At 45.0% G+C, this 72,089-nt stretch overlaps 1 protein-coding gene across 1 annotated transcript; it reads left to right on the forward strand.

Moving 5' to 3' along the window:
• The first annotated feature begins 5,379 nt into the window (after positions 1–5,379).
• DEPDC1B (DEP domain containing 1B) lies at positions 5,380–38,024 on the forward strand. Its single transcript, XM_083153285.1, has 11 exons — positions 5,380–5,568; positions 15,455–15,720; positions 18,158–18,293; positions 24,155–24,282; positions 26,928–27,058; positions 28,813–28,860; positions 31,315–31,455; positions 33,275–33,441; positions 35,093–35,269; positions 35,392–35,568; positions 37,668–38,024. The coding sequence occupies exons 1-11, from the start codon at positions 5,482–5,484 to the stop codon at positions 37,827–37,829; spliced, it is 1,620 nt and encodes a 539-aa protein (XP_083009411.1). The 5' UTR covers positions 5,380–5,481; the 3' UTR covers positions 37,830–38,024.
• Positions 38,025–72,089: the final 34,065 nt, after the last annotated feature.

The raw sequence follows: 72,089 nt of genomic DNA on the forward strand, positions 1-72,089 counted from the left end.
TCTGGAAACCCCCTTCTGAAAATCCTGCGTTTGCCCCTGCCCACACAACCTCCAGTAGAATTTATATCTAATTGTATCCCATCAGGATTGTATTGTAAGCTGACAGGACTGCCATGTAATGGAATTCTATCCTTATGTAGCCCTCCTATTATCCCTATAGATTGTAAACTTGCGAGCAGAGCCCACCTACCTCTATGTCGTTGTTACTACCCAGTTTGTTTTATCACTGTTGTCTCTAACTGTAAAGCGCAATGGAATATGCTGCGCTATATAAGAAACTGAAAATAAATAATAAATTAATAATAATGCTTCAGTGAGGTCTGAAGGTAAAATCCGCCACTGTAGTGAAGCCAGATGTAGTCTGCGAGACTGCACTGGCCTCACTGTGAATGGCAGTGACTTCCTATAGGCAGTCCCATTGGGAGGTATTCCCTGCCGGGTGGCAGCCCATAAAATCTGGTGCCTGTCATCTGTATTATACAGGTGCCGGGACCGTGATATGCTTTCTATAGGCTGTTGCCGAAGCAGCCAGTACAAGCTGGTCCCATGTGCAGTATTCTTATTCTTATCCTTTATTTATATAGCGCCACAAGGGTTCTGCAGCGCCCAGTTACAGAGTACATATAGTCAAACAGGAAAAACAGTGATTTACAGTTGAGAACAATACAGGACGAATACAGGGAAAATGATTATAGGAACATCAGCCGATTACTGCAACATAAGTATCCAGGTGGTAGCAGAAAGCATGCTTTGGTGCAGTCGAAGACTACGAAGTAAGAAAGGATAAGCACATGAGGTAAGAGGTCATGTGCAGTACAGAGGTTTGTACTGCACATCTACCAGTCTTTGCGCCTGTCATCATAGTACTGGTGCCGGGAACGCTGAGACTGTAGTAGGGACCAGGAGGAGCAGCGGTGGCAGCGGCAGGAGGGCCTGCATTGCGGCCAACAGCAGCCCCCTCCTGCCAGAAGATACGAGCCGCCACTACAAATAAGTTTCATTAAGGGGGGAATAAATCACTGTGAATGTCATCGGGCCTCACCACAACATGCAGTGAATATATTTACTAAAGTCTGTTTTGAGGTTACCCTCCAAATTCGGGCGCTGAATGCGAATTTTCAGTTACTAAAAAATATATGACAATAGAATTTGGATTTTTCAGCAGCAGAAATGGTGGTGTGACTGTGTGATCACACCTAATTAGAAGGAAATCCTACAATATGTAGGACTCTGACTACAGAAACAAATGGACTCTATCCAATTAACTGGGCTAATTATTAAATAAGTGCATATAATACCCCTTTCACACCGCACTTGTTAAACGGTATATTGCCGTTTTTTTCCCATTTCAAAACATTTAAGGCTGCAGTGGGAAAGTGCCAGAGTTCATTTACCAGTTAAGATAACCGGTATTTCAAAACGTTTAAAAAGCAGAGTCCTACACGTTTCAGAGCCATTTTTTTTATGCAGTGAGAATGGCTCTGAAACGGTATTTAGTAAAAACAACAGATTACAGACCTGTGATAGGCTGTCCCCTGCATTCTGCCTTGAAACGTGTTCAGGGGATTAAACGGGCTGACTGATGTGAATGGAACTTAAACGGTATTTAAAACGGTAATCTACTGCAATGTGAAGGCTCAGACCCATTTTAAATACCGTTTAAAAATACAGTTTTTTAAAACGTTTTGGCAGTGTGAAAGCGGTATAAGCCTGAACTGATGCTCAACACTGTTTTCTCAAAATTATTTCTTAATAAAGTGTAAATAAATATATCACAATACAGTAAACATAATTTTTTTTGGTACTTATGTAGTAACTGGGCTGCCGATTTTGAAATCGGGTCCATCGCATCGCATCGCACCCGACCAAATCGCATGCGATGCGATGCGATGCGATGCGATGGACCCGATTTTTCCATAGGATTCAATGTTAAAATGGACTGAGTCCATTTCAACATGGAATTCAATGGGAAAAGGGGTCCTTTTCATACCCCTACTATCCAAGTGGGCATGGAGTTTGATATAAACCTGTGGCGAGCGTAGCGAGCCACCGAGCCCGAAGCGTGGCGAGCGTAGCGAGCCCCGCGAGGGGACACAGAATACCGTCCCCTCGCGGGGCTCGCTTCGCTCGCCACGCTTCGGGCTCGGTGGCTCGCTACGCTCGCCACAGGTTTATATCCAACTCCATGCCCACTTGGATAGTAGGGGTATGAAAAGGACCCCTTTTTCCCATTGAATTCCATGTTAAAATGGACTCAGTCCATTTTAACATTGAATCCTATGGAAAAATCGGGTCATCGCATCGCATCGCATCGTATCGCATCGCATCGATGCGATGCGATATCGCATCGCATCGCATCTGATTGTATGCCTTAACTTAAGGCATACAATCAAAAAATCGGCAGCCCAGATACTACATAAGTACCTTTTTTTTTATATTAGATAGATAGCCTTGCGCTCAACCTCTTATATGCAACAATGCTGTGTATGGCGGCAGTGGCGTAAGTTCGTCCCAGGCACCCGGAGGCAAGCTGAATGTTGGTGTGCCCCCCCCCACACACACACAGCGTGAAGAATAGAATTGACCCCGAAAAGGGAGGGCAAGTGAAAGAGGGTGTAGGTGGATAAGGAGTGAGGGAGGGTGTCAGGGGAGGTGGTGAGAGAGGACAGGCAAGGGGGGGGGGGGAGGTGGTGGTGGTGAGAGAGGACAGGCAAGGGGGGGGGGGGGTGAGAGAGGACAGGCAAATGTGGGGAAGAGTGCAGTGAAGAGAAGGAAACTAGGGGTGCACTGGCATCACATTTGTTTCCTTCTCTCCCAAGTACAAGCGGCGATGTGGACTGGAAGCTCTTGTTCTCACCTGCAGTGAGTAGGGAATCTCCTGTGGGTCCTGTGCCCCAGCTACAGCCTACAGCAGTGGCAAGGTAGCTAGGCTGCTGTGTCCCCGGGATTCTGGTGTCCGAGTACCTGCTGCAGCTGCAGGGGGAAGGGGGGGGGGGGGGGGCAGCTTCGGGAGGCTCCTGCGGGTGGACTGCTGGGAACTGCGCATGCTGCCGTCGCCACTGCTGCCTGTCAATCAGCAGTGGCCAGCAGCAGCACTCAGAAGAGCAGGTAGAGCGCCTCGCCTGTCTAGGGCCTCCCCTACTTTGCGATCCGCCAGTTCCAGCGAGCAGCCATGGGCAAACTCCGACGCCAGAAACGAATCCCCAGCACTTTGCATACCTTACCTCGCTCTCCACTCCCTTGCATAATAAGAGAGCAGAGAACGGGGCACTGTATGCCCTGCATTGTGCTGGGGATTTGCTTCCGGCATTGGGGTTTGCCGATGCTCCTGCTCGCCTCACATAAAGCAGGAACCAGCGGATTGCCGCTGACCTGCTGGTGTAGCTGCACTTGCATGCTGAAAGATGGGGGGCACATACCTGGGTGCCCCCCTGAAACCACCACTGGCACTGGTAGCCTAGCCAGGCACAGTGCAGCCAGGCTACTGTATGCACTCGCGCGGTACTGAAGTCGTCACCTTTCAGCACACAGTGCTGGAGCCGCCGGGCATCTATGCAGTAGCAGAGAGAAAGATAAGAGGAGAAGCGGGGCGAGCTGCTAACGTAACATCCAGCGCAGCAGACGTGCGGCTAGCTACTACAGGGGTGAGCTTGCCGGGTTGGGGCACTCTAAGTTCATTCCATAAGCCACCCATCAGTCAGGAGGCAATGGAGTCAGTGCCCCGTTCTGGCCTGGAGCCCGGCGGCAAATGACTCCATTGCCTCCTGGAGTTCCGCCACTGTATGGTGGGTATGAATGAGAGAGAGTGACACGTATTGTTCCTTTCAAGGATTTATTGTGCTGTACAACTTAATTAATAAAATATGATTATAAACTGCAATATGAGTCCGTCTAGCGCACCAAGTGCTGCACGGTGGTATTATTGCACCGTAGTGGGCAAGGGCTGTAATAATGCAGAAATATAAGTGGGGGGTAGTACGGTGCTTGGTGCGCTAGACGGACTTATATTGCAGTTTATAATCATATTTTATTAATTAAGTTGTACAGCACAATAAATCCTTGAAAGGAACAATACGTGTCACTCTCTCTCATTCATACCCACCATACACAGCATTGTTGCATATAAGAGGTTGAGCGCAAGGCTATCTATCTAATATAAATACCGTTTAGGAGCCTGGACCACTCCAGCCGGGCAGCCCCCTCGCCACAAGAGGTATTTAGCGCGAGCACTCCCCCCCGTTGTTACTATAAAAAAAATTTAAATAGTGAAAAAATTGAAACAAAGAATAAAAATAGAAAATATATATATATTGCTTGTGTATGTTATAATAAGGTGGCCATCTATCATTCACAATTGCATGTAGTTGATCAATTAATTAATTTATTACGCGTATACATTTATTGCAGGCCAAGTATAGGCATATAATCATGCAAAATATAAATATGCACAATTATTAAAATTCTGCATAAAATGGACCCCAAAGTAATGTCCTCCACTTTGTATATATATGGAAGAATGTCCCAATTAGTGAGCCAGATCAATTATAGTCCATTTACAATAATCTGTAGATAGAAACCTCCACTGTTATGCGCACTACTCACAGATTCCAATGGTAATACCTGATCAATGGCAGTATTGATGCGGGGATGCAGGAGTTCACTGCCCTCTGTTCTAATACCCAATGCTGTATTGGGTGAAGATGAGGTGCCAGGGAACACGACCAACCTGAATCCAGCAGTTATAGTCAGTCCGGTCTGCCGCGTCTCTCACACTTGTGCACAGTTAATTGGATAGAGTCTATATATTTACTAAAGTGTGAGCTTTTAGAAGTGAGAGATAGCAGCCAATTAGAGTCTACTTCTTTTTTATCTAGCAATTTAGATAGAATCTTATTGGTTACTATAGGCAACATCTCACTTCTAAAAGCTCACTCTGTAAATATACCTCTTATATGGGATGTGAGGCAGAACTTGTGATGCCTATGGATTTTCCAGGCCAAAATAGCAACAAAGTATACAGTATATTTGTCTGGTTGCTATATATATTGATGTGAGTGTGCAACATTTTATTTTCAGGACACTTCTGTTGTGTTATGCTGTAAGGCCCACACAATTGTAGTTGCTCCCTCATCCCCATGTACTACACAGTAAAATCAGCAGCAGTAAATAATGCCGCCTGCATACAGTAGAGCTGTGTTACTATTAAGTATTAACTAAGCAGCATTGCACAACGCAGCAGCAGCAGCAGCAGCAGCAGGAAAGGGGGCACTAGGGCAGGAAATTCCTGCACACGGCACTGGCTGACTACAGCTCGGCGGCCAGGCCCACCCAGTGTGCCACCTCCCTCCCCAGAGACGTCACGTGGTGTCTTCTCTCACCAATGGGCGGTCGGCATCTAGCACAGGTACGAGATTCAAACTGTCCCCGTCTCCTGGAAACGCAGAAACGCCGGAGCGGCGTCCGGAGCCGGGCTGGGGCAGCATGGAGCATCGCATCCCGGGGCCGGGCCAGGGCGCAGGCATGGAGCACCGCATCTTAGGGCCGGGTCCGTACCGAGCGACCAAGCTGGTGAGAAGGGCTGGGGGAGCCAGTGCGGACATACTCAGTACCTAACTTTGTAAACATAGATGCGCATCTTTACCGAGTCACATAACACGGGCACTGCACCGGGTGCTGCTTATGTACACAGGGCATTGGTATAATAAGGATTAATAACCATGCCACTGGGTAGGAAACTTAGAAGCAGATCTTTATGAAAGACATTATTAGTTTCTGTAAACTACAGGGTCGCACACAGCTGTGATAGCACTACAAATCCCAGCATGACAGGCTTAGACTTGTAGTTCCACATCACATTGTAAGCATTGAGCATTTTGTCCATTTTCTCACTTAAATACTTATTATTTATTTATTACCAGTTTCTTATATAGCACACACATATTCTGCAGCGCTTTACATAGAATATTTGAACATTCACATCAGTCCCTGCCCCAGTGGAGCTTACAATCTATATTCCCTACCACATGTACATGCGCACACACAGACATTCTAGGGTTAATTTTTGTTGGGAGCCAATTAGCCTTCCCCAGTATATTTTTGGATTGTGGGAGGAAACTGGAGTACCCAGAATCTATCTATTACCTTCTAGGAGGTGCTAACTTTGTAGAATCTGGTAAGTCTCTGGGCAGCATCCCATCTTCACTAGAAATCCCATCTTTGTACCCCCATTGTCATCTCCAGAAAGACATGTGTGAGCTGTATTAATGTTCCTGCATAGCTGTATAAATGCTGTGAGTTGTGTGTACTGAATTGCAGGAACCTACACAAAAAAAATTGTGCTGTGGTAGACTATGATTTTTGTGTGTGATCTCTCATATTGGCGCCTGTCAGCGTCACATGATCTGCTGTATGACGACCCGCCATTATTCCACGTGAACTGGTCCTGTATCTTAGGATGTTATTAAAACCGCACCCTAAGCACTAGGAGTCCCTGAATGATGTTGTCACATCCTCTTTGTGGCAGTCATTGTGGTAATGCTGACAGGCTCAGACGTGTCTTAAAGTAATATCATCATTGAGAAAAGGATTTAAAGCTCTGCGGAATTATAATTCCATTATGTGGCTAGTTATAGGGCTGCGTCTGTTATGTTGCTTCTTGGGTATTCTAGTCATCTTTCTGCAACAGAAGCATTCTTTTAGATTCATTGTGTATTTTGTTCCTGAATAAGCTACTTCTTGCTTACAGACCCCCCAAAAATATGTGTGTTACTACTTCCTTTTTTTTCTTTATTTATGCAACTGTAACAGAACTCCACTATCTTCTTTCAGAAGTGGCACCGAGTGCAGTTCTTCAGCTCCAAGCGCTGCTTCTACCCCGATGACAGTGAGGAGCTTTACCTCACAAATGCCATGTCGTTCCCGGACAGACCTGTGTCCAAATTCTGAGTGCGGCCCGGCATTTGCGATGTGAAAGGGATGTAAAGTTTTCAGAGTCCCCCATAGACCCCACTTCTGCTACGACTGACATGCAGCACACAATAGGGTGACTGAATTGTAGAAAACTATACATTAAAATGTATGTAAGGCCAATGCTGCACTTACCCCTTAGCTGCTTATCACTGACCCTTTCTTAATAACGGTTGTGTCTGTTGGCCCCTTGTACCACTCAGATGTCCGTCTGTTTTTAGCTAGTTTGTTCTATCCCTGTTTACAATTGTAAAGTGCAACAGAATTTTCTGAGCTATATAAGAAACTGTAAATAAAATAAATATCCATCCCCTGTAATACAGCCTTTAGTGTGTGATAGCTGGTTGGAGGGGGTTTATGGCCCAAAACACATATCAGATAGATAGATAGATAGATAGATAGATAGATAGGTCGGTTCTACCTTATAAGTGTATTCCAAAAACTGAACTATTCCAAATATCAAAATATTACGAATACCGTTATTTTTTTTTAGAATATTTCGGGTTTTTTCCCCCAGTCCCTTTTTTCATACTTACCTCATCCCCCAATGTCCACGGTGGCCTCTGGGATCACTGGCGCACTTGCGCAATGCACCCCTGGGACCGGAGATGCCGCTGAAAAGGATCCCGGAGGCCACTGTGGACTTCGGGGAACCACCAGGGGACCGTGTATGTATGAAAAAAATAAAATTCCAAAATCCCTTATCCAAAATGCTCGTGGTCCCGAGCATTTCGTATATATTCATTCAAGCAATACATCCAAACTAGTGTAAAAATGGTGTGTGGGCCCAACCTAAGTTTTGTGCCCCCCCAGCGCATCCTCATGATTGGACAGTCCAAGCTTTCAGATATCGGTTGTCTCCGCTGCTTTTTATCAAGAAACACTTTATAATCTAATGTTTACTCCGAGTGTCTTAAACACACAGCCAGTATAAACCAAACTGACCACCGCCTCTGACCTTTAGTAATGTGATAGTCTGTGAGTATACACCATCCTTCCTGGGCGTTGTCACTGGATACTCACTGACACCAGTGAGTCTGCTATCACATGTATCACTCAAGGCATTGATGTTTTTGCACAAAAATACGATTGTATTTATCCAGTCTTCAAATATGAAAGGAAATATGATTTTTATTTTTTTATTAACTCCATAACAACCGGGATGTAGTGTCTGCTCATGGGGAATAGGTAATGTTTGCATATTATGATTTAGAATTTGTACCAGCAGGCACAGATCTGCCACATGAATTACCATGAATCCAATGTTATGTATATGAAAAGAACAAAAGTGTAACTAACTGCTATGGCGTGTTGTGTCTTGTTTGTTTCTGATGTCTGGCACAGCGAGCGATGGCACTATAGATTTAAATTGATGTTTCTAAGCTGGCGCCCCTTTAGTCGTGCCCGTTCTGTTACTGTGCAGGGAAGAGGGTGGGTGCAGCACGTGTGGGGGGTGCACCTTGCTGTCTTTGTAAACCTCAAATAAGTATATGAGGACCACCAGAAATGTAAATTAATAAGAATTGTATAGAACAAATGACTAAAACATAATCAATTTTTTTTTTTTTAATGAAGTTAGAAAATGACATTGAATTTGGATGTGTACATACGGGTATGGATCATTGTGTAGACAGCATTACGGTTGACATGCATTAAGGTCGACATGACTGTAGGTTGACACAAGCATTAGGTCGACATGGGGTTTTCACATTTATTTCTTTTTTTTTTTTGTCCCGAATTTCATCACAGTCGACGTAGACACGGAAGCGTAGCACCACATCCCCTGCTTCGGGCGCGGTTCCTCACTGCGCTCAGCACACTATTTTATTCTCCCACCATGCCCTAGTGGATGGTAGGGCATGAAATACTGCCTGTCGGCAGATGTCGGCTCCAAAAAAAATAAAATAAAAAAACCCACGTCGACCTAGTGGTGTCGACCCAATACTTGTCGACCTAATGACCGGATCCCATACATACATGTATGTCATTAATATGCTGCCCAATAAATTGTTGTTCGTGGCTAACATGTAAAATGCTGTGATCTCAGGCACCTTGGATTTGATTAGTAACATGTCAGTGTATGGAATGTAACACACGGGCTGTCTCGGGGGTTCTTTATGTGCTGTTATACTGTAAATGTGAGATCAGTATAGCCACTAGTAGGTGTGCTGCCTTTCTGAAATCTATATACTCTATTACCACCCTCTATATATTAAATCGCTTGCAATCACTTGCAAGGGACTGGCACTCTAGCCCGAATACCATATATTATCTTTTCCGGTGCCTTCAGCTAACTGGAAGCGGCACTCCCAGGACTTGAATGAAGAAATACACTTGAACTAGTGTGAAATCTACGGTTCGTTTTCTTGAACTAAACCGTCATCAAATCGCTTACATATATTTTAATCAACAACTGCTAAGAAATACCTGTATTTTTGTTATTTGTAGTTGCCTTGGAACATTGCATCTGTTAGTTGGGCAATTTGGGGCACAAAGTTGGCTTAAAAATGCTAGGAAAGATCTGTAACTTTTTTTTTTTATTGTTCTTGAGTCTCTTTTTGTGCTTGGCTCCAGCAATTTTGGGGCAACAAAATGCTGGTAATTAACTTGTTTGAGTGATTTGCTTCTAATGGATGGTGGGTTCCATTGATGTAACTGATTTATAGTTTACATTACCATAAAACAAACTGTTAATATAAAGCTGGCCATACACTAAAAAAATGTATTTTCCAATCTGGCTGGTTGGAACAATATATGGTAATATATGAATGACATTTTTTTTCACTTTTTCAGCATTTCAAATCAAATCGTCAACTCATTTGCTCTCTGATTTTTTTTTTTTTTTTCAAACCAATCAGATTGGACAATAAATCATTAGTTGTATGGCCAGCTTTAGTTCTGTATTCACCAGGCAATCATGATCACCGAGTCTACTTTGGCAGACGTCCCAGATGTTTTCTGTTGGAACTGGATATCTTATTGACCCACTAATATTTGCTTTCTGCATCAGTGCTGCTTTTCCACTCTGACATGATAATCTAACAAAGTTCCTAAACATTTGTGTGTACAAAGATACAGGACTGGTATTGTAAGTGAATACGCTTTAAGTTACAGATTAGACATTACATGCTAGTGTCCCTTTATCCAGCATTTTACCTGCAGGGGAAGGAAGTATGTAAAATGAATATAAGGCTATTTGCATGGTGGCTCCTGAACAGAACTGCCCCCTGGCACATGCGCAGTGTACTCGTATGGGAAATCTAGCACTGCAAAGTCCCTATATACAATATATGGTGATAACCTGCTCTTGTTTCTGGTGGGGCTGTAGCTGTAGCTGCAGGGGTCACTTTCACAGGCTGCTAGTTCATGACGTAACAAAAGGTACCATAGAGGAGTTAGTGCAGAGTGCTGCAGAAACCAGCTCCTGGAGAGACTTTAGCATTCATGGCTCAACCTCATTTCACGGTGAGAGATTTCAGGTCTCCTTCTCTCAAGGGGAAAATGTGAACCTGTGAACACTATAAAAAACAGCGGGAAATTAATCATTATTTATTCTGTTGTTTTTTGGGTTTCATTAAAAGGGGTTATGTTGAACGAACTAATTTTTTTTTTTTTAAATAAATCTAGCCCATTAATAGAGATTATTTATTGACTTCACTATTTTCATTAAAAATAAGGTTCATTTAAAATGTGTTGAAGTCCAGGAGTTCTGGACCTCCACCTCCCAGCATGTGTTTAAGCTGTGGCAAGGCCTACCCCATCTTTAGAACTGAGCTTTCTTAGACCTTTGGGCAAAGCATGCAGTATTAGTTTTCTAGGTTATTTTTTTGTCATCTGGTCGGTATATCTGTCTAGAATAGTGAAAGGAACTATCTATCTATCTATCTATCTATCTATCTATCTATCTATCTATCTATCTATCTATCTATCTATACAGGCCACTGCACCCCAACCTGGGAATTGTGGGTGATTTCCTGTATATATGCTACACCGTTATCATTCCTCTATGGAATGGATCATGAAGTCCTTTATTTTTTATTTTTTATAAACCATGTTCTTTACTGGGTACTGGCGATGCGATTAGATTTTTTAATTGTACAAGCACCCTGATGGGTGCTTTCAATATTAAATGCACCCCCATTGGCAACGGCACCCCCACTATCAACGCCAACCCGAAGCGTGGCGATCGGCGGCGGTACGCATCCTCCGACCTTTTCATACCCCCACTATCTACGTCGGCGTGGAGTTGATTTTAAATAGTGTGGCGAGCGCACACAGATTACTTTACATGTATTCCGCACCCCCTCGCGGGGCTTGCCACGCTTCGGTCTCGTATTCTGCGTCGCCTCGCGGGGCTCGCCAAACTTCGGGCTCGCTGCACTCGCACACTATATAAAATCAACTCCATGCCAACGTGGATAGTGGGGGTATGAAAAGGTCAGAGGACACGAACCACCTCCCCACGCAGGCTCGGCACACTTCGGGTTGGCAATGATAGTGGGGGTGGCGTTGACAATGGGCGTGCATTTAACATTGTAGGCACCCATCAGGGTGCTTGTACAATTAAAAATCGCATTGCATGCCTTTTGCTGGCATGCAATGCTATGCGATATTTCAATGTACAAGCACTCCTGTTAATTTAACATGAATATCGCATCGCACGCCACTAAGTATGGTATGCGATGGGCGCCGTGCTAGGAAACAAGTACCCTTTACTGTAAAGCTGGCCATACACTAGTGCAATTTGTCCGCTTTTAACCTGAGTCCAACAGATCGGGCCAAGAAATTGAGTGACAAGTGGCCAAATCGCATGTGTTTGACATCCGATCCAATGTGATGTCCTGTGCGCATCGAGGTTGGAGATCGGACATGCTGCATATCTGACTATAGACTCGGACAGCCTCTTGGCAGCAGAGAATAGGAACGCTTATGATATATTGTATGCCAAAGGACTGCATACGATACATCGTATATATGATACTACTGCTCGGGAACCTCCAAGGCGGGTCAAGGGGCATTGCATACAAGACCAGTTTGAACCTGCCAGCTGCATGGTTAGTGCAAATTTCATGAAATTCTGAGACTGTTGGGTTGAAAAGTTACTTTTTTTGTGATGAGTTGGCGTAGAATGACCCTATAGTAGGTTTTTGCATTTAGAAACCACAGAAATCAACAATGGGACACTATTCTGCAGGGGTGAAAACTGCAGAGGGTCAGGTAAATATCTTGGGGGCGGGGGGGGGGGAATAGGATGAGCGACTCAAAGTGAGAGATTTGGTAAGAAATCTCCAGGTTTTTTAAAAAGCGGCAATCATTTACACTTCAAAACCAGTTTGATTTTGCAGTGTAAATGATTGCCACTTTAAAAAAAACTGGAGATTTCTTACCAAATCTCTCACTGTCTGAATCTCTCATCCTATTACATTTCAGATTATTCTGATTCACTCGGAAAGGCACAATCACTCTCTAATGGACAAAACCATGTGCACTGCAGGTGGGGCTGATGTAACATGTCCATTAGAGAGAGTGATTGTGCCTTTCCGAGTGAATCAGAATAACCCCCCCTTATGTCCAGTTATTTGTCCACATGCTATTTTCAAAGGGAAAGAAAAAAGTACTCTCCTTTGTTTGGGGGCACGCTTGTCAGGAAAAATAAATTTTGGTTATGATTGTAAGTTATAAAACGTAACTTTTAATTGGTGATTCTAAAAAAGGCTATAATATGAACAAAAAAGACACAGACAAACTACACATAACATAAATAGTGTTAAGGAACCACTTATCGGACTCAATAGAGTCCCTCCAGCGATTTATCGCTGGTATCAAGTATGTATATTGCCGCACTAATGGGCAAGTATTAGATATGTCCACAAATGTGGGTCACTTCAGTACAAAGGGTTACAGTGAAGTGAAAACACTGGTAGCGAAATGGTTAAAAAATATTAACATGTTACATCCAATAAGTTGTATGGTGTGTTTCCAGTTCACAAATGTATAAACCATGCAGAATCAGCATATAGTTTGGTGAAAAATTGGACAGAGGACACAAACTGACTATACAAAAATTAAATAAGTGGTCAGAGCCACTAGTTGTACTTCAGTTGAGTCTCTCCAGTCATTTGTCTCTGGTATCTCAAATGTATATAGCCACAGGTGTGGGTTTTGCATAGGACACTGGTAGCAAGAATAGGATGGATATGTAGTCATAGGTAACATCCAATAAATTTGTGTAGCTTATGTCCAGTTCACAAATGTGATGCCTACAATAGATTGTATGGTGTGTGTCCAAGTGACAGATGTATGGTGATATACTGAAACAGTATTAATTTGTGTGACAAATTGGACACAGGACACAAATAGGCTACAAAAATTATCTCTCAGTAGTCAAAAAAAACCCCCTAATCTGGGCATCAATTGAATCCCAACCGTGAGTGGTCTATGAAATTACAAAAATATGTGACCACAGGTTTGTGAGTCAAATTGATATATGTGTATGCCCATAAATCAGGGGGAATTATTCCAGGTCGTCTCTGGCACAGCGTACACTGATTCCCATCAATGCTTTTAGCAATGGGATTTTGGTAGCTTCTGATACCTCAGACGCACCTCCTTTTTCTCCCCCTTCCTCCCATTTCTCCTGCACCCTTTCTACTCGTGAATTATCGGATCAGTGCAAGAGGTTTTGGCAGGACCCTTCTCTGACTATCAGTTAACAGGGCACCATATACCCTTTTAAAGTGATTACTGATATTCTACTCTATACTTTAAACACAGCCAGTGGTGAGTACCGCTCACTTCCCACCAATGTATTATCAATGGGAAGCAGCAGCCTACTAACCCACTAGGCAGAAGTCGTCTCCTGTGTTGCACCATACTGTATATGACCTTTTCTCTAGCACTCTCATCTCCACCCAGAAAATTCGGCTAGACCCTGCACTGTCGGTGACAACAGGGCACCTTATTACTGGGGAAGAGACAGCAGATGCTATTTCTATATAGTTCCCAACTCTACTCCCCATTGATGGTCTGACAACACAATCCGCTCACTGTGTCAACACAGGACTAGGACTAGTCGTTTGACACAGCAGTAGTAATTGTGTGCATTCCTGTGGAGTCCCTATTTTGATACTACTCTTAATCCAATTAAAACTTCAGTATCACTTCTTGTAGGTGGCTATCACTGCATTACCCTTTTGTTTGCCTATATTTGGAGCTCTGCATCTATCACATTTAAATTTACGCCGATTGAGCGCATTATTATTTATGTATCGGTGAAGTCGACACACACTATACAATTTTTTGGATACAATTCACAAATCATCCTATCTTTGTAATCTGTGTCTTAATACTGTTTCAGTATATCACCATACATCTGTGACTTGGACACACACCATACAATCTATTGTAGGCATCACATATTTGTGAACTGGACATAAGCTACACAAATTTATTGGATGTTACCTATGACTACATATCCATCCTATTCTTGCTACCAGTGTCCTATGCAAAACCCACACCTGTGGCTATATACATTTGAGATACCAGAGACAAATGACTGGAGAGACTCAACTGAAGTACAACTAGTGGCTCTGACCACTTATTTAATTTTTGTATAGTCTGTTTGTGTCCTCTGTCCAATTTTTCACCAAACTATATGCTGATTCTGCATGGTTTATACATTTGTGAACTGGAAACACACCATACAACTTATTGGATGTAACATGTTAATATTTTTTAACCATTTCGCTACCAGTGTTTTCACTTCACTGTAACCCTTTGTACTGAAGTGACCCACATTTGTGGACATATCTAATACTTGCCCATTAGTGCGGCAATATACATACTTGATACCAGCGATAAATCGCTGGAGGGACTCTATTGAGTCCGATAAGTGGTTCCTTAACACTATTTATGTTATGTGTAGTTTGTCTGTGTCTTTTTTGTTCATATTATAGCCTTTTTTAGAATCACCAATTAAAAGTTACGTTTTATAACTTACAATCATAACCAAAATTTATTTTTCCTGACAAGCGTGCCCCCAAACAAAGGAGAGTACTTTTTTCTTTCCCTTTAAAAATTGTACACTTTCTACTCTCAGGGGTGCACCTCCACAAGAGTGATACATTCGAAAATATATCAATATATACATCTTTTGTTTATTGTGGATTCTAAAACTTACATATCATAAAAAGTTTACCATCGATAGGTGCATCTTGTGCAGAGGTTCTTCCCATACCCCCCAACCCCATCTTGAACACATGCTATTTTCACCTACAGCACCATTATCTGGAGACTGTTGGGAAACCAAACGTGATGATTTGAGTAGGTAGTGGCCATATAGGAACAGGATTTGGGCACAATGAAAATAACTTGTTATGGCAGTCATAGGGTTAAACCATGGATAAGTAATTGTCATGTCATTTAGCCTATATGTGGAGTGTTGTACATAGACAGGGAGTAACTGTTTTGTTATTCAATTGTATTTTAGTGGAATGAGACTATTGAACTGTTCCGCGCTGGAATGCCCCAGAAGCGGCATCGTGTGCACTTTAAGACCTACGACCGGTGTTTCACTGCGTCCGATGCGGCCGATTGGTTGCATGAGCTGCTCCAATGTAACCAGAACTTTGGGCCAGAAGTAACTCGCAGTCAGACAATCCAGCTCTTAAAGAAGTTTCAGAAGAACCATGTCATCGAGGACGTAAAAGGAAGATGGGGGAGAGAAGACTTTGAAGATAATAACAGTCTTTACAGGTGTGTGTTTACTGATTTACATCCATTACAAAGCCTCTCACCCTGTTTTTATTTGTTTCCTGGATGTAAGAGATTACATCCTCTGACCTATCATTTGCATACAATGCTCCTGTTTCTAAGGAGAGAAAACCAGAAAATAAAAGCAAGGAAACCATAAAGGTTGTTTTTTTTTGTTTTGTTTTTTTTTAACATACTTTTTGAATATGAATACGTTCAAGTTTGTGACAGCACTTTTGCTATTATGCTGTATTGTAAGAATTGTAACTTTGGGTATTAGCCTAAAAAGTGGGTTGCCATACACTGTGCTGGATACTAGCTGGCCTTACTATAAGGACAATTGCTTGGTTACCATGAACCACAAGGGTAACTAATTTGGTCAGCCAGCCCTTTAAACTGATGTGATCTGGGACGGTCTTGTTCTTTACTGGTATAAATTGTGCATGAGTTATAGAACCTTTCATACAAATATGGTTTTTGGTGACATGGTTTTTATTTATTATTTATTTTTTTGCAGATTTCGTTGCACTTTACAATAGTAGACAGTGATAAAACAAACTGGGTAACAGACAGACTTGGAGGTTAGAGGGCCCTGCTGCAAGCTTACAATCTATAGGGACATAGGAGGGAAACAGGCACCAGTAATCGCATAGCTTGTAGGTCCAGAAGGGAAGCTATATAATACATAAGTGCCTCAGAGGGTTATGCGTGTGGAACTTAAATATGATAGGCTTGCCTGAAGAGGTGAGTTTTCAGGGAACACTTGAAAGTTTGGAGACTAGTGGAGAGTGTTATTGTTCGTGGAAGGGCATTCCATAGGGTGGTAAACACCTTGATAAAGCTGTGAGTTAGCACAGCGAATCACGTTGGTGATCCTGGACCCCACAGTGGAGAGAAAAACTAATCCTAACTGAGAAATCGTTGACTACCTGCTTATTCTTCTGATCCTGTCCTGCAAACATCTATTGAGGCTTTGGACCATTCGGAATCCTGGACATTGGATTGTTATCCTTAAAAAAGGTACCCCGGGCTGGCTAAAAGGATTCAGTATTGAATCCCGGCGGTCGGGATCCCGGCGTTCAGAATCCCGACGCCGGAATCCCGACAGCCGAAATGCCGACAAGGGGGGGACGTGGATCGCCCCCCCTTGCGGGCTCGCTGCGCTCGCCACGCAGCGGGCCCGGTGCCTCGCTACGCTCGGCACACTAATTTATTCTCCCTCCAGGGGTGTCGTGGACACCCCAGGAGGGAGAATGTGTCGGCATTTCGGCGGTCGGCATTTCGGCGGTCAGGATTCCGGCGTCGGGATCCCGACCGCCGGGATTTTAACTGCATCCCGGCTAAAACACCTCTATTGCCAACGGGCCAACATCTAGGCATCCATTAGGAGATCCACAAATTTGCCAAAAAGTGGACTTCCTCTGAACATTCCTTGGACACAAGCTTTGATCAGTGCAGGTCAAATCAATCTACCAGTGGTGACTATCATAACACCATCTCTCCCAATAGGTCCATTTTATGTTATATACATTTCTCATGTGTTTACATATGTAATTTTAATATGTCATAAAATTTTATTTAAAGTGATGCATATACTTTATTAGTTTCTTTGAGCGCTGCTTTCTTTGTTGTTTTTTGTTTCCACTTGTTTGGGGAACTGACCATCCCCCTAAGCGGCTGTTCTTTAAGGCCACAACACATATATAGGCGCTCTAAAGATTAACCTCTGGTTAATCAGTACATATCACTAAATATGGTATTTTAAAGTTTACAGGTTTTTTTTTTTTTTTTATGGGATTTCCAGTACAGGTGACATTGACATTAGGTTTTGGATTATTAGAAAAGTGCATAACCAGTTTGTGTGATTATTATTATTTACAGTTTCTTATATAGCGCATACAAATTACGCAGCGCTTTATAGAGAATATTTGAACATTCACATCAGTCCCTGCCCCAGTGGAGCTTACAATCTATATTCCCTACCACATGTGCACGCGCACACAGACATTGTAGGGTTAATTTGTTGTTGCCCCAAGTGTGATATCACTTATTCAATGTTTTATAAAATGCACACGCTCAACAATCACCTCAAACTGGCGTTGTCGCTTTTTATTTACTTTTATGTTCTTCTGTATTAAAATGTCACTTATGTTCCAATATCTTGTACTAATAACTGCAACGTAGTGTCTATACTGTTATAGTCCATTGGTGTGTTGGTCTGTTTGTTAGGAAAACTCTCCCCTCACTCGGACATCCAACCCTTTTACAATACCCGAGGACAACCCTAATTTATAGGTTCCACCAAAAGTTATGGTGTAGTGGAGGAGGATGGCTGAACATTTTAGGACTATAAGCTGATCCTCACTGTGGTACTGCAGTTTGTAATATGTGTATGATTCCATTGTATTTTTTTTTTTTTTTTTTTTTTTTTTTAATACAGATTTCCACCAACATCACCCCTTAAACCATACCCAAGAAGACCTCCGCAAAAGGTGGATCCTCTTCCATTCCCTCGTTGGACTGAGGAAAACTCTATGACCTCCCACTCTTATGTTCCAGTGAAACCCGTCGTAATGGTGAGTGTGGTTTGCCTTTTCATATTTTCTCTTAACTAAGCAGCAAATGTGCATTATCCATACATACAACATCAATGCCTTGTGTTTTCTCTCTAACCACACCAATGCAGGGCCTGACTCAGGTTCACTCGTTAAGCAGCGGTCGCTCTCTGCTGAGTGAGCCAGTTAACGCCGCCCGGCCGAAATTACATTTCTCCATGCAGCCATGCCAAATGCCAGGACAGCATGTTATCTGTGTAGCTCTCCCAGATTGCTTGCTTTGATTCTTTGCAGTTATTCCATCCTGGATCACGGCTGTCGATTCCCTCCTGAGAGCCGTGATCCAGGCCCATTCACGTTTTTGCCCGACAGTAAATCGGCAGGCGGGATTCAATGTCCCGGCTGCTGATTGGTGAAAAGGGGGTGTGTCCGCGTAAACAGCAGTGGATTGTCGATCTGTGGCCGGGATCGCGACAATGCACGGCTGTGTTCAGCAACACGGGCCCGACAGCTTCTGAAGTCGACCTCGTTCTGCCGTGATCCCCCTTCAATGCTGTCGGTGAAGACCGCATTGAATAGGTACCCGCCGCTACATATTTAGTGATGTTCCACCATAAACACCGTCGTTTTAGTTGTAATGGTGCTTACACACAGAACGATTTGAGGGCATTTGCTAAGCGCTCTGACTTAATTTGACTAGATCGCTTAAAATATCCCCCTACATAGCTCTGTGTGTGGGGCCATAGTTATAGTGATGCCCGGCCCACGTGTCGTTACGCCCGGCAAATAATATCCAGCATGCTGGATCAGTGGCGTAAGTTCATACGAGTCACCCGGAGGCGGTATAGATAGTGGAACCCCCCGTATGCTGCCGATAGTGGGAGAGAGATCCGATGCTGTGTACAAGGACGCAGATCAGATCACTTTTGCAGTCGGAGGTGTCTGCTTGTAAAAGGCACCTCCTGCTGCATTACCATATAGAACTATCACTGCTGCTACCAAGAAGCCTCACCGATAAACACTTCAATCACATATTCTCAATATAGCTACATATATAGGGTTAGTGGCAAGTGGTGCATATCTTTACAGTAGCTATTTTATTAGTAACCTACAACTTATCCCAAGCAGCTAATGACAGAAAACATCATTTGTAGCAGAAATTACATTGGAATGTTTTCAGCAAATAGAGATTGTCAAACTGATGGCTGTCTGCAATACTTTCTCTATAGCACAAACAGCTACAAATACGCTCACTCTGACCTCCACTCGAACGGCTGGGTCAGTTCCCCCATCAATCTCCCGTCTTCCAGCAGCTACAGTGTCAGTGCGGAATGGACAGCAGGAGGGATCCGCTGCTGCTTCTGATGCTGTGGTCTCCTCTCCTGCCTGCCCTGCACTCGTAGCCTGGAGATCACCGCTTGCTGCCTCTGATGCTGTGGTCTCCTCTCCTGCCTGCCCTGCACTCGCAGCCTGGAGATCACCGCTTGCTGCCTCTGATGCTGTGGTCTCCTCTCCTGCCTGCCCTGCACTCGTAGCCTGGAGATCACCGCTTGCTGCCTCTGATGCTGTGGTCTCCTCTCCTGCCTGCCCTGCATTCGTGGGCGGGAGATCGCTGCTTACTGCCTCTGCTGTGCAGCTATGCTGCCTGCGGTGCGTAGGACTCGCAGTCTGCCATTCACACATGGCTGAGGATTCCGGCGGATTAAGTGGGCAGCGGGACACATACTGGCTTGACGGGAGATGCAGAATGCGGGAGCATTGTCAAGTATGGGTCAGCGGCCGGGGTTTCTTCCTGCGGCTGGGTAGTCTTGCTTGTGCCAGCAGCTGCTCTCTGTGCCCCTCCGTGATGGCTAACGCCCGGCGGCAAATGTCTCCATTGCCTCCGGGAGTTACGCCACTGTGCTGGAATAATTAAGTTTTGATTGCTGGTCAGGGCAAGTATTCTCACCAGAGACAGATCGCTCAGCAAAATCTCCCCATGGGCCAGATGCACGGAGGTTCAAAAGTGATAAAATGGAGTTTGATAAACAACCAACCAATCAGCTCCTGCCTGACATTTTTCAGACAGTCTGTGACATGAGTGGTATGAGCTGATTGGCTGGCTGTTTATCACTCTCCACTGTATCACTTTTGAAGCTTAGTGCATCTAGTCCCATGTATAGGCCTCATAAGTTTCCAGTTTTTAGTACATATGTATAGTACACGACATACACCACATAGTAATATATCATACTAATATCTCTATCACTGTTAACAACACCATCATCTCCCCCGTTCCCCAACTCTGCTGCCTGGGTGTCACTCTTGACTCCTCCCTCTCCTTTGCACCCCACATCCAAGCCCTGGCCCATTCTTGCCGGTTCCAGTTACGCAACATTGCTCGCATCAGGCCCTTTCTCTCACAGAGTGCAACTAAGCTGATCATCCACTCATTGGTCATCTCACGGCTCGACTACTGCAATGTTCTCCTCACCGGCCTCGCTCATTCCCAACTGGCTCCTCTCCAATCTGTCCTTAATGCTGCAGCCAGGCTTATCTTCCTCTCCCGCCGCTCTAATTCTGCAACTCCCCTTCAACAAAATCTGCACTGGCTTCCATTCCCCTACAGAATCCTCTTCAAACACCTCACACTCACATACAGGGCCATCTCTAATTCCATTGCTCCATATATCTCTAACCTCATCTCAATTCATACACCCTCCCGCCCTCTACGGTCGGCTGACGACTGTCGTCTCTCCTCCACCCTGATCACTGCTTCCCATGCTAGAGTACAGGACTTTGCCCGTGCTGCACCCCTTCAGTGGAACGCACTCCCTCGCTCCATTAGACTCTCCCCGACCTTCCAAAGCTTCAAACGTGCACTGAAAACTCACCTATTCATCAAAGCATACCCTTCCACTGCATAAACCAGCTGGTTCTCCGACCCCTTGCCTGTTTACATCCTGCTATCTAACCACCACCCACTCGCGTGCACCTCTTGTAATCTGTCTGTCTCCCCTTCCTGCGTGCACCTCTTGTAATCTGTCTGTCTCCCCTTCCTACTAGATTGTAAGCTCCTCCGAGCAGGGCCCTCTTCCCTCCTGTTGTCAAAGCCCTCTTCTCTTCACATTTCACTCACAGCTCTTCTATACTCCAACACTCAGTGACCATCTTCGTCTGCATACTCATCTCCATCATTGGCATCTAGCCTCTAGTTGTATGTTGATTGAGTCCTCACTACTTATATCCAAGCTGTAATGTGTATTGAACTGTGGCGCTCTTTATTTGTACTGTATTTTTGTTATTTATTTAATGTTATGCCAAGCTTTGTCTCCCTGTATTGTTCCTTTGTACGGCGCTGCGAAACACTTGTGGCGCCTTATAAATAAAATTATAATAATAGTAACTTCCACAACAAATCCATATTTATATACCGGCTGTATTAAACACACTACATATGAAGTTAGTAATGAGCCTCTCACTTAGGATGTGCATCTTGATGTAATATCAATGTCCTGTAAAATGAAATTACACTTCCGGACAATCTAATAAAATGTGCAAGATTTCAGCAATCTGACTTCCTGCATCTGCTGTATAATATGCCCTCTGCAGAGACAACCATTTGCCATATTACTCTGGCCTTGAATCTAGCACAACCCTTTTTTGTGTGTCGCATTTCAAGTGTGATCTAAGTTGACACCTGCTGCACTTCCATGTTCATGGCTCCTGCGACATTATGTTAATCAATTCCCAGGAGAAATAAGGGGGGAAATGTTAATCGGACTTGTTTCCTCTCATCCTGTGTATCCAGCTCTTCACTTGTCAAGCACAACAGAGACTGCTGCGCGCTGACATGACTTGTGTGCTTCACATGCTCATCAGCTGTTTCTGCAGATTTACTGACTGAATGCTGATGGGCTAATGATTTATGCAGCAATGATAAAATTCCTGGAAATCCACATTTAGAAGTCAGGGATGTTGGTGCAACGCAAAACACAACTTCTCCGATTTAAAGGAAGAGGATAAATTATACTATCATAGGAAAGCAAAATAATCCGGGCTGATGCTGGGTGCACACTAGCCGATTCCTGCAGCTGCGTATGCGCATGACCAGTACCAAACCATCCCTCCCATGTGCCAACACGCAGGGTTGCGTATGGATTAGAATCAGGGGTACTTGTGTAGTTTCACGGCACCACCGCGCGCACAGTGAAACTTTGAAACTTGTCAGTCTGCCAGATTACTGTGCGCGTGCCGCTCTAGCTGTTCTCAGCGCAGCGTGTGGCTGCTTTCCTTATGTAAGCTACGTTATCAGCATAGCGCTGGGCAGCAGCAGTGCACCCAGCGCTGACAGGTCACTGTGGTACTTGTAGTTCCACAGTGAAATAGGCAGTCCTGCGCACCGCTGACAACCCGGCAATTTAGACGCTAAAGCGTCTAAATCCAGACTCCTGCGCACCGCTGACAACCCGCCAATTTAGACGCTAAAGTGTCTAAATCCAGACTCGCTGAACTGGACACCCCGGCAATTTAGACGTCTAGATTTAGACGTCTAAATCCAGACTCCCTGCAAACCGCTGAGATGGGGGCATCTAAATTTAGACGGTAAAGCGTCTAAATTTAGTAGGGTCTAGGGGTACACTATTAAACCTGTTCACAATGACACTAGTCAACGTAACAGCTGTCGACCTTGTTAATTCCACTATCTACGCCAACCCGAAGCGTGGAGAGCGCAGCGAGCCCGCGAGGGGCGGCGGTACGCGTCCTACGACCTTTTCATACCCCCACTATCCACGTCGGCGTGGAGTTGATTTTATAAAGTGTGGTGAGCCCGAAGCGTGGCGAGCGGACGCGGATACCTTTACAGGTATCCGCGTCCCCTCGCAGGCTTCACAGGTATCCGCATCCCCTCGCCACGCTTCGAGCTCGGTGGCCCGCTGCGCTTGCCACACTTTATAAAATCAACTCCACGCCGACGTGGATAGTAGGGGTATGAAAAGGTCGTAGGACGCGTACCGCCACCCCTCGCGGGCTCGCTGCGCTCGCCACGCTTCGGGTTGGTGTGAATAGTGGAATTAACAAGGTCGACAGCTGTTACGTCGACTAGTGTCATTGTGAACCGGTTTAATAGTGTACCCCTAGACCCTACTAAATTTAGACGCTTTACCGTCTAAATTTAGATGCCCCCATCTTAGCGGTTTGCAGGGAGTCTGGATTTAGACGTCTAAATCTAGACTTCTAAATAGCCGGGTTGTCAGCGGTGCGCAGGACTGCCTATTTTACTGTGGAACTACAATTACCACAGTGCACCCAGCGCTATGCTGATAACGTAGATTACATAAGGAAAGCAGCCAGGCGCTGCGCTGAGAACAGCTAGAGCGGCACGCGCACAGTAAACACAGAGTCTGGCAGACTGCCAAGTTTCAAAGTTTCACTGCGCGCGGTGGCGCCGTGAAACTACACAAGTACCGAATCAGGCCCTTTGGGGGTTATTCTGGTTCACTCGCAAAGGCACAATCACTCTAATGGAGAAAATCATATGCACTGCAGGTGGGGCTGATGTAACATGTGCAGAGAGAGTTAGATTTGGGTGGGGGGTGTACTTCAAACTGATATCTATATTGCAGTGTAAAAATAAAGCAGCCAGTATTTACCCTGCACGGAAACCAAATAACTCACCCAAATCTAACTCTCTGTGCACATGTTACATCAGCCCCACCAGATTCTGAAAATTTTATAATGTGTTTCAATTTAACACTGTGGTGATTGACTTTGGTGGCTATTTGCCACTATTGTCACCTGAATAAATGTAATGTTTGAGGGCTGTTTTCCCAGTTACAATTCATTGAAGAGTTTTGATACCTATATGGCAATACAATTTGTTTGTTTATTTCTATTCTTAGAACTCAGAAATGTGGTACAAACGTCACAGCATTGCCATAGGTGAGGTGCCGCTCTGTCGCTTGGTGTATCGCAGAGAGCTAACCACGGCTAATATGGAAGATATGTGGAAAAATAGGACCTTGGCATAGTAAGTGAGCTGTGATATAGCGTTTTGCGAATATATGGTCTAATTCACACTTGATCGTTCATGGGAGAATTTAGCTGCCGTCCAGACAGAGAAAACGTCTCTTGTTAAATTTTGACAGAATTGCTAATAGTTATCAATTCGCAAATCCATAAGCAATTCTCGAACCATCAAACAGAAATTGTCATCTGTGCAATTGTAAGTACAGTAGGTCTGAGTCTTACACCTCAGGGTGAAAGTGGTCATCGCTAATGTCTCGGACCCTCCTCAAAAACGCCTGGACACACCAGTGGTTTTTCCAACCACTCACAGAAAACGTCAAGTTATCAGCCCCAAACAGCATCCTGACAGTCAAACTGCGGCCACATTACAATCCACAAACCTTGTCATCCGCTATTTCACCTCATGCATGCGCTATGTATTTGATCGGTATGTGCATTTGCTCGATTTCCAAATTCTCACACTAGCAATCAAGTCTGAATTAGGCCCATAGATCTATGTTTCATTTGTAAAGGATTTTTATTATAGAAGTACAACCATTTTAATTGCGGGCAGGTATCTTGTCATTTTTGCGAATCAGGTGGGCTGAATGATTTTTTTTTTCCAAGTGTGCTGGGTTGATTACCTTTAATAGTGTAATGTGCACATACGCCATATTGGTTCCTACAGGGAGGTTTCATTTCCTAGCTAAGATGGCCACTAAACCTAGTATGCACATGCCCAGCGCATGCTAGGTTCAGTGGCCATCTTTGTTGTGTAAATAGATGTTTACATGACTGTTCTTACTTTTTTGCAATAGAAATCTATGTTGTCTCTTCTGAAAGCCAGCTTTGATATCCCTAAATAAATGATTGCATTGTCTACATGTCCAATTAAGTGGATGCCGCAAGACCTGAAAAAATGTGCTGGTAAAATCACAGCTTGGTCACACCCTGTTGTTCTCAATATGCATAATGACTGGTCGTATTCAATGCTACAAAATGAATAGGACACTAGTCAATCTTTAAATCGGCAGAAAAAACTTTTGTTGTGGTTGATTATTTAACACGCGTCAGGAACAGTAAAATCAAATCCCTATTATATTCTGATGCAATCATTGCTATGTTATGATGGACTGCTTCAAAATGTAAATGCCTGCAGAAAGTAATGCAGTATTGCCCATTGTCTGGCTGTATAACTTGCATGAAGGTGGGTGTGAAAATGGCAGTTCCATGAGCTATGAAAACCATAACAGAAGTACCAAATATACTTGAGTATAAGTCGACCCGAAGATAAGCCGAGGCACCTAATTTTACCACAAATAGCTGGGAAAATGTGTTGACTCTAGTATAAGCCTACGGTGGGAAATGCACAGGGTCTAGGGGCACACTGAGACACACTGTACAGGGTCTAGGGGCACACTGACTGACTCACACACACACACACACACACTGTACAGGGTCTAGGGGCACACTGACTGACACACACACACACACACACACACACACACACACTGTACAGGGTATAGGGGCACACTGACATAAACATACTTATTGTAAAGGCACATTGACCAGACCAGAGGCCTGACACCCCTCTCCTCCCTCTGAACAGGAACCGTACCTGCTGCTCTGCCCTGTGGTGCTCCTGGACGAGCGCGGTGTCTCTGGCAGGCAGGGGTTAAAGTCTCCGGTGCACAGGGTGGGAGCGCTGCGTCTCTGGTGGGCAGTGTCTCCAGCGCCTAGGGGGAGAGAAGCCGTAGCTTCATGGGCGGATGGGGATGGAGGAGAGGAAGCTTCTGCCGTACTGGGTCCCCTCCTCCCGCATCACCGAGTCTCTTGCAGCGCACCGGTCCCCTCCACAGCACAGAAAACTACAGTTACCGTAAACACCGGCGTATAAGCCGAGGGGGTGTTTTATTTTCAGCATAAAAAATGTGCTGAAAAAGTCGGCTTATAAATAGCCCACAGTGAAATGTGGATTATTTTCTATACTTTAGTATCATTTGTAGTTGGTTGCTATAGGCAACACCACATTTTCTACACCATTGCCTAAGGCACTATATTAACAAAAAAATGAGCCGTTCAGGAAGTTCCTGTGTGGCCACTGACATATCTTACAAACCTTGTGGACTGTGCAATCTTCAGGGGACTTGTCTGGTGCCAAGAGAAATGTCTCCATAGCCTTACCATACTTACTAGCACTTACCTCAAGCCTGTATTTCACCTGCTTTTCATCATGTGTATAATTCACGAGTGTCCTGATTTAAAGGGATAGTATGGTAAGCCGTTCTATGCATATTGCTAACGCAGTGGTTCTCAAACTGGGTCCTACACAGTTCATGCTTTCCAGGTCACCCGACAGGTGCACTCCCTACTGACTTACACATTTAAAAAGATACACAGATGGAGCTAATTATTTCACTTGTGATTCTGTGAGGAGGCCTGTAAAACATGCACCGTGTGGGGTCCTGAGGACCAACTTTGAAAACCTGTGTGCTAATGGATAGGTCCATTTCATTATTGGACTCCCAATAATAGAAAATAGGTAATTGTACATTTTACTATTCACCGCCGTATTGTTTTGCTTTTATCAATGAAATCACATTGATTCCGACAAGACTGTGCTGCGGAATTATCATTGGCTCCATTCTGACTCTTCTTGTCGTACAGTTTACAGAAGATTGTCGGCCTTGATTCTCTGGATGACGTGATGGATGTAAAGTGGGCGAATGGGAAGCATATAATGCACAATGTGTACAAACTCACCAAGCATGACATAGTGGTGATGGACGACCGATCACGTGAGTTTCTTTCTGCACTATGATGGCAGTGTGTGGTGCTCATTTTATGGATGGAATTTTTACCTGTTTAGCTCTCCAAATTCCACTGTTTTAGTTATCAGTCAATTATTAAAATACCGTGCATATCTAATGCTGGCCGTAGACTGCAATAAAATTCCCCGTCGGACAGACAGACCTGTAATCTCACATTGCCAACTTGCCATACACTGATAGATCATTGGTTTCTCCGGTGTTGAAATTGGACACAGCTGCGATTTCTCACCGATTCTCAATTGTGAAAAATATGTCTACTTGTCCTCCATGCGATGGACTGAGCATATCCTGCGATGCCATCGTGGCATATCTGAGCAATGCTCAGCTGCGTTGGTGGTACTAATCACGCCACCACCGACGCACCATCATTAGCAAGATTGGCTCCATGAGCAGCCCTTGCCTGTGGCACAGCCTCCCTTGTAACTCCAAAATATGGCCGCTGTGGTGCTGCAAAAGAGCTCACAGCCTCATGCTGAAACACACCCATGGCACACCCAAGAAGGCCCCTATTTTTGTCTCCACCTGAAATGCCCCTGGATCACAGCTCATAGCAATGTTGTTCTTAAATGCATTCGCTATCGCACACATTGGTTTACACTCGTGCAGGAAGGGTTTCCTAGACTATTCACGTGTGCGCAGTAGCAAATAATCACTCAGATGTGCAAACACAGGCGCTGCGTCCAACTCTGAATCAGGCCCTCTCTCTGATGGGGAGTATATCCACCATACGACTTGAGCACCAATAATCTCACGGTTCTTAGTGTTACAACTGTAAGGATTCCTTTTTCAGCGGTATTAAAACTATATCTATCACTGTATGTGCAATATTCTAATTTCTGCCGAATGTTTCAACTGGTGAAGACTAATATTTGATGTGCATTGATCTGTCCTCACCCCATGCGGCATTAATGATGACATCCAGCTCGCCTGTCTCTTCCTACTACACCCTGCTGTGATTGGTTAGGACAGGGATGGGGAACTTTCCACCCTCCAGCTGTTGTGGAACTACACATCCCAGCATGCCTTGTTACAACTTTACTAGGTGACCATGCTACAACTGTTGCAGTGCATGCTGGGATGTGTAGTTCCACAACAGCTGGAGGGCCGAAGGTTACCCATCCCTGGTTTAGGACAATGGTTACTGGGAGACCTAGGCTTCACTGTGCGTGTATAACTAGGTCACTCAGATTTGCTGATAAGAATGGTCAGCATACAGTATGTCGACACAAGCAAAATGACGACGTGGACACAGTAAAAGGTTGATACGAGTTTATCATGTTTTTTGGGTGACATGGACACCGTATAAGTGTACCACGCCCCCTCGCCTGGCTCGCGGTGCTTTGGCCACTGTTATACCCCCCAATGTCCACTGGAATGGTTAAGTATGAACAAGTCAGTTAAAAAATAATATTAATGAAAACTTGTATGAACTTTTTCCTGTGTCGACCATGTTCGTGTTGACATTTTGCTTGTATTGACCTGTCAATGGGTGTCAACCTTCTCACTCTCAACTGTTAATGGTCAACCAAGTAATTGTGGATCTATACACTGCTGACTGAAAAATTTGTTGATTTTTCCCAAAACAATGCATGAAGCCCGTATGGAATGTGGGGAACTTTGCAACAGATTTCAAGGATGTGTGTCACTCTCTCCTTCCTTTATTTTTTATTATGTGCACTGTGCTCTTACTAATGTACTCTATATGTTCTATATTTGTATAGGAGAACTCCCACACTGGCTGCTGTCGGCAATGAAATGTCTAGCAAACTGTAAGTGTTCTCTTCTGTACAGTCAGTGATTTTCACCTTTTATGACCAATATGTACACCTGACTAGTTTATAGGTCAAGAACAAATCCTTCTGCAATTAGGTTAACCGCTCCCTTTGGGGCCTCTGGATAATTTTTATTATCCATACCTTTCCTCATTTTTTATGGTATCTATAAAGGGTGCCAGCATTTGCGACAGTCTTGTGAGCAAATATTGCACCTGAACAGAGTAAAAACCTAAACAGATGTTATGAAGATTCCCTTCGCTGCCCACAGAGTGCGCTCTGTGTGACGCTGCGCCTGTACAAGGATTATGGGTGGTTTATTCCAGGATGTGGGCCAGGCCTGCAAGCAATATTGGCACTACGGTAATTGCCAATGTTTTGTCTATTTTTTTTCTTAATTTTAAAGGAAACGTTATTAGAAGGAAAATTATTAGTATAGAGCTCCCACATGTACCAGTGTCCCGTGGTTTCCAATACAGATCTTTAACCTAGAATACGGAAATTTTGCAAACCATAGTAAGACTCTATTCTGTAACCGCAAGATGTAGGGACTTCTATGGTCTTTGCAAACCACTTATTACAAAGTGGTTCATTAACTCTTTCAGTGCCAAGATCTCTGTGAGAGATGTGCAAAATATCCACCAAAAATTCCAGCTTCGCTCACCATTGTTACATAAATTCAAATAAAAAATGTGGTGTAAAAAAAAAACATTTATATTTGATTTATAAGGTAAACTTTAAAGGTCATTATGATAAATAAAAATGTTTGCTTGCCAGTTTTCACACCTATTTTGACACATTCACTTGGCACTCAAAGGGTTAACTGTCAACATATCCAGTTAATAAGGGCCCTACATTTGCCACACAGCATTCACCTTTTCCCCCAAAAAATAGGAACTGCTACTTCTGACTAAAATAATTTTGACGGTGCTGCTCCTCACTGTATGTTTACCCCATTTTATTACCATCTGTTAGGAGACTCCTACTAAGTAATTCGCATCCAAGCAAATGAAGCATTAGCATGGATGCTATGCTTCATTTTAATGCTGAATCCTGTGGGTAATGAAGTCCAGTTGTTGGATGTAACAGAGTGGTCACCAGTGGTTTTGGGCCGAGTCTTGGATGTTGGATGTTTTCTCGCCACCTCAAACTCAATATTTCCAAAATGGAATTACTTATATTCCCGCCAACTAAAAACAGTTACCATCCTGATATCTCCGTAACTGTTGACAACTCGACAATCTACCCTACCCCACAAGCTCGTTGCCTAGGGGTCATCCTTGACTCTAAACTGTCCTTTCTTCCCCACATTTAATCTGTCTCCAAATCATGTTACATGCATCTAAAAAACATATCCAAAATACGACCGTATCTCACACAAGATGCTACTAAATCTCTTATCCATGCACTCATTATATCCCGCATTGATTATCGCAATAGTCTCCTAACTGGTCTTCCCAAGAACAGACTCTCACCACTGCAATACATTTTAAATGCTGCTGCGAGGCTGATCTTCCTTGCAAGACGCTCATCGTCTGCTGATCCGTTCTGCCGGTCCCTCCATTGGTTGCCTGAATCTTACCGTATTCAATATAAAACACTTCTACTCACATATAAAGCTATTAACCATACTGCACCAGCATATATCTCTGCACTTATCACAAAATATCTCCCATCTCGACCACTCCGCTCTGCTCAAGATCTGCATCGCTCTTCTGCACGGATCACTAGCTCCCATTCATTATTACAGGACTTTCATTGGGCTGCTCCCATCCTACGGAATGCCCTTCCACGCACAATAAAGCCCCGTACACCCGGGTCAGATATATTGCTCAGTTTCTCCTTTTCATCAGCGACCAGAGATGAAAGGGAACCTCTGCCGGCGGTGCCGCAGAGGTAATCAGCTGGTCGCAGGAGCAAGCTCCTGCAACCAGCGATTTAGAATGGAGCTGAAAACGGGAGCGCGCACCCGGCAATTTATCGCCGGGGCACACTCCCATCACTGGCAATATGGTCGCCAGCGACCATATTTCCAGCGATTTCAGCCCCGATCGCCCCCGTGTGTACACTGCTTAAGACTCTACTAGCCTCCAAACTTTCAAGTGTTCCCTGAAAACTCACCTCTTCAGGCAAGCCTATCATATTTAAGTTCCACACACATAACCCTCTGTGTCACTTATGTATTATATAGCTTCCCTTCTGGGCTTGTAACTTGGTGGGACTGCTATGCTATTACTGGTGCCTGTCCTTGTGTTTCCCTCCTATGTCCCTATAGAGTGTAAGTTTGCAGCAGGGCCCTCCTACCTCCAAGTCTGTCTGTTGTTACCCAGTTTGTTTTATTTCTGTTTAAAACTGTAAAGTGCAAAGGAACCTGCTGCGCTATATAAGAAACTGTAAATAAATAATATTCTGCAGAAAGTGAAATCAAATATTTTTTTCTATTTTGTTTAGGGCCAAATTGCTCCGACGTGAAGCAGCCAATGTATTCGAGGTTTGAGAGGGACGTGTTTAAAACCATCGTTGATTATTACAGTTATCTTCATGAGCCGCTCCTGACATTTGAACTCTTTGATGTTTTTGTGAATATACTCGGTAAGTGAATGACTGAACATGCATTGCCAAAACTTTGAAAAAAAAAAAAATGAAAAAAAATGTCATGATGGAAATTCAATAGCGTTTTGATCGGTGATCCAAAACGACTCATTTATTTATTTTGCCAATTGAAAGCCGTTCCATAACTTTATCACGCTTGTCACATCCAAATGCAGCCGGTTTAGAACTAAAGTTACTGTTCATTGTAGCACCCTGCATCTTTGAAAGCCTGTGCGGTTCCTCTTCCCTGCCTGCCTGGGGGCTCTCTCTCTTTTCTCTCTCTTCTCTCTCTCTCTCTCTCTCTCCCCCCCCCCCCCCCCCCCCCCCTCATATATTGGAAGTCAACCAAAAATGACCTCCAATCACAGCTGCCCGTGGCCGATATAATTAACTATATCAGCATTAGCCGGGTGGGCTGGTATCTATCGGGCTCACGCTACAACAAATGTTTGTTCATGTGTGTCAGTGGATTGCTGGTGCATGGCAGGACCTGCCTAAACATCCCTAACCCTGCCTGGAAGCAGAAATGGTCCTGTAGACCATATGGTGCCCACTGTGTTCCCCCACCTTTGACCTGCGATGAGCTGCTCCTGTGTCGTGTACATGCGATTATACAATATGGACTAACAATTCCTTTTTTCAATCATCATGACTTGCCAAGCTTCACTCCCAAATCTTTCATTCCCTGGGAGTGTGGGCAACATCTGTAGCTCAGCAGGACACAAAGCTGAGCAATGGGGCATAAAGCATCAGGCTGCAGGTAAATGCTTGGCAGTCTGGGCAAAGCGCATTGGCCCATTGCTTAGCTCATTGTAACCAGCTTCACATTAGTACATTGTATTCATCTCATTTACCTACTGTTGTAAAAGGCGGTGTCTGCAAAGTGAAAGATCCCCAAACTTTCTCATCTTTTTAATCAGCCCCTATGGGCTTGATGGACTAGCAATTATTTGTATACAGAAGTCCTGCTTACAAAGATCCAGAGCCAGGCTGCTGTATGCATATACAATAAAACCGGTGGAAACCATTCTTTATTAAGGCCGAACGACCGTGACTTCAGCCTGCAGATGTCAAGTTTTGACTTTACTTTAATAAGAGGATGCCCATCACATGACTGGTATTAGTCACTGGGTAGACAGACCCTAGGTCAACCACTAATGGTGGACAATGACTAGTGCAGCGATCCATGCAGCACTTATACGATGTCCATGTCGACAGACACAAAAACTGTGCAGAACTCCATGTTGACCATATTCATGTCAACCATCCGTGTCGACCTTTTGTCAACGTCGATGAGGAGACATGTACAACATAGGCAGAATGGACATGAACATCAGACTGTGTGCAACAGGCATTTAGCGTAAGACTTGACCAAGATGAGTGGGAAAGTCTGCGCCTGGGCTAGGGTATAAGACAGATGTAACAAGACATTGGTTCCCCCAGCTCACTGAATAGTATTAGTAACCAATCTTGAACACTACATGATAATAGAATTCAGAGATATTGGTTACATATACCAATGTCTTGTTACTTACCCAGTATTAACCCCTCCCTTGCATGCACCTGAAAAGTGAACTAATTTGAGCATCTACCACTATCTGTATGTATAAGACAGATGTGTCACAAATAACAGTAAAGAAGCGTTAGCTGTGTTTCCATTTCGTTCTTTCAATACATCCGCAACTGTGCCCAAAGACATGCCAAGATCTGCGATCTTTATAACTGATCTATTTTGTTACCAGGTGGATTAATGCGACACGGTCCATCCGTAGTACAGAATCCTATTCACTCTGATTCTTTGTCATTTATGCTGTCACAGGTCTTCTGCAAAAGAGGCTCGTAGCAATTGAAGCTCTTCAAGTTTGCTGTCTGCTGCTGCCACCGGAAAATCGCAGGAAACTGCAGCTCCTAATGAGGATGATGGCCAGGATAAGCCTGAACGGGGAAATGCCACCGCTGTGTGATACCACTGGGAACCGAGCACTGGTATGTTATTAAAGACACGGGATAATTGGACTTCCTTGACTGCTGTGCTCAGCACTACAGGTGTCACCTCTCACAAGCGACAGTTTTATCTGTCTAACAAAAGATTTACTTGTTCTCGCTATCTTTTTATTCCTGAGCATGTATTCTTTTTTTTTTTTTTTTTTTATTATTAATGAATGCAGCTAAATTTATAGGCCTGCCTACACTTTGCCGTCCTATATCGTTCATTTGTAACTGAGCTGCAATAACACAGACTGGAAGATGAGGCTTTATGTATTCCTGGGCATGAAAGGTTATTATACCTGTGATCTGTTCTATACTGGCGACTATTATGTATTCAGGCTCAATGTGTCACAATCGGGGTCCATTCATGTGACTTCTCATTTGTTGAGTAATTCAATGGTGTGGTATAACTGGTCGAAACCAGAAGATCAGCAGTAAGTATGTCGATAAGGTCATTTGATAATCAGCGTCTGTCAACTGCATTTACATCAACAAGCTGTCGACAGATGTTTGTGGCTTGTTTTAAAAATGTCCTGTTGATATTCAATGTTGGCCTTTTGACTGTTGACCTTTTAGAGGGATATTCAATTGCCGGCGACCATCTCCCCACGGGGGAGATGGTCGCCGGGCCCTATTCAATGCTGTTTTCCCTGACAGCATTGAGCGGGGTTTTATTCGGCAGAACGAGCCCGACTTCACAAGCTGTTGGCTCGTTCTGCCAGGAAGTGACGAGCTGCCGGCTGCAGCTCGGCTCTTCCCTGCCGCAACTCGCGGCCACGCCCCCTTCTCGCTCCTCGGCAGGCGGGACATTGAATCCCGCCTGCATGTTCTCGGTCGAGCTGACCGAGAACGGGACAGTGTCACGGCGGTCGAGCAAGCTCGACCGCCGTGACCTACACATTGAATACCCCCCTTAGTACTGTCAACCTAACTGCATGTGTATATATAGATGTGGTCGACCTAACGAACATCTGACTGTTGATCTAGTTTAATGAAGACCCAGATACCTCCAGGTACCATCCACAACTGCTGATGAGCCAGTAGTGGTCTCGTACAAATCTAGGCAGAACAAGTTGTTTCTGCTTTGTTATCAGAGAGGGTTAAATAATGTAATTGATTTCCTAGTGTGAGAAATTTTCTCTTATTTATTGAGGGGTTGGGGATAGGTGGCATAGGCTTAAAAGCAGATGTATTAGTGCTGCAGGGTTTTTACAACTGGGGTAAAAACTGTTTATTTCCAGCACTGAGGACCTCATTTGATTGTAAGTTTGGAAAGATGGATTTGCAGCCTAGTAACAATCGCTGAAGGGCATTTGCACTGGTGGGTGTATTGGGCCCAGAAAGTCTCTGAATTTTGAGTGGAAGTTTCTTCTAAGCTGAGATGCGGTAATTAGACAGCAGGAGAACAGCGCCATCTACTGGCAAAGCTTGCAGAAAAATAATCCTGGCACAGTTTACAATAAAGCAGCTAATAGAAACTGGTTTATGCTTGTTTATCTGATGGAGATCTCCGAAACGTTTTTTTTTTTTTTTTTATGGTCTGGTCACATTTGGATTTCTGTCGTGTCTCTCTTGAATCTTTGTTGTGATGCTTGGATCTGCATAGCACAATGTAGTTATATCGCTGTGATTTTGTCTTTTTTCCCAGATGGTACAGACCTTTTCACGCTGCATCCTCCGCTCTAAAGAGGAGATGGACCTGGGGGAGCTTCTGTCCACAAAACTGGTGACTTTCATGATGGATAATTATCAGGACATTATGACTGTGCCACGGTCTATGAAAAAGTCAGTGGAAGACTACATAGCACACCAGAGAAGGGTCCAGGTATTACATTATGTAGATCTGTAGAAAGTGTAATATATTTAGCATTTCTCATTAATGTATGCTTTTCTTTTAAAGTTTTATAAAGTCAGAATTTAAAGCTGTTTCTTCTACGGTTGTATCAGATAAAGTATCCGGGAGCGGACATGGACACCACGCTCCAGCCAACCTTCATCCAGCCCCAGGATAGACTGGAGTATCAGAAGCTGAGCAAACCTCAGGATCCCGTGAAGGTTGCGTTGGAGGATATTATAAATAACCAACAGATGTCGTCCAAGGAGAAGAAGAAGAAATTAAAGCAGGTTATAATCACTATATTCTTCCATATGTCTATGTAGAAATGAGGATGCTTTTAGACTGCTGGTGCTTCTATTTCTGCATGTTGTAGTTAACATTTGTGACCTGCAGGTGTCGCCCTGTCTGTTTGGTTCTTTTATTGCTTTCCTTTTGTGTATTGTCTGATTTGTTAGTCACATTATAGTATTTTATAGAATCCTACGGCAACTATACACCTCTATTCAGTGTCCTATTAAGTGTCACTTATGGGCTTATTATACATGCAGCTATGCTTGTTCCCCGTACAGCATATTTGCTTATTGTTTTATTACCAGTTATTTTATATAGCGCACACATATTCCACAGCGCATTACAGAGAATATTTGAGCAGTCACATCAGTGACTATATTCCCTACCACATATACACACATACACAGACATTCTAGGGTTAATTTGTTGGGAAACAATTAACCTACAGTATATTTTTGGAATGTGGAAGGAAACTGGAGTACCCGGAGGAAACACACACAAACACGGGGAGAATATACAAACTCCACACAGTTGGGGTCATGGTGGGAATCAAACCCATGACCTCAGTGCTGTGAGTGCTAACCATTACACTGTACCTAACTGCATACTTTCTGCATATCCCTAGCTAAATGTTCCTTCCTGTTCAAAGCAGACTGAACATCCATACATACAAGTAGTGCTCTATGCTACATAATTGCCATCAGTTACATGCAGCTGTGTATATATTTTGCTGGGGGAAGTTTTTAGACCTTCAGGTGCACTTTTTTCCTCTTTTTGAAAACAAAAGCAGACGGGAGACTCTGGCAATATCCAAAGCTGTGCTTTCATCATTTCAGCTCCTCTGTACCGCCTCTATTACCGGCACCACCAGCGTTCTTGGCTGATGGCCTTCATATATAATGCATGAAGCTAGACACTTTGATAAAGGTCTTCTCCTGAACCGGGTTACCTCTTCTATTACTAGGGAGAGCAGGGCATATATTGGGAGGAAATGGTTCTGTACACGCCCCATAATAAGCAACATTCAGCCATCAGAATCTTTGTAATGTAGAATACTGTTTTTCACATTATTAAATAATTTTTAAACCTAAGGGGGTCAAAAAATGTAAAACTAGGAAAAGTAGTAGAGGGGGAAATGTGTTTTGTATGCGCAGCCACACAGTGGTATATACTCAATTGATGAAATTCCGAAATTCTTTTGCCGGAGAGGATCCAGCATCCATTATTCAATGGATGCTGGATTATTCAATGGCCCGCTGATTGATGCTCACCTGGCGCGGGGACCGGTTAAGCACGACGGCGGGAGCCGGGACGGAGTCTGGTTTGGGCTGGGTGGCAGCGGACAGGAGGACGGCACCGTGTAAGCTGCTGCTGCTCACCCGGCGCCGTCCTCCCTGCCTCACACCGGCATCTTTTTATGTTGGATTGAGATTGATGGAAACATGGACAAAACTTTTCGGTTTTGGCTGTGTTTCGGTCAAAAGCAGGTGGATTAGCAGCTATTCCGTCAATCCACCTGGTTTTTGGCAGATCGGAACATTTCGACCTCCCGAAACAACCCAGCTAGCATTAAATAAATCGGAACCCCTTCCGATCTAATTATGTGTCAAACTGCTGTCTTTTCTACAAGAAGACCGTTTCAACATGCATTGAATATACCCAAGTGTCTCTATTGCTGCACAAGCTACATGTCCTACCATAATCATTCATTTATACCAAATGTTTCTGTACATTTGGCGGACAGATGATGTCAGTTCCCGCCCCAAGTTGGACAACAGCGGGCAGCAGAAAAGTAAGTACTGGCTTACTCTTCTACTGCGAACAGAGGAAAGTTGTTTGATGGTGAGCAAGCAAGGCACTTGCTACCAAGTGTGTAGACTTACACATCCGCTCGTAGTGATACAAGGGGATTTGAGTGGAGGGTATGTGCATTCACAGTGGCGGCGTTAACCTACTCACTAGAAAACCTAGCGAGCAGATCTGAATTATCACCTTTGAGCATTGATATATATGATAATTAAGTATTATATTCGTATAATGTCTACATTCTTCTATTTTCTATTGCTCTTATATATTTTCCATTTTCTTTCTTCAGTTCCACAGAGCCCATCCCCAGGTTTACAAGGAACGCTTCCCCACCCCAGAGAGCGAAACTGCAATATTCCCAGAGAGAACAGGACTGAGATCGCAGCTTTCATTTTTCACTCTTAAACGGCCTTTTCAGTCATTTCAGAGGACAAGAAGCTTCCGGATGTAACGGGGAACTTGCGTCTGATTTCAAACCCAAATCACTGGAGATGGTTTCAGATTAAAAGGACAGAAATAACCGTTCTAAGCTTTATATTAGAAACAAGGCTGCGAGACACAAGATATTCTCTAATGACCACTTTACAGTATTTGTTTGAATATCGTACTATATTTTTAAGATGTAAATGGGTCAATTGCTAACCTGGACTGGTATATTCTATTGCACATACGTTTTTTCAAGGTTTTTACCTGTGGATTTAAAGATTTGCCGGGGAGCTTTTGGAAATCACTTGAACTATACACCAGGGGTACATTTCAAAATCTGTCTTCCGTCTTAGTTAGATCTTGTACATACTTGAATTTGTTCATTACACTGGATAAGGGCTAATTGACAGATAAGTCTAAAGTGCGTGTCTAGTATTTGTTTCTACGTTTCAGAGATGTTAGGGGTTATTCTGTGCACTCAGAAAGGCACATTCACTCTCTAAAGGACAAAACCATATGCACTGCAGGTGGGGCTGATGTAACATGTGCAGAGTGAGTTAGATTTGGGTGTTTTATTGTTTCTGTGCTGGGTAAATATTGGCTGCTTTATTTTTACACTGCAATATAGATATCAGTTTGAAGTGCAAACCCCACCCAAATCTAACTCTCTCTGCACATGTTACATCAGCCCCACCTGCAGTGCATATGGTTTTGTCCACCTGAGAGTGAACCAAAATAACTCCCGTCATTAGGCGTGCTTAAGAGTAGTGGGACTGTCATTTTATTTTTATTTTTTATTCTATTATGGCAGCTTATTTTATGAATTGGAAAATATTGTATTACTGTTTAATGGTAAGCGCTGTTATTGGTGCAGTTTTTATTTTTCACACTGGAAGCAAGCTGGAACTTAAGCTGTGCATCTTCTGGTCACATTGCAAGATTTCTACGCAAGTTAAAAATAGAACCTGGATAAAATGAGGAGTTATTTCAGCTGCTGTGTCAGGAACAAGGTGGCCGAACGCAGAGAGTGAAGAGTGCGTTGGAGTCTGGACAGAGCCTGGTGCTTAATTCCAGGTCAAATGTCTGTTCCGCTTTCACACGGATTGCAATGTTTTGTTGTACTGTGCCCAAAGTTATCATGTAAATGTGTTTTACTGTACAAATACATATAAATTGAGTTCTAGGTCATGCAGAAATTGGATACAGTACGTCATGAAATTCCTCGTGCTGAACGTAGACATTGCAAAAATGTCTAATTACCGCGTAAGATATAGAAGTGTGTTGTCCTCGTCTATACGGAAACGTTCATATAGATTTGTATGTGACACATTTTTAATACTGGGTAGTGTGATTGCAAACCTATGGGCCTAATTCAGAGATGTGCTATAGATCTGTGCAGGCACAGAAGCCGCTCTGTACATGACTCCTGTGATTTGTCAGGACTATCCTGTGTAAGCTGATGGTCAGCGGGTCACTGAAGCCAGCAGGGGTGTTTTTTAACTACAGGCACCTACTGCAACTGCAGGGTGTTTTCACACAGCAGCTGCATAAAAAGATGCAGCATTTGCGCCATTAGCGGACGCCTCTGAATCAGACCCTATGTCGCCTAAGCTGGGTATAAATATAGTTTCTGCCAAAACCAGAAAATTTCATTACATACGTTCGTTCATGTGTGTATAAATTACGTATGTAATGTTTAGCTGCTGATGTCCTTTTGCGTTTCCCAGTATATGTACATTTTTACTCTATGCCTCAATTTATTCTGTCATACAGATTGATGTTAAAACATTTTCACAGGTGTTTCTGACCATGTTTTGTATATATTTATACATTTTCTGATTCGGTTCTCATTAACTTTTTTGTACTACTGTTTATTTGAGTGTCTTTATTTTTTTTTAGTGGCAGGATTGGTTTCTGTTTAACTTGTTGCTTGGCCCAATACAGACTCCCTCACCTCTGCACAATGCAGATGTACATATGGTGACACAAAGGCTTATGGTTGTATTGAATCATACAGGTTATATTTGCCAGGCACAGGTGCCACTTGGTACTGGCAAGTGATACTACTTTCAGACCGCAAATGCCGTGTCGCACACGGGATTAGGACACGGGTCCCATCCCCAGAGCAACATGGCAATGCGGTCTGAAAGTTCCAACACCGACACGGCATATTGCCGAGTCGGTGACGTCACATGGGGCGGTGCTGGGCGGCGGCGCGTCATCGGGGGCTCGGGAGAAGGCAGTACTTGGAGCTGACAGTGCTGCCTCCTCCATACTGTGAACAGGACACTGGTCGCTCGACCCAGGCACCCGTTCACACTGCACTTCATTACCAGGGTTGAACACCCGTGTTGCTCGACCCGTGGTGGCCTTTTCAGACTGCACCGTGACCCGTGTTTAGGCCCCGCGAACACGGCAATAAGCCGTGTTCGGAGTGTGGTCTGAAAGCGGTATGATTGGGCTCTGCCAGTGTCTGGTATTTTTGCCATGCTAAGCATACAAGGTGTACATAAGTATCTATATGTATGAACAATTCCATATTGATTCCGATGTTGCTAAATCCGGATGTTTCTGTTGCTGTCAATGTGTCCTGCAGACCAATGCTTACATAGCAGAATCTTTATGATTTTGATACTTAGGGGTACATTTACTAATTTACCCCTAGCTTCTAAAAATGAAAATAGGTGATGTTGCCCATAGCAACCAAGCCTTTCTTTCTATATTTTTTATGATTGCATCTGGTGGTGGACAGGGCTGTGCTTATCCACACATTTTATGATGGGCAAAACCAGTGCTTGCAGCTGCCAATCACATTGACCATGAATACCTCCGTCCTGGGTTACCAACTCGCAGCACCCAGTTTGGGAAACATTGTGTAGGAGTCTGTATAAATCTTAATATACATACATCTCCTTAGTGGTTTTCCCCACACTTCTCCATCTTCCCACTGATAAAACTGTGGTCCCTTCCCATTTGACTACTGGTCTTCCAGAAACTCATTGATGTACTATTGTGGAGTTTCCATGTAGCTGTATCCCAACCACTTCCATACACCTTGCTTACTGAAACTTTCTCCAGATGCTACTGAGCTCTGCAAAATACATTTAGGTGCCGTTTAGCAGTGTAGGGTAGCAGGGACATAACCAAACAAAGCAGCTGCACCACTTTACGAGCTATGTACTCCGGATGTGGTTCGCCAGCATCCCGTTCGGGAGTGTGCAGGGTGGGGGTGGGAAGAGAAATGTTAGGCTTAGTCCGTGGGTAAGTCGGGTTAGGCACTTAGAAGGGGGAGGGTTATGTGTAGGGGTTGGAAGGTTAGGGCTAGGCTGCAGAAAGGGTAAGGGGAGAAGAGGAGGAAGGTATGTATACTTACTGGACATCTGCCCCACCTGCAGTGCACATGGTTTTGCCCATTTTAGAAGGAATTTGCCTTTGCGAGTGAACCAGAATAAGGGCCTTGGTGTGTTAGGGTCCTAGGAATCTTTTACTCAAGGTTCCTATTAAAGCTGCTTAATTGAGTCTCTGAATGAACATGTCTGACGAAGTTCATCACACTGTAGCTTCAATATGACTCCTAATGTTGGCTTGAACAATCCATCCCACAATGGTTTTTAAGGACTTGTTCGTCTTAATTACTGTACAATGTTGTAATTATGTAATGTGCACTTATTAAATGTCACTGTTTGCAAATCATTGTATGCATTATTCCTTAACTCCTACCGCGCAAGCATCCTTTTTAATGTGTAAAATCATTCCAAAATCAAAGGAAAAGGGTTTTTCTTTTCCTTTACCTTTGTCCCTTTCGGCTATCTGTAATACCTGGGTTTAGCGGTGTAGCATTGTGGATCATAGGGTTGACAGTCCAATAGATTGACCATGAATGGTCGACAGGCAAAATGTTGACATAGACACAAGCAATAGGGCGGCACATTAGAAGGTCGGAGTGAGTGTTTTGACGTTTTGGGGGTCAATGTCAACATCTGTCGACATGGACTCCTATTTAGTGTAGCATGTACCCTCTCATTGATTGCGTCGCGTGCCATGCTTTACCATTCCCAATCCTAGTCCACGTGGACCATAAATCATGAAAAGTCCAAAGAGAGAAAACAATTGTGAAGATCTCCTGTCCATCTATAATCCGGATACCTACACAAATACTAGACTATTATATCCAATTACGTTTTAGTTTACACTACATTTAATAAATAAGTAGCATTCTTAATTTCCGCTTTGTCACTTCACCAGGCTATATACATCTGTCCTATTACATAATAGGCATACATTGTTATTGGTTTTACTTCTTTACTACTTTTTTAATTTTTTTTTTTTGCATATGGTTCCATTTCCCCAAACTAGGAAAACCATTGTGTTTGTACTATCCAGCTTGTCACTGCTTCATATGCACCTAGAAGGTATACTAGGAAGGTCATTGGTCTACAGGAGATGGCTATAATCATCCAATCAGCTTCTCTGACTCCAACATTCTCCAGGTCTTCTCTGCTTGCAGTTTCCCTTCCCTTTGGGCAAAGCTAATCTGTGTCCCATCGCTGCCCAGCCGTTAGAATAACTGGGAACTTCTGACCCACAGATTTTGGCAGTCAATGAACAAACAAGATTAATTGATATTATTAGCACTGTCCTCTCCCTTGACATCCCAAAATGCCATATAAAAAAGTGAATGTTCCCAGGCAGAGGATCTACATTTCCATTTATTGCAATGGAGACCTTTTTAAGTAGTTACGGAACATGAGAGCTTTTTGCCTACACATTTTATAGAATAATAATCTAATGCTCCTTTCAGACCGCACTTTTTACCCGTTATTTTGCAGTTTTTTTACCGTTTTAAAACGGTATTTTGTGCAGTCTGAAAGGTGCAGAGTGAATTTACCGGTTCTATTGAACTGATATTTCTTTTTTTTTTCCATCAATAAATTTTTATTGTGACAGATTTTTAATACGGGGAACAGAAAAGAAAAAGGGGACATTTGGGGGGGGGGGGGGTAGGGAAGGGGGAATCGGGTAACAAGCATATTCATTATACAGTGTGTTTCGCTACGCAGAGCGAATAATATATGTAAAGCCTAAATATTACATAAACAAAAGAAAACAAGCAGACAAAAATATCTTCTGGTAACATTATCAAACGAAAACAGAGCATTTAGCTAACTAGTCTCAAATCCCCGGTCATATCATTTTCCTGTAGGGGGGATATTAACTGGTAGGGTGAATTAGCCAGGCATGTTAGGTTATTCTGAGCTCTCTGGGGTTTCGTTTAGGTTAAGCGGACATGGATCCACCGGGTGGGAAGGGGGGAAATGTGCAGCACCTTCGCCTTCTGCTATGTATGTGTGCCACGGGAGCCAACGCATATGGGGGGAGGTGGGTGAGGGGACAAATGGGACGAAGTTAGTTTCCATAAGGAAATGATGATTCGTCTTCATAACTACCTGGAGAAGGGGTGGAGGGGAGGGTTGTTTCCAGTGTTGGGCCAGGTTGGCTCGGGCAGCTATAAGGATGTGACCTAGGACATATCTATCCCTAGGGGGGACAGTCTGTGGGTAAACGTGAAACAGAGCGAGGGATGGGTCCGGAGTTAATGTCATCTTCAACACTGTAGAGATCAAGCTAAAGACCTCAGACCAATACTGATGGATTACTGGGCAGGTCCAGAAAATGTGGTAAATGTTGCCTATGCATCCGCATAGCCTCCAACATTGGTTAGAGCAGGATGGCCAGAAGGTGTGCAGACGATCTGGGGTTAGATATAATCTTTTAATTAGTTTGATGTGCATTTCCGTATGATTTAAGCATCGGGACATTGCATAGGAGGTGTGAAAGATTTGGCGCCATTGCAGGGGAGAGAAGGTCACGCCTAGGTCTGATTCCCATTTCTCGTGGGGGGATGTTTTGGAGAAAACAGAGGGGGTTACCAAGGTTCTATACCAAAAGGAGATGTCGCCTTTAGTTCCTGTCATGAAAGGTCTGGACAGAAGTGTCTGAAATGTAGCATCTGGGGGGGTATAGGAAGGGAAGAGGGCCTTCCACCAATGTGCTACTTGTAGGTAGTGGTGGTGTTCGGAGGGGGGAATGGAATATTGGCGTTGTAGGGTGGAGAATGGTAACAAGGAGTGGGATTCTAAAAAGTCTCCTAGGGTGTTGATGCCCAGGGTTTTCCATGAATTTAAATTGAGGTTTGGGATTAATTTTGCTACTGTCGTAATGGAAATGGTGGGTATGACGTTCGCCGAGCCAGATAGATTGACTAGTAGTCCATCCCATGCTCGCAGAGAGGCCTTGGTGGATGGAAGTAGTGGTAGATGGATAGGTCTGGCTTGTTTTGGAATTCTGATTAGATCTGCAAGAGGGATTTGAGGGGTCTTGGCTTGTTCAATGGACACCCATCCTGTAGCGGCAACGGTGTCCGTGTAACATTTAAGCGGGGCTAGGAGGCACGCTGTATGGTAACTAGCTAGGTCGGGAAGGTCCAGGCCGCCAAATGCCCTAGGTAAGGACATTTTGGAGCGGGCAATTGCTGGGGGTTTTGTCGACCACACATACTTTAACAGAATGGACGTGCCAAGCCGTAAGAATTTTTTAGGAATTGTGTATGGTATAGTGCGAAACAAGTACATTAGTTTAGGGAGTAGTGTCATTTTAAAGGCAGCCATACGTCCCATCCAGGAAATATCGTAGGATACCCAGGATTTAGTTAGGGTAGACAACGTTTCAAGGAGGGGGGTGAGGTTGACATTAAAGACATTGGAGGTATTCGAAGGGATGTGAATGCCCAGGTACTTTATCGCTTCAGTTTGCCAGTTGTATTTGTAGAGTGATTTTAAATGGGGTAGGTGTCTTGAGAGGTTAATCGGGAGAGCGTCTGTCTTAGTAGTATTTAGCTTATAGTATGATGCTGCGCTATAGGAGTCTAAGATCGTGTGGAGGTATGGGAGAGTTCTAACAGGGTTGGTCACGAAAAGCAGAACATCGTCGGCGAAAAGACTTAACTTATGACAATGTGGGCCTATCTGCAGACCGGGGAAATTGTGGTCATTGCGTATAGTGATGGCTAGGGGTTCTATTGAAAGAGCAAAAATCAAGGGAGAAAGGGGGCAACCCTGTCTGGTGCCATTCGTGATATTAAAGGGATCCGACAAGAATCCGTTGCTGAGCACCCGGGCCGTGGGATAACTATAGAGCGTCAGGATCGAATTGAGAATTCGGTCTCTGAAGCCAAAGCGTGTGAGCACTTCTTGCATATATTTCCAATTCAGCCTATCGAAAGCTTTTTCAGCATCAAGGGATAGGAGAAGGAGATCTTGCTTTTCAGTGAGAGAGTCGATCAGGTTGAATACTCTCCTTGTATTATCAGAGGCCTGTCTTCCCGAGACAAAGCCTGTCTGGTCCGGGTGCACCAGCAACGGTAGATACTGATTAATGCGGAGGGCCATTAGTTTGGCAAATAATTTAATATCACAATTTAACAGTGCTATAGGTCGATAATTCTGGCAGAAAGCCGGGTCCTTCCCTGGTTTGGGGATGGTCACTATGCGGGCTTCTAGTAGTTCCTTTGGGGAAGAGCCTAGGGAGGATAGTTCATTAAAGAGGTTTGTTAAAAGTGGAGTTAGCGGGTCTTTGAATGTGATATAGAAGTCAGTTGTGAAGCCGTCTGGGCCTGGCGCTTTGTTGTGGGGGAGGATTCTTATGGCAGATTGGATCTCCGATTCAGACCATGGGGCGTTGAGGGCTTCTAGTTGTTCCGGCTTTAAGGACGGGAGCTGTATATTGTCTAGGAAGGAAGATATTGTAATGTTGGTGGGTTGTGGTGTGGAGGTATCGGAGGAGAGGTTATAGAGCTGAGAGTAGTACTTAGCAAACTGGTTAGCGATGTCCTTGGGGTTTAAGAGTTTCTCTTTGGCAGGGGTAATGATATGTCTGATTCTGTTTTTGGCTTGTTGAGCTCGCAGTTTGCGGGCAAGCATTCTGCCCGATCTAATACTAGACAGGTAATATTTATGGCGCATTCTGTTCAGGGCTAGTTGTGTACGAGCTAAGAGGATTTTTTGGATTTGATTACGGATGTTTGATATTTCCAATTTCAAGGCTCTAGATGGGGCTGTTTTATTTTGGGTTTCTAGCTTCGATAGTTTGGTCTCTAAATCTTGTTGGGCCTTAGTGGAACTGCGTTTGAGATATGAGCCAGCCTGTATAGCTGCTCCTCTCGTAACTGCCTTAAGGGCACACCAATGGTTGGTGATAGACGTTTCCTGTGGGGAATTGTTAGAGAGATAAGAATTGATAGCATTTAAAATTGTTGCTTTGGCCGTAGGGTCTTTTAACAGGTGGGGGAAAAGACGCCAAGGCCTCGGGGGGGAAGTTGATGGGTTGAGGCACCACTTCCATGTGACGGGAGCATGGTCAGACCATGTGATCGGGAGGATATCAACATCTATGGTGTGCTGTAAAGACCACTTATCGCAGAGGATATAATCTATTCTGGAATAGGAGTTATGTACCGAAGAGTGAAATGTGTAGTCGCGGCCAGTCGGGTTTTTAGTCCTCCAAATGTCGTATAAATCAAACTCTAATAGAAGGTTGCGGAAAGCTAGGGATGGGCCAGACGTCTGGGAGGGACGGGATGTGGGTTGTTGGGATTTGTCTAACCTGGGATCTAGAACTAAGTTGAAATCTCCTAAAAGTATCAGGGAGCCTCTGTATGATTTCCGGATAAGGAGAAATAGTTTACGTAAGAATGGGATTTGGTTGGTGTTTGGTGCATACAGGGATACTATGGTAGTGGGTTTGTCCTCTAACAGACCTGTCAATATCAGGAATCTACCGTTTTTGTCAGAGTTTTGGGATTGTAGGACAAAGGAGGTGTGCTTATTGAACAGAATGGCAACTCCGTTACGTTTGAAAGGGCCACTTGCATAATAACCGGTTGGGTAGTTCACATCTTTGAACATCGGGGGGTTAGTGGAGTTGAAATGGGTCTCCTGTACCGCTACCACATCTGCTCTCTGCTTATGAAAATAGGAGAGAGCTAGTCTTCTTTTATTAGGGGAGTTTAACCCCTTAACATTTAAAGATAAAAATTTAGGCATTGTGAAGTTAGGAGGGGATGCTGGGAGGATTTAGGTTTTAACCCTGGAGGGACATTATGCCATAGCATTGCTACTGTTACTTTTGCCGTCACCCTAGAGGAGAGGTCGGCTGGGGGGGGGGGGGACACGGGGGGAAGGGAGGTACAGGTGGAGAGAGGTAAAACAAAAGGGTCCGGTATATTGGACCCGCATGACTACTGCAGGGGAGAAAGGGTCATGCAGTAGTGTGAGAGAGGTTGGGGGGTGGCAAGGCTCGTAGAACGTAAGCCGCCACTCACTATTAACTCACAGAAACTATCCTATTATAGGGAAAGTCTAGTAACTTGAAAATACAACATTCTAAACCTATAACACCTCTGGGTTCAGAAAATTTGAACCGGAGAGGAACATAGAATTTACAGCAAACAACAATTGCTAACCGGGTGAGTCGAGTGCCAAGAGTCCTGCATAATGAGGGATACAAACAAATATGATACTTAACATTTGGGTCCCATCCCGGTGGAGGGGAGAACAGGAACTCGGGCCTCGGAGAACTGCAGTCTAATTGGTTTTGACACGAGGCAGGACGTTGGTAATCAGGTAGCCGACCATTCTTGTTGTAGAGCCTGTGGGCGTCTCGGCTCTGGAGGTTTTGTGACTGATATGTCCCAGTCCATTAGAAGTTTCACTCCTGCGTCCAATGTCGATACGGAGTATGAGGTGTCTTCATAGTATATAATTAGTTTAACCGGGAATCCCCAGCGGTACCTGATTTCGTGGGATCTGAGAGCAGCGGTGATAGGTGCGAATGCCCTTCTATTGGCGATGGTTGCCGGAGAAAAGTCCTGGAAGATTTGCAGCAGGCCTAGAGTGCCTGAGTTTTTGGATTCCCGGGCAGCTCTAAGTATGCGTTCCTTGACTGTGAAGAAATGGACTCGCAGAAGGGTATCTTTGGGTAGATCTGCGGAGACCGTTCTTGGTCTAGGGAGGCGGTGTATGCGGTCAATCAGGAACTCTTTGGGGTCTGTTGTGGGCAGCAGTTTACTGAACAAGGTGGTAGCGTAATCTTCCAGCTCTGAATTAGCCACCGAATCGGGGATACCTCTAATTTTGATATTGTTGCGTCTAGACCTATCCTCCAGATCCGCTAGTTTAGATTGGAACTGGGCTATGTCTTGTTGTTGGCGGTCATAGGAGAAAATCAGATCATTGTGTGAGGCAACTATTTCCTCCATTTTGCGTTCTAGTTGATCGGTTCTGTCCCCTATAGCCACCAGCTCTGTCTTGACTTCGCGGATAGCCGATTTTAGGTCTCGGGACATCTCGGCTTGAAATGCAGTGAAGACTTGGCACAAGGATTTCACCGTTACTGGCGCTTCTGACTCAGTGTCCACCCCAGCCATCTCGATGGGGGAGGGGTATTCTGTCTGGTTTCCCAGAGCAAGGGGGGGCTGTTTAAGGGGGCTAGTGGTAGCTGGAGGGGGTTGTGAGGATTTCCTGGAGGGGAGGGAGATTTTGGATGGCACTGCATCCTTGGGTTTCTTGGCCGGCATGGTTATGAATGGGATCCTCTGCTAGAAAGATTGAAGACGTACTGACTCAGGTACCGGGGAAGGAGTATAGGATTGTTATAGCATTTATGCAGCCCTGTTTACATCTGTAGTGAGTGGCAGCTATGGAGATGCAGTTTTCACATATTTATTCTTATTCTTAAGCTCCTGGGGGGTTAGACAATGTGTTTCTTTAAATGTGAAATCCCGTTTTGTGCAGACCCAGATCTGTGACTGGCAGGGAGCTGTTACCTCTGAGGATGGTCGTCAGTTGTGCTTGGCACAGTTAGAGGGCAGCTGCAACACAGTGGGCACAGATGCTGGTCAACAGAGGGTACCTGGCACTATAATAACGATAGCTGGGTTGTAACTGCCCCCACCCCTGGTGGACAGAGCCAGGGGGACAGCTGGGGGGGATGCCACAGATGTGGGTGCTGTGGAGATGTTCTATTAGGGACAGGGCGTCTTGTGTGGCTTATATGCTGCGCAGCAGCTTCCAAAATGGCGCCGGCAGGACAGTGGGGGCAGGCGAGGCCTCCAAGCAGGGTCTTGTAGGGAGCTATTGATTAGGCTCTATTTGTGGGGTCACCAGCGGGCTGGTTTCTGTCTGGCTTCCTCTCCCGGCTGCGCTATCTGTCACTCACCGCCTCCTCCGTCCTCCGGCTGTAGCTCCGGTCCCGACAGCCGCTCGTAAACGCAGTCGGCGGCGGGTGTCTGGCGGGAGCTCTGGGAAGGCAGCAGGCTTGTGGGGGGTCGCCGCTGCCGCGCTGTCCTCGGTCCCCTTCTTCTTATCGGCGGGCGTCACGGGTTTCGGGCACCCCTCCGGTCGTAGCGTCGCCTCCTGCTGGAAATTGAGGTCCCGGCTCCGGCCTTCCGACTAGGCCGCAACCCGCGGGAGCGCTGAAAAGCACTCCCCGGCTCCGCGGTAGGGATCGGAGGCCGGCTGGACACAAGTAGGACTGGGTCTAGGGTAAAAGAAGGTTTGGGATGGGGTATAAAGCGGTTGGGGACAAGATGTAAGGATGGTATAGCGGGAGCTCTGCTAAAGCGTGGCTGCTCAGGACGCTCGCCAAGCCACGCCCTGAACTGATATTTCTAAACGGTAATAAAGCAGGGTCCTACCCGTTTCAGACCCGTTTTTTTTTGTTTTTTTCTTTCTTCATCCACTGTTTTCTATTGGTTTAAACGGGTTCAGTGTTGTGAAGGAACAAAAACTGCACTGAAATACCGTTTAAAGACATGCAGGGTGAAAGGGGTTTTAGCTGGCAGACCCAGTTTTAAAATACCTGGTCAAAGCCAGTTTTGTGGTCTGAAAGCAGCATAAGCTCATATATGATATCATATGCTTTCCAGTGATACTCACGTTACCCTGGTTGTGTCTGCATAAAAAAATGCTAGGTTACAGGATTTACCAGTAAAACACTGTAAAGTAGCATTTTATATGCAAATACAGGAGGCGCACACCACACACACAGAAAATGCACATGCAGTATATCCTTGTAATCAACAGAAGCTACGTGCGCGTCACACTATTCAGGGGAAAAAGACGCATTGTAACCAATGTAATATAAAGGCATTCAAAATATAAATTTTGAGCAATCGTGGTGCCCTCACCAAACAGCAAAGTATCTTACTTGCCTAACAAAGTTCGGAGAGGAGATAATGCATCTGTGGGATGTATAGATTTGGAGGTTAGTATAAATATTGGAGCACAGTCTAATTCTGAATGATTGGACATGTTGCATAAAATTTTGTTGATATCAAATTCATCTTATAGGTCCGCTCTACAAACTCATTATGGTGCTGCTGAGGAAGTCCTAGATGCCAAAGGAGGGTGAGATGGATGTCAATTACCCAGGCCTGAGCTTGTCTGAGGATCCATGTCCAACCATAAAGGAGGATGAGTGAATGCCCTCATTGGAAGTTTTTTTTTAATTTTTCTTTCAATGTTGTAACAAGTGCGATCATGCCCCATATTAAGCCCAATACAGGCCTTCTGTAGGTCTGGATAATTCTTGTGGAAGTACGTTTCTGGATTGTATCTGGAACATCCAAAACAGCTTCAATTGGGTTCCATCTCCAAATGCACTGGATTGCCGATTGCTGATAAGCACATGTGGATGTTTTATGAAGCCTTCTACCTAGAGTATGCCCTCATGTGAGAATATTCGCCATATGTTATGTAGGTGTTTTTACAAGACTCAATTTAAATAATGTGTAATGGGTGATCTAAAATAAAACTAAGGGAGCCCTGAATGAATAACTTCATCCTTTAGATGGTGTTATACAGGCTGCTTCCTTCTAGTTCTACATACTACAGTTCTGCACACATGAGGCCGGTGCCTGTGATCAGCCTTGTGTGTCTAAATGGACCACAGTGAAACCAATAGTTAATAAAAATAAAAAGAAACTCCAATCAGTGATCCGGTGACGCTCTGCTGAATGCTGAGCTCCTTCTGTAACATTGGTCATCTAGATGTTGTGAGGTGCTGGATGGCATGTCCATTTACAGCACCGAGCAGGACACCAGAGTAATAGAACATGAGTCCAGTGATCAGGTGAGCTTACCGGATCACCCCAATGGGTCTAATGTAAGCTTTTAGGGGGGGGGGGGGGGGGGGTTGGTGGATTAGACAGGGGTGCAGGTACAGTTTTAGGAGTTTTCAAAGAAAACAGCCTGAGAAGTGCAGGGAAGAGATTTGCAGAGCTCTGTATCTACATGTTACATTTATACACTCGCAATGTATTCATCCGCATCTGGGATGAGGATTGTGCTATAGATACCCCTTAAACTGGGTAATAGAGGACCTTGCAATCTATGTTATCTATGTTCTCAACGATTTTCCTTGAACTGCCTGAAACTCGCGGACCAAGGCTATTGGCCCTTATTTTGATTCACTTGCAAATTCCTTCTCAAATGGACAAAACCAGAATAAGGGCCATAGTGCATATACTCTGAGCGATTTCACAAACGATGTCATCAGTGGCCATATCCAGTAGTATGCTGTCGTTAAATCTGTTCTCAGATTCAGCTGCATGTACAGTAGACAGCGGACGTTGCTAATGACTCTTGGGACTGTGCATCGTTAACGATCTAGTGCGTACTAAAGTTTCATTATCATGCATATTGTTTAAAATACCATCTTTGTAAACAGCTTGAAAGTGTGAAAGACAGATTTCTAAATTTACACCCAAGGCTAAGGGGGCAACAGATGGCACATATTGAATGCTTTCTTTATCTGTTAACATGAGTTCAATATAACAGTTAAGCAGAAATGTAAGTAATAAATACAGACATTTCTCTTTTAAATCTATTTTTCTATTGCATATCTGAATTAAAGGATGATAGGTATTAATCTAATTCCACGGTCTCCAGCAGAGGGCAGTGTTGTTAGACTTTTGTGTTCCCTACAAGCTGAACTTTCAGTTTAGTACCGCATACTTCTGTTAACATTTGATAACATAAGGATGTGATGTGGAGTAATTCTGGTCGAGAGGATGTAAATAAGAAAAGAGGGAAATAAAGTAGAATATCCTAGCAAATCCAGGTTGAATGTAATTTAAATATTAATAATATATTAATATAAAGAGAGAAAGCAATGTTTAATCTACTTATTTGCAAAACAGTAATGATAAAGAACACTTGATTGTAATAAATGACATATATATCTAAGGCTACTGGACATCCATAAACCACTTTGCACTATTTGTCACCCATTTGGTTTACTGACGGTGAAACCAAGATCACCTGTTATCAGTGAGACGTCCTATCCATCTACCGCTGGGAAGCGTAGTCCAATCAACCACAAGTTGAGCAAAGGGGAACCAAGGGCCTTATTCTAGTTCAATCTTAGAGGCAAATTCCTTCTTAGCTGGACAAAACCATGTGCACTGCAGGTGGGGCAGATGTAACATGTGCAGAGAGATTTAGCTTTGGGTGAGTTGTTTTGTTTCTGGGCAGGGAAAATACTGACTGCTTTATTTTTACACTGCAATATAGATCTCACTTTGAAGAAAAACCCCACCCAAATCTAATTCTCTCTGCAAATGTTACATCTGCCCCACCTGCAGTGCACATGGTTTTGTCCAGCTAAGAAGGAATTTGCCTCTAAGAGTGAACTAGAATAAGGCCCCAAGTTCATTTGCGGGTGAGAAACGTCCCCGCATTCCTTTCATTGAAAGGTCCCGTCCACGGCAAGCTCCATCGTCCAAGCCCCAGGTGAATAGCGTCACGGCGGGTGAGAGACGCCGTCTACAGCATGCCTGCCGAACATCGCGGCACACTGTGGACAAGGTTTACTACCCTGATCCCCAGGTACACTCACCGTAAATTCTGCTCAACTTTCCAATTGCGGACCCCTGCTGTGGGTGTCTTTGTTTTGACACCACAGCAGAAACCAGCGGTAATGGTTCACAAATTGTAGCAGCATTCAAACATTGGCAAGTAAATTAATTTATATCCGTTACCCACAAAAGAATGGACTGCCAATTATAGTGCAATAGAGCAACGTATACTAGAACCAATCAATTTCTAAAAAAGTGATTCATAATTGTGTTGCATATTCCATTTTTTATATATATTTTATATAATTATGTGAGATTGTCAAATTCATTAACTTGTCAAATTCATTAACTTGTGGCCACTCGGTGTATATATATATATATATATATATATATATATATATATATATATATATATATATATATATATATATATATATATTATTTTATATTTGTGTGTACTATTTTTTATATTAAAACAAATATTATTACATATGGCAGTGCGGATAGTGTAATGGCTAGCATTACTGACTCACAGCGAAGAGGTCATGGGTTCGATTCCCACCATGGCCCTAACTGTGCAGAGTTTGTGCCTGGGTTTCCTCTGGATATTCCGGTTTACTACCACAATCCAAAAATATACTGGTAGGTTATTTGGCTCCTAACAAAATTAACCCTAGAATGAATGTGTGTGTGTGTGTGTGCGCGCGTGATGAATGTGGTAGGCAATATAGATTGTAAGCTCTACTGGGGCAGGGACTGATATGAATGTTTAAATAATCTCTGTGAAGCGCTGCGGAATATGTGTGCGCTATATAAGAAACGGTTAATAAATAAATATTGGTGCATGTGAATTAATCCATGGTGTTGTAAAGAAACAGCACGGTGCTTCCATTGTATACTACTAGTTTTGTAAAGTGAAAATGTTTTTCATTTAATGGACCCATATAGACCTTTAACCCATACTTGCAGACTTTCTGTTTCTCCTCTTTGGGAAAAGCTCGGAGAGACTCCAGGGGCTTGCGGGAGGATTGCCCACCCTTCTGAGGGGACGGGAGGGGGAACCGATTTTTGTGAGCCTTTTGGCCTTTCCCCCTGATCCTCCCCATCACCACCCCCATCGCCAATCTTCCCCAACGCTGCTCGGGGAGGATCAGGGCCGCTCAGGGAGGGTCGGCTGCATTCGGACGTTTGTGTGTTTGGGCTTCCAAACACCCGAACGCTCCCTAACTTCTCAAAGAAGGAGCAAACAGCTGAAACTGACAGCCCCAGGGGAGCAGGGGCTGCCTCTTCTGTGGTCATTTTTTCTAAGGCAGGATAAACCTGCCCTGGTAGGTTTGTCCTCCCCCAGGAAAACCTACCACTCAAGGGGTTAAGGATCTACTAAAGGAAGTCTGTTTATTTTTTTTGTATTCAGTGCCATTGAGAGGGGGAGGGGTGAGTATTTTTAACCTGGGCCCAGGTTCTGCGCTCCCTCCCCCGCTACAGAGACCATGCAGCGGAAGTAGAGAGCAGAGGCAGACGCAGCATGGCATCTCTCACCCACTCGCACAGCCTGCACCCACTGCAAATTTTTTGCAGGGGTGTGATCATGCCCCTTTTTCTCTGGGGCCTGGCGGCGCTTTCAGTAGCCCTGGTTGTATTCAAAAAGTCCATAAGCTTTCCAATGAAATACTGTACCACAATGCACTTAAACAACATAAATAGCATGGACCCTTATAGCAGCAGAGGCATAGGGAGGGCAGAGCTCGAGCTCCGGCCACCAAGACATCAAAGGGCACCAGAGCCGTGCAGCCCGCTCCCCTACTCCCTCCTCCGCTGGCTCCCTGCTCTGCCCGGCTTCACTGAGCCCTGTCCGCCGCTATGAACTCTGCCGCTGGACTGCTAGCCAATAGGCGCTTGCGGTCCAGCAGCCAATCAGAAGCAGCATTGATGGCTGCTGGACTGCAAGCGCCTATTGACTAGCGGTCCAGCGGCAGACTTAAGTAAAATTAGCAGCGGACAGGGTGGGCAGCTCAGCCGCGCAAGAGCCCCGCCTACTACAAATCATGCACGAAACATGCCCTTGCTCCGGACAACGAGACACCTAGCTACACCACTGTATGGCAGTACCCTTAAAGATGATTCGTTAAAGCATTTAAGAGTTATCGTGGAACATACACCCACACAAACATCATTCAATTATAGTTATGTAGATTTGCTTATCATCGGTTTATTGTTTATTGGCAAATGTGCCTTTGCATCCTTTGCATGCCTTTGCATCCTTTGTGAGGGTTTTACTGCACCAGAAAATAAAGAACCACCTGATACGCCTATCATTACTACCGCCACTGGTTAAAGTGTGTTTGTTTGTGGGGGGAACGGGGTGGAACAGAGTTTCACCACCTGTAATGGTAGGTGGAACTAGTGTCCCCTCCATCCTGGCCCTGTACAGTAATTCCAACAGAAAAACATCACCCATGTCAATAGATGATGCAGCCACATCCCATATCCCTGTTCCGCAGGTCCTGGGGGCTCCATGGTTCTCCTCCACCTGCTGCTCACTCCTCCTAATACTCATGTGACTTCCACAACCTCTCCCGGACCACTAAACACTGACTACCACTATTGTGCATGCTTTGCTGAGTGGGCATCCCTGATTATATTTGTTATGGCGATGGTGATTGCCCTGATATAGAGTCAATGCTTGCTTCTCCAGTGCTGAATCACTGGCCTTGGCAGCTTAGCTGCGGCTGGCATTCTGAGCAGTCTTTTGGTTGCTAAGATGCATTGATGGCTGAAGGTGTCTTTGGAAGTATGCAGTATAAGCCGGCGGGCATCTCACTTCAGAAATTGGTACCTGCCACATTTACAGAACTTCCCAGGTCCGCTGCTATCAAAGACCCAGTACCAACACCACTTCTGCCTCAGAATCACCCCCAATGTTTGGTGCATTTGTGTAAAAAGGGCAACACTTCACATCATACCACCAGATTAAGGCCTTCCCTGAGATGTACTATTTTGTTTATTATGGCACATTCAATTATCATAGGATTATCATCTATCACATATTAGGATGTGGTTCATGTATTTGAGCTCATGCCGGTACTTCCTTATCTATGTGGCTACAGCTTACGCCGGTTACATTAGCCGCTTTCAGAATAGCACCATTGTCCCCTCGCGAGTTCGCTTCGCTCGCCATGCTTCGGGCTCAGTGTCTCACTCCGCTTTGCTCACCACAACTTTACTAATGGTAATAGATGGTGGCGTGGACCCAGGGTGGTGCGGGCTACAATACGTAAGTTCTGTAATGTAAACCGTGGCCGCAAAGAAGAGGAAGTACCCTCATGCCTATGACATCACATGCTACAGTATAATATATAAACCTTCCAAGTCTGAGCTCCATAATACTTATTTGTCCTCCTTTCCAGTGTTGTGATCCAGTTTGTATTGATTACACTTGTCTGCTAGCGAGGCTGACCTTTGTTTTCAATTTACAGACCCATACTGTCTACTTCTGTCATATTGTACAGTACTGGCCTCACCCTGTTTCCTGTGCAACCTTACGTTACTCCAGTCACCAGCACCATTTTTTTTAAACTGGCCTTTAGGCTGTAACCTATTCAATCTTAAATTGTCTACACACTGGCCAATTTATAGGCTATTCGATTGAATAGCCAATATATCTCGAGCCCGTCAAGGTTACACACCTTTTGGTATGTCTGTGAAAGCTGCTCACTGATATATGGCATTGACTGATATATCATCGCATCTTGCTGTGTTTAAAGGTTGTCCACCAACCGCCTGTGTTCCTTCAGGGTCAGACTGATGATGTCATCAATCAGTGCTCCTCCCACTGCTTCTCTGTCCAGAACATCTTCTTGATTTTTGTTTCCCTCTCTGGATATTTACTGGAAAAAAAATCTCTTAGACTCTATATAAAATTTCAAGCTACAGCTTTAACAGACCAGTACTGTCTTCAAGGAACTGGTTTTGGGTTCCTTGCTTACAGATCCTAACTTATGTCCATAACCAGCGAAAACATTCAGCCGCTCTGTTTTCACCCCCGCTGTTTATCCATTGAAATGCTGAACGTCACACTGCTGAGCCAAGCTCATTTTTAAACCGGACTCCTGGCATGCTCTGTGCACTTCATCTTGCAATACAATGCATTGGTTGTTGAATACATAAAAGTCCTATGTTCCAATGCCCTTGGTACTAGGTCATCTCAATACAAAGAAATCTGGAACTGCATCAAACGAATCTTGGCTGGAGCCAAAGCTGCTTTGTCTGACGCAGGAAATGTTATAGTAAACCTGCCAACCTGACCCTTTATCCGCGGCACAGGCAATCTGTAGCTTTCCAGGAGTTTCTGTACTATGACTCCATAATATGCCTGGTTGTAAGAGCCAGGGACTCAGTTTGCGCTCCTGGAGTTATGGGACTCAATCATTGAACCAGGGTAGAGAGTATTTGGTGGCTTTAAGACTTCTATAGATAGAGGCCCCACTAAGGGATCACACACACTGGCTGCTGTATCTAAACATAATTACTTCTGGATGTAGTTATTAAGGCAAATACAGACAAAACAGGCAATAATGTCCACTCTTTCCTCTATATCTGCATCTGCCCCTTTTACCTATCACTGGCAGCAGCTGCTTTCCCCAGCACAGCACATGCTGCTGGGTTCTGGGCTGCTGTAGGTCTGGGAGGCTGCTGCAGCTGAGCACAACAATCTCCTATATTTGCAGGGTCAGGGACTTATTTTGCTTATCGCACTCCTCTCTGAATCTTACCCTGGCTGAGGGGTACGCGGAACCCTCCTGTGCAAGTTGGCACCAATTTGCATAAAAATGTAATTCTATATCTTTAAAAAAAGGGGGAGTGATCACACCTCTGTAATGAAGCCATGCCCCCTCCATTGACAAGACCCGTGAAAGCCCTGTACAGCCTTGCATGTATTGGACCAGAGAGCAGCGGCCAGCAAGAAGAGTCAAATGCCAGAAGGGCTGATGGCCTTGTGGGCCGATTTTGTGCATCCATTTTTCAGGTTTTAGCGCTTACAGCACCGCCTCCTGTGCTGAGCGCTGGGCAGCCACACAATTTGCATATTGACATCATGACTCGACCGCCATGCATTTGATCCGCCCCCTTTAGTCTGAGCAGCATGTGGGGGGGAGCTGAGGGGCTGGCGCCAGGGATTGCTGTGCTTAAACCCACGTCCGCCAGATCCCTGCTGTTGTGTATGAGAAGAGGGGACGGGGAGCCCTGTGTGCCTGCACACTGCCGGCGGCTGCTGCTGTTAAGATGGAGTCAGAGCCGGTGGGTGGGCATATGGCTCTGTGGTCCTGGACTGCATTTTTTCCCTGCTCCTCCAGTTTCAGGGGCTCAGGGTGCTGCTTCTGATAGCCGGCGGGCTTCCTATGCTGCGTACTGACATCGCCTGACTCCTGCCATCTACAAATATGTATGTATTATTATCTAATTTAATTAGAGGACAGGGGGCTGTTAATATTAATAATACTGGGGCAGTGATGTGGGCAAAGTTTAAGGTGCACTACTTGGGGGAATTATGTGTAAGGGACAATACTGGGGGCATAATATGGGAATTACTTGTGTGGCATAGTGTGTAATGGGCATTACGGTGTGTTCCACAATGTGTAATGCCTCCTTTTTGTGTAGCCACACCTCCTTTCCATGAGGCCATGCCCCCTTTCCACCACGCGGCTGCCCTGCGCAAGGGTCCCGTCTGCTGCAGGTGGACCTGTAGACTCAAAAAGCCAGGGACGATTTCTGGTCCCAGTTTGGCCCTGCCCCCTGGCCACAGGTGGTCCCACAGGCTCATCATCCCACAGGCTCATCAATCTTCAGTGTGGGTTCTATTGCCAATCCGCCCTGATTGTTCCATATGGAGAAATATTTGATTAGATACAATGTGTGTGTCTCAGCAATGTCACTATTTCTCAGGGAATTGAAAGACTAAACATGGATTTAGCTCACAAATAGTTTCCTACACTGTGTACAAGTACATTTTGCTTTAAAAAGAATTTGCAGAATAATTTCTCCTCTCTGCACATACAAGCTTAGCTTGTCCGAGCTTGACCGCGTTAACTAATGCCATCTGTGGATGACATTGGTAGTTTTTAGCCAATCAGATTTGCACTCAGTGGTCTTTTATGTGCATTAGGCATTTCAATCTTGTTCCAGAATGTCTACTATAATAAATACATTATGTATCGCTTCAATACTGCGATACTCAGCAATAAGGAATGCTGAATGTTCTAATTTAATACTCATATAACACTCATATAAATAACCTCTGAACCTAATAAAAAAACATTGCTGTGTGCACGTTTTCATATTGTAACATGGCCGAACCAGAATGCAATATGTAGCGATTATCCTGATGAATCAATCTCCTTCTGGTCCTTTAGGGTGTTAGCGTGCGAGCTGAGTACTGTTACCATTTTATCTGTCAGTCAATAACCCAGGACTGAGGATATGTGAAGAACCTGTGCCAGAGATTGGTTGAGGTTCCTTTAGACTGGAGTGGAAAAATCCGGGTTGAACACAGATAACACAGGGCCTGATTCAGAGGTGGGTTTTGATTTCTCGTGGATTTGCAATTTGGAAAATATGCAAACTTCAGTTTGAGCATTCGTCATGTACTTCTGCGCAAATCCACTTGGTATATCTCAGCAATGCTCAATTGCACTGATGAGTCTGATCACTCCACCAATGACGCATCATGAGTCACAACAACGACTCCTACTTGGTGCACAGCCTCCCTTGTAGCTTTCTCAATATATAGCCACTATGACTGCGGGGCCATCTCTTTTTGTAATCACTTCAGGTCACCTCCCAGCAGGGCAGCCAAACCCGCTAAAAATTTGGGGGTGTGGCCTAATTGCAGGGGGCGTGGTCACCTCCTGTGATTAGGTCACACCCCCAAATATGTTTATGGGGTGAAAACACACTTTAAAGTCGAGGGGGGAATGTTATTGTCGCGCCCCCCCCCCCCCCCCCAGCAGCAGCAAATACCTACAGCTGCTGCCAGTGGTGAGGCACATACCTACAGTAATTTGTACCCGCCCCCCCCTCTCGACGGCCCCGCCTCCCAGTCTCCCCCATAAAATGGCCATATGTGCACCCAAGATTTTGCTAAGCCAATTAGAAATGCCAAGCTGAGGTGCTCACACAAATTCTGCAGGAAAAACTGGGGATCTATTCCTGGAACCCAAAAGAGTGACAATTCTTACTTAAAAGTGCTGATTTTTGTAAGAGTGACAATTTCAGTCAGAGAAGAACGATAATGCTGTACAGTGCTAACAATAGCGAAGAGTGGTACGGCAGCAGCTGTGCTCTCATAGAAGGCTTCAGGCTTCAGAAAATCATCACAGTCCATCCTTATTTATTACCAGTTGTTTATATATATATATATATATATATATATATATATATATATATATATATATGTATTTATTTATCAGCCTTCACATATGTCACCCCCCCCAACCTCTCATCTAATGTTCCTCCTTCACTTGCTTCATCAACGAGCCATCAATAACAATGTTCACCTATCATCTCCCCTCCCCATATGTACCACTACCCCTTACTTCACCAAGCATGCATCTGCCCAACTGCCAATGAGTGCCTCTAACCCCATCCCCATGAGTGTTTATGCCTCCTACCTCCCCATTGCACCTATTATCTCCCCTTTCCATATGTACCTTTGCTCCCCCCCCCCCCCCCCATCCCAATGAATACCCCTGAGACTACCAAATTTGCGGCCTATGTTTGAAAATTTCAAATTTTCCCCAACATTTTATGAATAGTAAATGCCATCCCCTAGTCCTCTTGTATTACTTTCTGTGTACTCAATTGTAAATCACTGTTTTGTACTGTATACTGGCACAACGTAAATTGTTAAAAATGATAACACAATAATAACAGGTAAAGAGATTAGTGAACCCTGAAGCATGAATATTAGTTTAAACCAAAAAAATGGATGATTCCAGTCATGAAACGATGATGGTTATAATTTACTCTGCAGAACAAAATCCGTGAACCTGACATTGTACGTAAGTCTCTGCGCAGCATTGTTTGCAGTGTAATTCCTGGCACTGGGAGTCAGGAGCAGCGAGCTGTTCTCCTGGAGGTGTAGCCAAGGTTTACAACATTTATTGTGCTGTCTGAATCTAGATGAAATGAAAACTGCTCCTTTGTTATGATAAGATTCCTTTCTGGCTCATGTTCAGGGTATTGAGAAAACCCAGTGATTACATTAACCAGCATGCACCTCAAGCACAAATGATTTATGTCTAGAAAGAAATTAAATTGGAGCTCGCTGGTTAGCTCTCCAAATCCAACACAGTTGCATTATTACACGCTAGCTAACTGTGCCAATGCACCATATAAGCAGCGCTGCATACCATGAGAAACCACATTGGGTTGCTGAATGTTAATCACTGTCAATACTGTGACCGAGCTCCATCAGTAACATAGTAACATAGTTAAGTTAACCAAATGAAAGTCAGCTCACTTGAAAACTAGAGGCATCAATAAGACAATATCTACTTCATGCAACCTCCAGATCAGTTACAGATAGCTCCAAATTAACAACTGGATGGATGCAGCTACAAATGAAGGCCTCCACTTATAAAATAGGCCTACTCTTTGCACTATGGATGTCTGTGGAATGCTCTTTGCACTGTGAGCTGGTCACATGGATGTTCTTTGTACTGTATGTATAGCTTCTTTTTTTGGTGAGACAGCTCCACTTTTCAGGCACTGCCCTGCTGTCCCACCCAAGAAGCTACGGTGTCCCATAATGGGGGAGGGGTGGCATTGGGTGTCCTTCTGTCATCTGCTGCGGAGTCTAATCACTGAAGAGAGGAACTGGGGACATGCCCAGCAACTCCGTGTTCTATGCATGCCCCCAGTGTGACAAATATGGAGGAAATGACTAAATGGGGGGAGTGACTAACAGTTACAAGATTTACCACAAGGCCACGCCCATTCTCACAAGGTCCCTGCCTTTGGTACATGCAAAGGTTCCATTTTCACTACTAGAAAGCCGACATAGGACCACTTGACAGAATATTTTCAGGGAAACTTTAAATTCCTTATCTGGAAAAAGTCATACAACTTTTTATTGACACACATTGACAGCCATAGTGTGTGGTTGTGTGTCCACCCAGATAATCTGCCGGCCAAGGCTTAAAGTGGTCCTGGAGAGGTGGTGAAACTCCTTTCCCCTAAAACCCCTCTCCCTACCACCTTATTAGGCAGAGCCTAGACCTGTGCCAGGGAATCTGTGCTCTACCTCCCATAAAGGGATAATGGTACTACAAGGGTCACACAATAGGAACTCCAAAAAAAATTACAACACACAGTAGCATAACCATATACACATTACACTGCATGTAGTGCCCTTGATCCATATCACATCACACAGTAGTGCCCCTTATACACATAATTGTGCTGCTTTTACACATCTGTCTCTCACTCCAGCAGCTCACTGTCCATGTCCCTCAAAAACGCCATGCCCCGTGTCCCTCTAGCAGCTTCCTCACCTCTGTGTTCCTCCAGCCCCCTCTCACCCTGTCTAAAGCAAGCACAGAGTCTGCTCCTCTTAGTGGCTCTTCTTCACTTCAGCAGCGGTGATGTCATGACATCACATACGACGTGCCAGAAGAAGAAGCCACTGGGACAGGCTTTTCTGTAGGAATTACTGTTCAGGGCTGTGGTAGAGGCTGAACTAATTTACCCCTACCATTTGAGGTGGGGAACTTAGTTCCTCCCTGTTTCCCCTCACTTAAGCCCCTGCTGCCAGCACTCGTAGCACCTGCTCCAGGTGCTATGACCTCCCTTCACCCCTGGCCGCATTGCCTTAGAATCAGGCCTTATGGGTTTTATATAAATACCTTGTGACCATTTTATATTTATTATTTCTAAACATTGTTTATCCTGTAGAGGCTTAGGAAAGACAGTGTGGTGCATTCTCGGTAGCCTGTAATGATACTCGACCCTACAGAGAATAAAATAAGTTTAGCTCCGTTGATACATTTAGACGTGGTATTACTTACTTCAAATTCAACTTGTCTTTAGATTATCCCTCAGTATACGTCTCCAAAGGGATTTATTTGTGTTCTGAGAAGCTGAAATAATCTACAAGTTTAGCAAGCATCGCAAGAATGAATTTGTTTGTTTCTGATCAAAGGGAATGACAAAGAGAATAGATGAAGTATTTGGATAGAAGTCTGCACAAAGATAACTGATCAGAAACAACAGAAAAATGTAAGAAAAAATACATTCTAGTTTCTGAAGGAAAACAGCCTATTACTAATCAGTGACACTACGGAACTCTAAGTCGTCAAACGTATTGATTTGTTTTCAATAAATATACATAAAAAAGGCATTGATTCGAATGAGTGGTGCAAGGGCATGTCCCCGGTGAAAGCTATTACAGGCACTCCCCCAGACTGGAAAATACAAGCTACGGAATACAGAGTTTGATAGTCCGGTCCGGCGTTCCAGGGTAAAGTCCGGTTCTGATTTTCACTTAGTCCCTTAGTTTCTAGTATACACATGCACCCACCCAGATATCACCCCATTCTATTACATATACTAAATGACTCATCTCTGAATGACTTGCAATGACTCATAAGATCCATATCCAAATTCAATCTGGAGGTTATATCATAGCCTAAAAAGTGATTTTGTACCATATTTTTAAACATTTTTATAGCAATATCAATGAGTATTTTCTAATAATTGTACAGGTTATTTAAATAACAATTGTAATAACAAATTCTGTATGTGTTCAAGGTTCATACTCATATGTATCGGGGCAGGGGCGGATTGGGGACTAAAAGTGGCCCTGGAAAATTTCTGGAAGTGGCCTCATGTGGGCGGCAACAAATCAATAATGGCCGCACTCATGCATACATACACCTGGTTCCTGTAGTGTTGAGAGATTCCCGGATCAGTAGCACGCCCCTAGGCCCGCCCCAACCCCTCCCCTTGACCTGTCCAAGCCCCTCCCCTTGACCCGCCACATCATTTTTTTTAACCTTTGCTTCAATTCCATTCTTGATTTTGCACACTGTAATGCCAGTTACATGTTACATCACACACTGTAATGCCCATTACACGTTACACCATACACCACAGTGACCATTACTCGTTATGATGCCAGGACTTTTTTCTAAAGGAGGGTCAACAAGGACAGTGCGCGCCGTAGGCGCGCGCCAAAAAAATTCAATGTAATGCCGATTACACATCACACACCCATTACATAGTATACCATATGCCGGGAGCAGTAATTAAATAATGACCAGGATATAGCAGGTGACTGAGAAAGACGCAGATAGTGGGTCACTGGGGAAGCTGGGGGTGACAGAAATAGCAGGTGACTGGGGAAGCTGGGGTGACACAGATAGTGGGTCACTGGGGAAGCTGGGGTGACTGAGATAGCGGGTGACTGGGGAAGCTGGGGTGTAGCAGATAGCCGGTGACTGGGGAAGCTGGGGTGACTCAGATAGCAGATGACTGCCTGGGGAAGCTGGGGTGACTGGAGAGGCTATGGTGACAGGGAGATAGCGGGGAACAGGGGAAGCTGGGGTGACAGGGTCAGGAGATAGCAGGTATATTTGTATATATATGTATATCACCCCCCTGCACCATCATCACCCCCCCTGCACATCATCATCACCTCCCCCTGCAGCATCACCCCGAGCAGGGCCGGTGCTAGGGTGTTTTTGCGCCTCCCTGCAAACTATAAATTTGGGACACTTCTGGGCCTGCTGCTGGGAATGTGTTTTATACTATATATATACCAGGGGTAGAGAGGCAGAGAAAGAGAGAGAGACCAGGGGCAGAGTGGCAGAGAAAGAGAGACCAGGGGCAGAGAGGCAGAGAAAGAGAGAGAGACCAGGGGCAGAGAGGCAGAGAAAGAGACCAGGGGCAGAGAGAGAGAGACCAGGGGCAGAGAGGCAGAGAAAGAGAGAGACCAGGGGCAGAGAGGCAGAGAAAGAGAGACCAGGGGCAGAGAGGCAGAGAAAGAGAGAGACCAGGGGCAGAGAGGCAGAGAAAGAGAGAGACCAGGGGCAGAGAGGCAGAGAAAGAGACCAGGGGCAGAGAGGCAGAGAAAGAGACCAGGGGCAGAGAGGCAGAGAAAGAGACCAGGGGCAGAGAGGCAGAGAAAGAGACCAGGGGCAGAGAGAGAGACCAGGGGCAGAGAGGCAGAGAAAGAGAGAGACCAGGGGCAGAGAGGCAGAGAAAGAGAGAGACCAGGGGCAGAGAGGCAGAGAAAGAGAGAGACCAGGGGCAGAGAGGCAGAGAAAGAGAGAGACCAGGGGCAGAGAGGCAGAGAAAGAGAGAGACCAGGGGCAGAGAGGCAGAGAAAGAGAGAGACCAGGGGCAGAGAGGCAGAGAAAGAGAGAGACCAGGGGCAGAGAGGCAGAGAAAGAGAGAGACCAGGGGCAGAGAGGCAGAGAAAGAGAGAGACCAGGGGAAGAGAGGCAGAGAAAGAGAGAGACCAGGGGCAGAGAGGTAGAGAAAGAGAGAGACCAGGGGCAGAGAGGCAGAGAAAGAGAGAGACCAGGGGCAGAGAGGCAGAGAAAGAGAGAGACCAGGGGAAGAGAGGCAGAGAAAGAGAGACCAGGGGCAGAGAGGCAGAGAAAGAGACCAGGGGCAGAGAGAGACCAGGGGCAGATAGGCAGAGAAAGAGAGAGAGACCAGGGGCAGAGAGGCAGAGAAAGAGACCAGGCGCAGAGAGGCAAAGAATGAGAGAGAGAGAGACCAGGGACAGAGAGGCAGAGAAAGAGAGAGAGACCAGGGGAAGAGAGGTAGAGAAAGAGAGAGAGACCAGGGGCAGAGAGAGAGAGAGACCAGGGGCAGAGAGGCAGATAAAGAGACCATGGGCAGAGAGAGAGAGACCAGGGGCAGAGAAAGAGAGATACCAGGGGCAGAGAGGCAGAGAAAGAGAGAGAGACCAGGGGCAGAGAGGCAGAGAAAGAGACCAGGCGCAGAGAGGCAAAGAATGAGAGAGAGAGAGACCAGGGACAGAGAGGCAGAGAAAGAGAGAGAGACCAGGGGAAGAGAGGTAGAGAAAGAGAGAGAGACCAGGAGCAGAGAGAGAGAGAGAGAGAGAGAGACCAGGGGCAGAGAGGCAAAGAATGAGAGAGAGAGAGACCAGGGACAGAGAGGCAGAGAAAGAGAGAGAGACCAGGGGAAGAGAGGTAGAGAAAGAGAGAGAGACCAGGAGCAGAGAGAGAGAGAGAGAGAGAGAGACCAGGGGCAGAGAGGCAGAGAAAGAGACCAGGGGCAGAGAGGCAGAGAAGGAGAGAGACCAGGGGCAGAGAGGCAGAGAAAGAGACCAGGGGCAGAGAGAGAGAGAGACCAGGGGCAGAGAGGCAGAGAAAGAGACCAGGGGCAGAGAAGGAGAGAGAGAGAGACCAGGGGCAGAGAGAGAAAGAGACCAGGGGCAGAGAAGGAGAGAGAGAGAGACCAGGGGCAGAGAGAGAAAGAGACCAGGGGCAGAGAGGCAGAGAGAGAGAGAGAGACCAGGTGCAGAGAGTCAGAGAAAGAGAGAGAGACCAGGGGCAGAGAGGCAGAGAAAGAGAAAGAGAGAGAGACCAGGGACAGAGAGAAATAGAGAGAGAGTCGAGACCAGGGGCAGAGAGCAAGGCAGACATGGGGAGAGAAAGGGGGGCATGTTCCCAGGTCACTAGTGGGTGTCAGGGCAGACAGAGGTGACCGGGATATATTGGTGGAAAGAGGAATCAGAGGGTGACAAAGGAGGCAGTGGGTAACTGCTATGAGGTGGGTGCATCCAGAAACATTCATACATTTTCTTACCAGGGTCAGTGAGTGAGGGAGACATATGGGAGAGAGAGGGGGACATATTCCCCAGTCACTATGTTCTGCTCACCTGCTCCTGTGATGACCAGTGTCCCTGAGTGTTGTACAGCTGGTCAGCAAATGGTGGTAATGTTACAGGTGCCTCACTGCTTCTTCTCCACGCCCATAACATCAAGCGTCAGTCTGGACACACACTTGTCAGCATACAGGCAGCGGGAGTCACTGGAGAAAGAAACTGGTGAGGTGATACAATAGAGGAGACCTAAGGACAGGTAAAAGTGTGACACAAGGCAGAGGGAGACAGGGAGCAGGATGTACCAACCACTTGCGGTACATCCCACCATCGATTGTGCCAATACTTTTCGCATATACACTAACATATCCGATTTGTAATGCAAAGGACAGCTCTCCCAAAAAGAGATGCCCGTGGAGATGCACTCTGGTGCCTGGACTTCCAGGTCTGTGATCCGGGAGTCCCTCTACCAATGCTCCCAGTGTTGCGGAAAGAAGCCGATGTGCCTCTACAGGGTAATGCCATGTATAGCTGGCATTACCACTGCATTAGGCTACTGGTGGTAGGGCTTTATTAAATTAAAAAATAGGGTAAAATCCCTGAAAATGGGTATTTTACCGCATTTCTGCCGTAGGGAGCATAAAGGGTGATGGAGAGGGTGAAAAACAGATAGTGGTCAATGGGTCATAGTGGGTGAAAAGTAAATCAGGGGACAGGGCTGTCCGGGTGATGGGAGGAGAGTCTGCGGCTAAGAGGCGTCACCGGGGGTTAGCGCGGGCCGTGGGAGAGACAGGTACGGTCTGGGCTGGCTCGGTCACATCACCCCAGGGTCAGGCAGCCCAGGCAGACAGTGGGTCCCTACAGGGTACGGGAAGTCACCGGCAGGGCCCCTCTAGTGCATGGGAAGTAACCGGCCGGAATTACCGGACTGTCCGGAGTAATCCCGGATGGGTGGTAACCCTAGGTCCCTGCCGCTCTCATACATACATACATACATACACCCTGCCACTCTCATACATACATACACCCTGCCACCCTCATACATACATACACCCTGCCACTCTCATACATACATATACCCTGCCACTCTCATACATACACCCTGCCACTCTCATACATACATATACCCTGCCACTCTCATACATACATACATACACCCTGCCACTCTCATACATACATACACCCTGCCGCTCTCATACATACATACATACATACATACACCCTGCTCATACATACATAAATACCTACATACACCCTGCCGCTCTCATACATACACCCTGCTACTCTCATACATACATACATACATACACCCTGCCGCTCTCATACATACATACATACATACACCCTGTCGCTCTCATACATACATACATACATACACCCTGCCGCTCTCATACATACATACATACCTACATACACCCTGCTCATACATACCTACATACACCCTGCCACTCTCATACATACCTACATACACCCTGCCACTCTCATACATACATACATACATACACCCTGCTACTCTCATACATACATACATACACCCTGCCACTCTCATACATACATACATACATACACCCTGCTACTCTCATACATACATACATACACCCTGCCACTCTCATACATACATACATACACCCTGCTACTCTCATACATACATACATACACCCTGCTACTCTCATACATACATACACCCTGCCGCTCTCATACATACATACCGTGTTTCCCCGATAATAAGACACTGTCTTATTTTTTTTTTTCAGTCCAAAAACACCAAAGGGCTTATTTTTGGGGTAGGGCTTATTTTAGCTCCTCAGTCCTTCTTTTAGCTACATCATGCCCCTTAATCACCTTATACTTTAAGCACAACTGCCGCTTTCCTTTCCTTCTGCATTTTTCAGCCACTCAGCCTTTCCTCCGCCGCCACTCTGTCACTCCGCTCCCGTCTGTGAGCAGACGCCACTCAGTCCATGAGGTACGCAGTGATGTCACATGCACAATGCATCCCTGGGACCGCTGATGTCAGCAGAGGCTTCAGCGGTACCAGGGCTGCTACCGTAGCAGCAGCATCCATTACATGTGGGTGGGGGGGGGGGGGGGGGGGGGGGGGGTTAGCGGAGCTGGGAGTTTAGCACAGGAGCTGGGCAAAATGGGGATTAAGCTAGGGCTTATTTTCGGGGTAGGGCTTATTTTAGACCATTGTCCAGAAATAAGGGTAGGGCTTATTATTGGGGTAGGTCTTATTATCAGGGAAACAGGGTACATACATACACCCTGCCGCTCTCATACATACATACATACACCCTGCTCATACATACCTACATACACTCTCATACATACCTATATACACCCTGCTACTCTCATACATACATACATACTGTACACCCTGCCGCTCTCATACATACATACATACATACACCCTGCCGCTCTCATACATACATACATACATACACCCTGCCGCTCTCATACATACATACACCCTGCCGCTCTCATACATACATACACCCTGCCGCTCTCATACATACATACACCCTGCCGCTCTCATACATACATACATACATACATACATACACCCTGCCGCTCTCATACATACATACACCCTGCCACTCTCATACATACATACATACACCCTGCCGCTCTCATACATACATACACCCTGCCGCTCTCATACATACATACACCCTGCCGCTCTCATACATACATACATACATACACCCTGCCGCTCTCATACATACATACACCCTGCCACTCTCATACATACATACACACACCCTGCCACTCTCATACATACATACACCCTGCCGCTCTCATTCATACATACATACATACATACACCCTGCCGCTCTCATACATACATACACCCTGCCGCTCTCATACATACATACACCCTGCCGCTCTCATACATACATACACCCTGCCGCTCTCATACATACATACACCCTGCCGCTCTCATACATACATACATACACCCTGCCGCTCTCATACATACATACATACACCCTGCCGCTCTCATACATACATACACCCTGCCACTCTCATACATACATACACCATGCCGCTCTCATACATACATACACCATGCCGCTCTCATACATACATACACCCTGCCGCTTTCATACATAGATACACCCTGACGCTCTCATACATACATACACCCTGACGCTCTCATACATACATACACCCTGCCGCTTTCATACATAGATACACCCTGCCGCTCTCATACATACATACACCCTGACGCTCTCATACATACATACACCCTGCCGCTCTCATACATACATACATCCTGCCGCTCTCATACATATATACATACATACACCCTGCCGCTCTCATACATACATACACCCTGCCACTCTCATACATACATACATACACCCTGCCGCTCTCATACATACATACACCCTGCCGCTCTCATACATACATACACCCTGCCGCTCTCATACATACATACATACATACATACATACACCCTGCCGCTCTCATACATACATACACCCTGCCACTCTCATACATACATACACACACCCTGCCACTCTCATACATACATACACCCTGCCGCTCTCATTCATACATACATACATACATACATACACCCTGCCGCTCTCATACATACATACACCCTGCCGCTCTCATACATACATACACCCTGCCGCTCTCATACATACATACACCCTGCCGCTCTCATACATACATACACCCTGCCGCTCTCATACATACATACATACACCCTGCCGCTCTCATACATACATACACCCTGCCACTCTCATACATACATACACCATGCCGCTCTCATACATACATACATACACCCTGCCGCTTTCATACATAGATACACCCTGACGCTCTCATACATACATACACCCTGACGCTCTCATACATACATACACCCTGCCGCTTTCATACATAGATACACCCTGCCGCTCTCATACATACATACACCCTGACGCTCTCATACATACATACACCCTGCCGCTTTCATACATAGATACACCCTGACGCTCTCATACATACATACATACACCCTGCCACTCTCATACATACATACATACACCCTGCCGCTCTAATACATACATACATACATACACCCTGCCACTCTCATACATACATACATACACCCTGCCACTCTCATACATGCATACACCCTGCCGCTCTCATACATACATACATACACCCTGACGCTCTCATACATACATACACCCTGCCGCTCTCATACATACATAAACCCTGCCGCTCTCATACATACATACACCCTGCCGCTCTCATACATACATACATACACCCTGCCGCTCTCATACATACATACACCCTGACGCTCTCATACATACACCCTGCCGCTCTCATACATACATACATACACCCTGACGCTCTCATACATAGATACACCCTGCCGCTCTCATACACACATACACCCTGCCGCTCTCATACATACATACATACATACATACATACACCCTGCCGCTCTCATACATACATACACCCTGCCACTCTCATACATACATACATACACCCTGCCGCTCTCATACATACATACACCCTGCCGCTCTCATACATACATACACCCTGCCGCTCTCATTCATACATACATACATACACCCTGCCGCTCTCATACATACATACACCCTGCCGCTCTCATACATACATACATACATACATACATACACCCTGCCGCTCTCATACATACATACACCCTGCCACTCTCATACATACATACACCCTGCCACTCTCATACATACATACACCCTGCCGCTCTCATTCATACATACATACATACATACACCCTGCCGCTCTCATACATACATACACCCTGCCGCTCTCATACATACATACACCCTGCCGCTTTCATACATACATACACCCTGACGCTCTCATACATACATACACCCTGACGCTCTCATACATACATACACCCTGCCGCTTTCATACATAGATACACCCTGACGCTCTCATACATACATACACCCTGCCGCTTTCATACATAGATACACCCTGACGCTCTCATACATACATACATACACCCTGCCACTCTCATACATACATACATACACCCTGCCGCTCTAATACATACATACATACATACACCCTGCCACTCTCATACATACATACATACACCCTGCCACTCTCATACATGCATACACCCTGCCGCTCTCATACATACATACATACACCCTGACGCTCTCATACATACATACACCCTGCCGCTCTCATACATACATAAACCCTGCCGCTCTCATACATACATACACCCTGCCGCTCTCATACATACATACATACACCCTGCCGCTCTCATACATACATACACCCTGACGCTCTCATACATACACCCTGCCGCTCTCATACATACATACATACACCCTGACGCTCTCATACATAGATACACCCTGCCGCTCTCATACACACATACACCCTGCCGCTCTCATACATACATACATACATACATACATACACCCTGCCGCTCTCATACATACATACACCCTGCCACTCTCATACATACATACATACACCCTGCCGCTCTCATACATACATAC

The sequence above is a fragment of the Crinia signifera genome, chromosome 1, assembly GCF_055691185.1.
Source record: "Crinia signifera chromosome 1, ASM5569118v1, whole genome shotgun sequence".
NCBI lineage: Eukaryota > Metazoa > Chordata > Amphibia > Anura > Myobatrachidae > Crinia > Crinia signifera.

Coding starts and splice junctions, on each gene's coding strand:
- DEPDC1B (XM_083153285.1), top strand. CDS start 5,482: ATGGAGCATCGCATCCCGGGGCCGGGCCAGGGCGCAGGCATGGAGCAC. Junction 18,294..24,154: donor CAGTGAAACCCGTCGTAATG/GTGAGTGTGGTT, acceptor TTCTATTCTTAG/AACTCAGAAATGTGGTACAA. Junction 35,270..35,391: donor CACACCAGAGAAGGGTCCAG/GTATTACATTAT, acceptor CGGTTGTATCAG/ATAAAGTATCCGGGAGCGGA.